The 72,089-nt window shown below is 42.8% G+C and overlaps 2 protein-coding genes, 1 long non-coding RNA gene and 1 pseudogene across 3 annotated transcripts; 2 read left to right on the top strand and 2 right to left on the bottom strand.

The window, feature by feature from the left end:
* Positions 1-33,273: 33,273 nt before the first annotated feature.
* On the top strand, positions 33,274-46,196 carry PROK2 (prokineticin 2). The gene is made up of 3 exons (XM_038410678.2): positions 33,274-33,403; positions 39,252-39,377; positions 44,624-46,196. The coding sequence occupies exons 1-3, from the start codon at positions 33,332-33,334 to the stop codon at positions 44,747-44,749; spliced, it is 324 nt and encodes a 107-aa protein (XP_038266606.1). The 5' UTR covers positions 33,274-33,331; the 3' UTR covers positions 44,750-46,196.
* A 1,476-nt stretch (positions 46,197-47,672) lies between these two features.
* Positions 47,673-47,852, bottom strand: LOC119859578 (annotated as a pseudogene).
* Positions 47,853-52,215: 4,363 nt separating this feature from the next.
* On the top strand, positions 52,216-58,169 carry LOC122460975. The gene is made up of 3 exons (XR_006282651.1): positions 52,216-52,310; positions 53,019-53,588; positions 58,054-58,169. It is a non-coding gene; the product is annotated as an uncharacterized LOC122460975 (long non-coding RNA).
* A 7,616-nt stretch (positions 58,170-65,785) lies between these two features.
* GPR27 (G protein-coupled receptor 27) lies at positions 65,786-68,106 on the bottom strand. Its single transcript, XM_038410509.2, has one exon. The coding sequence runs from the start codon at positions 67,779-67,781 to the stop codon at positions 66,642-66,644; it is 1,140 nt and encodes a 379-aa protein (XP_038266437.1). The 5' UTR covers positions 67,782-68,106; the 3' UTR covers positions 65,786-66,641.
* Positions 68,107-72,089: the final 3,983 nt, after the last annotated feature.

The raw sequence follows: 72,089 nt of genomic DNA, 5'->3' as shown, positions 1-72,089 counted from the left end.
GCATAGGTGGACTCCCAGGTGGCACAGAACCAGTGTAACCAGTTCTACATCACCTACTTCTCCTCTCTTCCAGGGTGCTGGGGATGAAAAAGGGGTGAAAGAAGCATGGGCTCCTGTGATCTGAGGCTGGTAGAATAGTCTCCAAAGCTGTTTTAATTTAGAGCAGCCTACAGATTGCTCTAAGATATGGAGGCTGAACCAGCCCTCATAGAATGATAGAATATCAGGGTTGGAAGGGACCTCAGGAGGTCATCTAGTCCAACCCCCTGCTCAAAGCAGGACCAATCCCCAACTCGGCTGGAGCCAGAATAAGGGGTGTGATCCATGGTGCCCGGGGCAGCTGTCACTGGAAATGTCAAGATCAAGGCAGGCTGCAAAAGGGAGAGCAGATACTCCCAAGACTGGTGGGTAACACTGAAGTTAAACCTCCCAACCAGTCACAAACTGTGCTTCTCATCCCCCACACTGGTTATCAAGAAGCAAAAAAAGAAATCACACAGCCCCCTTTATCGCATTCCAGTCTCTGGCTCCCAATCAGCACCTAGGTCTCGTACAGTGAGAAGTTATTTTAAACTCCGCTCACATATACCCTCAAAGGGTCAGCCATGTTACCAGGTCAGTACAGGTTTGGATCTTTCCCAAAAATACCATGCCAATCCTTTAGTATCTAAAACTAAAGGTTTATTATAAAGAAAAAAGAACAACAAGAGAGATGTTAAATGGTAAAACAGTCAGATACATACAAAGACTTCAAAGTCCATTTATCAGGTTCCTAGTAGTAGTGGTGAATTTGCTGGCTTGAAAGTCCCTCTGGAGCCCATCCATAGCTTGGGTGGGTCATTCAGGCCTTTGTTCAGAGCTTCAGTTTGTAGCAAAGTTCCTCCAGAGATAAGAAGCAGGATTGAAGACAAAATGGAGAAGATGCAGCTGCCTTTTATAGTCTCTTGCCATGTGGCCTGTGCTTCCTTTGTTTCAAACAAATAGCTGCTCAGCACATGGCTTGGAGGCCTTAGAGTTCTGTCCATAAACATGCCCCTGCGTGCCTTGCTGAGTCATAAGGTGTATCTGCCTTCTCTCAATGAGTCAATTGTATAGCTGATGGTCCTTAATGGGCCATCAAGCAGGTTAGGAAGAGCTGACACCCAAACAGTCTGGGGGTGACACCCAAAAGCACAGCACAAGTTTGAAATACAGACATACATATATATAACTCATAATACAAAGGTGATACAAACACATAAATGAGATTATCATATCTGGCAAGTTGTAATGTTTTTGCAGATACCTTACATGGCGCATCTGGCATAACTCATTACAATTTTACAATATTAATATTCAAAATATCCTCAAGTGTCCCCCCAGATTCCATACAGCATCACAAGGGGAATAGAAAGGTTCCAGCAGAGCATGCATGTATGGTGGGCCTGCACATTTGCATTAGATATTGCACATCCATATGCTTGAAAAAATTCTGCCCATGTTTTATGCAGCATCCAATCCAAAACCAAGCATTAATTTTACCGTAGCCCTCTCTTAAGCAACATTCCAAGAAAAAATAATTTTGGATCTCTGTATATCGTTACTGTGAGTTAAATAGCAGCAGCACTTTCACATACATTTCATGTGTCTTTTTACATTTTACTCAATTTGGTTAATTTTTATCTCTTTAATCATAAAATTGTAAAAACAAGTTGATATTGCCACTGGTAATTATGTAGCAAGCCACTGGGCAAGAAAGAGCACATTTAAGGTTGTGATATAAGCAAAGGATATTTTGGGGGTATTAATGACCTTGAGTATTGAAGCTGAGAGAGTGAAACACATTTATGGGGTTAATGCAGTTAAAATACAGAAGAGAAATAATAAATCAGCTGAATAGTTGTAAGGAAATTGAACATTGTGGAGAGAGATTAACAGAACTACAGGAATTGAGAGACTTAGGCCTGTTGCTAAGAATGGTAATGAGAATATAGAAAATGAATAGGTCTAAACTGCCCTTGAAATATCATAATTTATTTGAAAAGACATTTACCAGTTGTATGATTTTCTCTAATGTAATACATTTCCTTGCATCTTTGCTCATTCAAAGCATCTGAAGTATATCAGAAATGCACCCTGATTGAAGTTGAAAATAACATAATGTTTCAGGAGACCAAATCAAACAAATATTTTTAATCACTAATGCTTACAAAAATATGAAAGGCAGAGTAGTGGAATACAGGTTTGTTTGTTTTTTTCCTTCAAATAAATGAAGAAACTGAAATTTAGAAGGAGAAATATTGGTTGCACTACAATCAGAAACATCCCAATGGTATTCTATTGAATGTTAAAATGTCATGTATTATTAGGTTTATAATATTACTGCTACTTATTATTCTCTGAATAGCTACATATATTAAAGCATTTAATCATATATCTTACTATTTCTGCAACCATTGAATGCAATCCATGTTATCTGGGTAATTGATGAAAACAATTACAGGCAGCAGGGGAGCCAAAGAGAGAGAGTGATTTGGGGCCTGATCCGAAACTCACTGAAGTCAATGTGAAGCTCACCATACATTTCAGTGAGCTGTGGTGAAGGTTCTGGTCCTTCCACTATTATAACTAAGGCTACGTTTTAGTCATGGGTATTTTTAGTAAAAGTCATGGACAGGTCACGGGCAGTAAACAGAAATTCATGGCCCGTGACCTGTCCATGACTTCTACTATATACCCCTGAATAAATCTTGGGGGCAAGGGGATGACCTGGGAGGCGCCGTTGCTGCTCAGGCATAGAGGGGGGTGGTCTGGGGGCACTGCAGGTGTTGGGGGGGGTTGTTGGCAGGGCTGGCAGGCGCCCAACCTGGCTCCACGCCTCCCCGGAAGTGGCTACATCCCACTTGCTCAGATCCTAGGTGGAGGCATGGCAAGGCAGCTCTGCGCACTGATTCCGCCCAGAGCGCCAGCTCCGCAGCTCCCATTGGACAGGAACCACAGCCAATGGGAGCTGCAGGGGCAGTGCCTGCCAGCACAGGTAGCACGCAGAGCTTCCTGGCCACGTCTCTGCCTAGGAGCTGAGAGTGGAGGAATGTCATTACTTCCAGAGAGCCCCCCCCGAGGTAAGCACCACCCAGAGCCTGCCTCACCCTGTCCCGTGCCCCAACCCCAAGCCCTCTCCCGCACCCAAACTCTTGCTGCTGGTGTGGGGGGAGGGCCTGTGGGGGCCTGAGACCGTCTCAGCAGTGGCCAGTGCAACTGGCCCAGGGTTGCCTGAGCTGTTCAGGCAGCCCCCAGGCCAGGCACACCAGCCACTACAGAAGTCACAGAAAGTCACGGAATCCATGACCTCTGTGACAAACTCGCTGCCTTAATTATAACACCCTTTGGGCCATACCTGAAATATTTATTTGTGTCAGGGAGAGAGACAAAAGTGAAAACATCCTTTGAAAGTGGGTACATGTCTCCCCACTGTTGGGACGGTGCCAAATTATTATGATTTACTGTAACTGATATGAATGAATGTGATGAACATGAGTTTGTTATGGCTTGGTACGTCTGTATTTGCTAGACAATTTTGGGAGCGGGGTTTTTTAGCATTATACAGTTGGTATGGAAATTTACTGACAGTGATAGAGGCTTTATCTGTGTATGTATTTTAACGTAAAACTTTGATCATATTAGCCAGCGGCCAGCTCACCAAGTAAAAAAACCGCAGAAACACGCCATCAGTGAGCTTGGAACAGGCTGCCCCTGGTCAAAATGACCCTTTTGGATGACATCACACTAAGAGCTCAAGTGCATAATTGATAAGAGGGTAAACATCAACTGATCTTTGGGTTTGTCTCTCTTTGCAGTCCCCTTCTAAAATATTAATTTAAAAAACAAAGTAATGAAACGCCCACAGGGCATATTTCTGGTACATGTGATTCCTTTGAAAACAAAGGTTTAAATGCTAAGCAGAATTAGTTAATTAGTTAGTTCCCCAATTAACACCTGACCTTAAAGATGTCAGTGCTGCTGTAAGACAGAGGGTCTCAGCGTAGCCAAGACCCTGCTACGAGGGACTTTTGTAGCTCTTTTGAACCAGAGAGCCTCAGGGTAACCAAGACCCTGCTTCGGGGGACATTTGACAGACCAAGTACTTGAGGGGGGGGAAAAAAGAAGAAAAATCTCCATCTAGGACTTGTAGCTATACCTGCTTTGTTTGCCAATCAGGATACTGTGGACGGGCAACATAGTTACTGAGGGATTATGCTTGGGGAATTGAGGCTTATTAGGGAGATGTATTATATAACCTTTTACTGCTTGTGTGATTCTTTCTCAAATAAATTGCTGTGCATTGAGCAAATTGAATCCAAATTTTCACTGGTACTGGTAACAATCTGCCCAGCTGTGGGCCATTAAAAATCAGTTTCAGTAACCTGCAGCAGTCACCAGCAAAATATCAACATTCACCTACAATTACCCTCTGCCTCCAATAATACCGATCGTGGGATCTCCACTGCTGCAGTGTGGTAACTATTGGCACACTATTACTAATTATTTTTCACACTACTCACACTTTATATTAAAGTTTCCATATATAAAGAGTGAATAAATAAATTGTTATAAGCATGTTCCAGACATGAGTAGTTGTATGTTATGGATGACCATAAGTACATAAGTCAAAGGTGTTACAGCTCATTACAAAACAAGGTCACAAGTTGTTGGAGACTCAAATACTCAATTAAAAATTAAACATCTATCAATCATTAAGCCTTTAAAATTATTTATCAGTGGAACTTTAATATAAGTGTGACCAATTATTTATACTGCAGTAGTGCCATGTGGCCGCCTTGCGCCAGGCAATGTACATGAGCAAAGAAAAGAGTTCCTGCCCCAAAGAGCTTACTGGTTGCTTGTTTTATTCAATGGTAACTACTGTGCGTGTGTGTGTGTGTAAAGCACTGGTGTAATGTGTGTGAGGAAGCAGAGGGCATGTGGGAAGGGAAAGAAAGAAAGAGGAATATTCACCATAGTACAAAATGGGCCTTTATTTATCTTCTTTCCATTTCTTAAAGAATCAGTGCACAAAATTCAGGAAATAGAAAGTTATGGCTTCCCCCAATACCCATAACTCTGTCCCTTACACATATATAGTAAGGCATAAATTTCACTACATCTCCACTAAAGCATGCTACATATGTGCAAAGGGCTGAGTTATAGATCTTGTGAGAACCATCATTCTGAATGTCCTGACTTGTGAGTTTAAATTCTCAGGCCTAATGTACAAGGGTTTTTTGCACTGTGCAGCTATAAAATGTATTGGAGCTCCAGGTCTCCCATATGCTGGCACAGCAGTTTGGATTCTGCAGTTTAAATAGCCAAAGACTGTTTATGCTTCACATAAAGCTGATCACAGTTACTATTCTCAGCTTCCTAGATTTTTAAGGCCAGAAGGGACCATTAGATCATCTCATCTAATCTCCTATACAGGCCACTATACTGGTCTGTCTCGTTTATATCTGAAAAAGGTAGAACTAAGAACCCCGTTCTGTTAGCTGCTTACATGGTAACCATGAGCAAGCTTAAATAGACACCTATATATGTAAATGGTGTAGCTTAAGCACTAATCATGTATGGCAGATGTGCAGATTTGATAACGCAACCTCAGTTAGATACATACACGTCTGTGAAAATCCCAGGGCAGAATACAAGGTCTGATGGTGCACAGATCCACCACATTTACGTGCATTTCAATACATCTATCTCCAAAAGGGCAGAGTCGGGCTGTGTACCACCAGTACACTCAACCTTGCAAATCTCCTTTAGATCCCTGCTTTATTTTCTGAAAGTGAGGCTTTCAGGCACTTAGAAGGCATATACTAATGTTAGGGCTACACTAGAAAGGCTAGAGATGCGCAGCTGCAGCAGTGCAGCTGCATCGCTGTAGACACTTTCTAGGAGTGCTTCCGTCACCGCAATAAATCCACGTCTCTGAGAGGCAATAGCAGGAGAATTCTTCTGTTGACTCAGCAATGTCTACACTGGGGTTTAGGACAGCTTAACTATGTCTCTCAGGGGTGTAAGTTTTTCTCACCACTGAGAGACACAGCTGGGTCAACCTAATTTTCTAGCATAGACCAGCCTGAAAGATCATGGCAAGGAAGGGTTAATAGAGAACTTTGCATTTCAGTTGTACTTAGGGCTGGCGTACACCAGAAAGTTTGGTGGATCCAGCTACGTTGCTCAGGAGTGTGGAAAAATTCACATCCCCGGGAGACTGAGGCCTGGTCTAAACTGGGGGAGGGGGCAGGGAATTTATCTAAGTTATGCAACTTCAGCTAAGTGAGTAACGTAGCTGAAGTCGACGTACTTAAATCTACTTACCATGGTGTCTTCACTGCAGTAAGTCGACAGCTGATGCTCTCCTGTCAACTCCACCTGTGCCTCACTGTGGTGGAGTACCGGAGTCGACGGGAGATCGCTCGGCGGTCAATGTATTGTGTCTAGACTAGATGCGATATAGCGACACCCCCCGCCCCCCCGCTGGATTGATCGCTGCCTGTTGATCCAGCGGCTAATGTAGACAAGCCCTTAGCTAAGCCCTGTGTAGACTGTGCTAGGTTGACGGAAGAAATCTTCCATCAGCCTAGCTACTGGCTCTTGAAGAGGTGGATTAACTATAGCAATGGGAGAATCCTTTCCGTCTCTGTGGTATCTATACAGAAGTGCCTCAGCACTTCTGCTGTGCCGCTGTAGTATTTCTAGTGTAGACATACCCTCCCCCTCTATCAGAAGGGTCATGTAACGAAGAATCTTGCATAAGAAGTTCCTTGTAGAACTACCTCGTATCTCATTAAAGAGACTGGTTCTGCCATCCCATTCATTTACCTGGAAATTAACAGCATAGGGAAAACGTCATATAAAATAGTTACTGCCCCGGGTGTATCTGAAAAGAGCATTGCAAAACTGTCATGAAAAGTTACCAGTACAGGTACAAAATTCACTCTCCCACTTTGACGCCATTAAGAGTTGGATCAGGCCCTTTACCTTGAGAATAATCATGGGAATATACACACACACACACACACTATATATATATATATATATATATATATATGTGTGTGTATATGTGTGTGTATACACACACATATTATATTTGTGTGTGTATATAGTGTGTGTGTGTGTATACACACACATATACATATATACACACACACATATACACACATATATAATAGATATATACACACACATATATATATAATGTGTGATTATGTGTGTATATACACTCTATATATACATATACACACACATATATAATATATATAGTGTGTGTGTGTGTGTGTGTGTGTGTGTGTGTAAAATTATATATAATATATATAAAAAAGTAAAAAAAATATATATAATCTCATTCTCACCTGCCAAAAACTACTGCAATCTCTGGGTTAGAGAACACTGAAGGCTCTGACCAAATTCTAATCTGTGATGCATGTATATAATTCCTACCTCCCAGTATGTGTACATCTGAAGACAGACTCTGGCCCTAAATCTCTGTCATTTCATTTTGCTATTGTTCAGAATCTCAACAGAGCCACTCTCAAGGACAGCAGAATGAATTCTGCCCTCGTGTTAAGACCAGCAGAACCTCTGCATGGTCGCATTACAGGGCAGGATTTCGATCTGCGTACCTAGTAAAAATTCAGGCCGTGATTCTGCCACCCTTCTGCTGAGGGGCCATGCGTTCCTAAGGAACTCTTGTGTAAGTACAGGTTGTAAGATAGAGCCCGTTAGGATTAGCATCCTCCCCACCCCCACCCCCCGCACCCCGAGTTTGTGGTTTGAACAAATAAAGTTGCAGTAAAAATACAGAGCTCTCTTTAATAATGTTACGCTCCCATCTTGTAAAGACTAAGGCCCCTGACCCAGGACAGCACACATGCTTAAGTCCCACACTGGCTTCAATTTTCAAACGGCTTGCAAATTAGCAATGGTGTTGAACCCCACCCAGATGTTTCTGAAATGCACTGTGCCCTTTCGAGGTCTACATGCTGCACTTTGTAAGCAATAACGCTATGAATCAAGAAGTTCCAAATTACTGCTTTTGCAATGCTTAGCACAAATTTAAACATGCCAGTCAGGTGTCTCCATAGCTGTTGGAGATATGTAATGCTGACAGTCTTTGGTAATAAAATAATAATCACGGTGTGTATCTCTGATGGAAAGAGATTCACATCCTTTTGAGCCCCTAATTGTGTGCCACACTACATTAGAGACGAATAGTTCCATTGTCTCTGCCTTTCAGAGATACGAAATTCAAAGATGCCTGGAAATAAGCTGGTTTAATGAAGCAGCAAATTAGACCTTTCTATCTCTTTATTTAACATGTAGTCCCATGAATTTATCAGAGTTCATTACAAAGGTACAAATATCAAGAAACACTGCAAAATTCATTTGTGATTAGAGCTAATGATTTTGAAAATGGTTTTTCATATTTTTATAGATAATGGCCATTATTTATTATTAAATTTATGTCACTTTTAGACTAATTTCATTAGTGTAATTCTTCCTTATGGGTTGCTTTTATTATAAAGGGAAGAAGCATAAAAGCACTACGTGCTTCTTGCTAAATATAATGCCTTAGACTGTACTTTCAATAGCTTATTTGTATGACTACATGTCAGAAGAATGATTTTAAAATTTCCTTCCCAATCTATTCTTCCTATGATACTTGACACATCATAATTCTGAGTAAATGCACAGGTCTGATTTTTTTATTTTTTTTATTTTATTTTTTTTTGGTCATTTCCATTTTGTAACAGCAGTGATGCGCTCCAGGCTGTGGAATAATAAAACTAGAGGGACTCATGCTTGCTTCCAAGTCTACAAGTGGGACGCCATCCTGCTCCCATTGGAGTCACCTGGTGCAGGATTGGGCCTTTGAAGTGGAGCTCGTCACCACGGAATGGGAACGTTCCAGCACTACAACATACCAGCCCTGTGAAAGTTCCACAATTTCCCGACTCTACAGGAGCTGATGGGATGCTCTTCCCAACCCAGAGGGGCTCCCAAGGCACGTTAATGCAGCTTGAGATTATATTGATCTGTACTGCTTGCTCCAGTCATGTGGAAATAGCACTGTCCCCTTCTGGTGGGTTCTGTTTTCAGCTGCAGCAGGGGGAGCCCCTGAAAGTATGCCACCCGCAGGAGCCAGGCAACCCATAGATCCAAGAGAACTGCTGAGCAGAATGGAGAGGCCTCTGTGCAGACGCTCCTTGCCAACGGGGTGGAGCCCCTGGCTTCTTCTATAGGAGGCGAGGAGGTAAAGAAATAATTATTAGGACATCGCATGTGTGTCACAGGGTGGCTGGTCCCCTGTGCCAGAAGAGGTGTTCCCAGTTCTGCCAGTTAAGAGACCGAGCAGCATGTGGGGCTATAAAGACCAGGCTGTCAGTAAGGAAGTGGCAGAAGCAGGAGAGGGAGATGAACACTGAGTCCCCTGGGAGGGGAGGAAGTGGGAATCTGCTGAGGAAACAGGACCTCCAGGGAGAGAGCCTGGTAGACAGTGCTCAGCTAAAAGAGCAATGAAGCAAGAGGGTCTAAGAGAGAAAATCCCCTGGGAATTGTAGCGCAGGGTGGGCTGGTTTTGTGGTCCTTTTGCTGAGTTTGACAAATAAAACTGTCTGGAAAGAGACTTTAGGGGTGGCACTGGGTCCTTTGTGGGCTGGGGGAAAGTTGGCCCCCTACAGTGTGTTCCCCATACACATTCCCCCCCACCCCTTGCTGATGACTCCTGTGCAAGGGGAACGTGGCCCACAGTATTATAGTTTCAGGACATTGCTGCTACATAGTTGTTTGTCTCAGTGGAACCAGAGGGTGTAGCTGTCAATTACATTACAAGCTCTGGGATGTTGTTTGCTTTTCAGACACAGAGATTCAGGTTATTAAGATGAGAACAGTTGGTGATCATATGGATGAGGGATCTCTGGCAGCCAGAGCTGCAAATCTTGCTCGAGGATGGGAAATGTTAAAGTCAAAGGTCCTTGAGGATACTCTGCACTCAGAAAAGTTCATCCCCTTTCAGGATTGTGCTCTTTGTTCACTTCCCCTGTTTCCATGCCTCTCTTCATACCCTCCAAATTCTGTTCTGCAAACAGCTGCACTCTCCGTGTTCAAATCCCTCCTTTATCGACCTAGCGCTATCAGGCCCTGATCCCAAGTCTGTTGAAGTCGGCAGGAGTCTTTTCATTGACTTCAATGGGCTTTGGGGCAGGCCTATATAGCGTTGTTCATCTGTAGCTCTCAAGGCACTCTTCCACAAGGCCCGCAGGAAATGAGTTAATGATGGTTTCGTACTTAAACCCGCAAGATGTGCACCCGCCTAAGCTGAGTCACCTCATGGTGATAACCCCTAGTCCATTCTCACCCATCCCCTCCCTACCATTCATCACCCTCATTCATTGTGTCAGATCTAAAATCTAGGATTAGGTTGTGATCCCCGTACTCATCTTGGTTCCATCCCTTTGGTGAGATGGAGGTTTGGGTCTTCTAGTTTCTCCCTGTAAGGCAAGTTTTCCAGGACTTGTCATTCTTGGAGTTCTTTTCTGAACTCCTTTCCAGCTTTTCACAACCTTGTGTGGACACCAGGACTGGACACAGTATTTGAGCCATGGGCTTGCACCTGCTGAAAGCAGAAGTAATACCACAACCCTATTCCTACTCTCTATTTCTCTGTGTATAGAGCCAAGAATCATGGTGGCCTCTTATCATATCACCACACTGGCAGATAATGGCCAGTGGCTTATCTACAACTAAAGCTGACAGATACTATTGAAAATTTTTTTTTGTATTTGGCTATCTTAAAATGCACATTTGATTGTGCCCAACTTACCAAGTGATCCATATCACTCAATGTGACTGACCTGTTCTTACTATTTACCCTTCCATCCATTTTTGTTTCATCTACAAGCTTTACCAGCAATGATTTTCTATTTTCTTCTAGATTGTTGATCATGATATGTGATAGCGCTGAACTGAGAGCAGATCCCTGGGGGACCCCGCTAGAAACAGCACCATTCAGTGATGATTCCCCACTTACAGATACATGTTGAGATCTGTCAGATGCTTTTGAATACATTGACTATGGGTTTTTATATACAGGAGGGTATGTAACATGCAGAGGAGAGCAGGTTTTACGGGACCACTATGCCTCCTTCCCTCTCACCAGCAAGGATGGGCAGGTGGGGAGTATTTTGAAACAGGAAGGAAACATCAGAGTCAACTGCGCCTCCCCAGTGCCTCTCAGTTCTCTTCCTCGGAAAAATCACTGTCTTGCCCTCAGTTCAATTGCCAGTTCCCTGGGGCAGGTTTTGTGTCTTGTCCTAGGTTTAACGCAGCACCATGTACGCTCTTGTAAGTGGTTAATAATCAGAGATCCTAAAGGTGTCTGGTGTATTGTCAGCTTTCTAGTTCATTTACCCATGTAATATCCTTTCTCTTCTATCATCTTTCTTAAATATATAATAGTTAATGGGGCTTATTCTAGAATAACAATTACGGAATCACCGCTTCTCATTTCACCTTTCTTCTATTTCTCTTCAATGGGAGGAAAAATGGGCTAATGATTGAAGCATAGGACTGGGAGACTGAACACTGAGCTCAGTTTATTGCTAGCATGGCCAATGGCTTGATGCGGCACCTTGAACAAGTCTCTGATGGTCTGGCCCGTAAAGCTGTTGAAGTCCATAGGGAAACTCCCACTGACTTCACTGGGATTTGGATCAGGATTTTGACTTTTCTGTGTCTCAGTTGACCTAACTGCCACCTTTGTAAAGTGCTTTGGGATCTTCAAATGAAAGGTTCCTGCATGTCGTGCAGGGCCGCCCCCATTGCCACAGTGCCAGCTTGGTATACCCCATCACACAGTCATTGGGACTCTGGGTTACATCAAGAAATTGCAGTTAGGGGCCCTTGGCGGGGCCCAGTAAACACTCTGTCTATGCCTCCCGAACCTCCCGACTGGGACAGGCAATAGCAGTTGGGGGGCTCTGATCCTCTGGGTAGGTGAAGCCAACAATCCATCTGTAGCCCCTGGGCAGGGCAGAGCAAACAGTCAATCTATGGTTGTAGCCCTGCGTAGCCACACCTAGTGGCAAATGCAGGATGGAGGGTAGGGGAACCCAGGCCCACCCTACTCCATTGGGTTCTGACCTAGGGCCCTATGAAGCTGGGAAATTCCCAGGTAAAGGTTCAAGCATCTGTTTGTAATAGGTCACTTCCTACCGCAAGGCCCATCTCAGACATCTTCTCAGCTGGCAGCAGCTCAGCATCTAAGTCAGTCTCCGTGGTCGGCTGCAGTGTAAGAACATAAGAACCACCAGACTGGGTCAGACCAAAGATCCATCTAACCCAGGATCCCGTCTTCCGACAGTGGCCAATGCCAGGTGCCCCAGAGGGAATGAGCAGAACAGAAAATCACCAAGTGATCCATCCCCTGTCACCCATTCCCAGCTTCTGACAAACAGAGACTAAGGACACCATCCCTGCTCATCCTGGCTAATAGCCATTGATGGCTCTAATCTCCATGAATTTATCTAGTTCTTTTTTGAACCCTGTTATCATCTTGGCCTTCACAACATCCTCTGGCAAGGAGTTCCACAGGTTGACTGTGTTTTGTGTGAAAAAAATACTTCCTTTTGTTTGTTTTAAACCTGCTGCCTATTTCATTTGATGACCCCTAGTTCTTGTGTTATGAGAAGGAGTAAATAACAATTCCTTATGTAGTTTCTCCACACCCTCATCATTTTATAGACCTCAATCATATTCATATACTCCCTTAGTCACCTCTTTTCCAAACTGAAAAGTCCCAGTCTTATTAATCTCCCCTCATATGGAAGCCATTCTATACCCCTAATCACTTTTGTTGCCCTTTTCTGAACCTTTTCCAATTCCAATATGTCTCTTTTGAGATGGGGCAACCACATCTGCACGTAGTATTCAAGATGTGGGTGTACCATGGAGGCAATAAGATATTTTCAGTCTTATTATCTATCCCTTTCTTAAGGGTTCCCAACATTCTGTTCGCTTTTTTGATTGCTGCTGCACATTGAGTGGATGTTTTCAGAGAACTATCCACAATGACTCCAAGATCTCTTTCTTGAGTGGTAACAGCTAATGTAGACCCCATCATTTTAGATGTATATTTGGGATTATGTTCTACAGTGTGCATTACTGTGCATTTATCAACATTGAATTTCATCTGCCGATGAAGTGAGCTGTAGCTCACGAAAGCTTATGCTCTAATAAATTTGTTAGTCTCTAAGGTGCCACAAGTACTCCTTTTCTTTTTGCGAATACAGACTAACATGGCTGCTACTCTGAAACCTATCTGCCATTTTGTTGCCCAGTCACCCAGTTTTGAGAGATCCCTTTGTAGCTCTTCGCATTCTGCCTGGAACTTAACTATTGTGAGTAGTTTTGTATCATCCACAAATTTTGCCACTTAACTGTTCATAAGTGTTGTATCCTATTGTGGTTCTGTGGTTTGATTCTGAAGACCTGAGTGGTTATATCGACTAACTTTCTAGTTTGCACCAAATCATGGTCTAATACTGTTTTTGCCTTCTTATATCTATAGTATTAATTGCTATTGTTAAGGATATTTAATGAACTCTATAAAACTAATTTCAACTCTTGAGATCTTTTTTTTTTAGTGACACAATCGAAATTAAAACCTAAGAAAGGTGGTACAGATAATCAGTTAAGCGGTTGCTTAACTGAAGTTTGTTTTTATACCCATCTTTCTTACATATGCTTTATTCAAACACATCGAAGGTTTACTTTACACCGAAAGGATCTTTGTACTGAATATCTTTGCACCAGTCTGAGTTAACTAACAGAATAGGTTTAGCCTGAGATGATAGTAACATGCTGTTCTTCTTAGTTCCGGTCTCCTCATATGGATTTATCATCACCGACCTGGTAATGGAAAGGGAGTTCTTACTTCAGAATGATTGGTACCAATTTGTGATCTATAAAGAGCAAGACACACTATGTGTTTGAGTCTCCTGAAGTAAATTAAATTTGAAGTAAGGAGTGCGGCAAAAATGTGTTTTGCTAATAAACTGAGCAAACATGACAGGGAAGTCAGAGAGCAGCACATGTACTATAGGCATCTCCAATTTGCCATTTTCCCAATGATCTCTCTTCACCAGAGGCATTTTGAATATGAGCACAGTTTTTCCCTGTCTCTTGTAAGTATGCGATGACCAATTACAATATTTTATAGTTTTGCTACACTAAAAGTCTCATTATTTATGTAACATATAGTGACATATTTAATACATAGTTATGAACATGCATGTATTATGTAGCTATTTAAAAATCATGGCTAAAAATTAAGATTACAGTTAAAATATATTTGAACTGAAATTACTTTAATTTTGTTTTATACTGCATGGCAAAATGTTAAATCAAATATTTTAATAATATATATTACTGGTTTATATTTTCAGCACTTCTTTGTGATTCAAGCAAAAGTGTGACAATGAGGTTTTATCTAATGCATTTAATGTTCAAAGGATTTTAAAGCATGAACTAGTTAATGCTTGGAACATCCTCCGTAGACGGAGAGGCATTACCATCTCAGCTATGGATGGCAACCGTGTCGTCAAGGATTAATATTTGGCAGAAAGTGTAAAGTTGTACACGTTCTCCAGAACCCTCTGCAGCATTACATTGACTGATTCATTCAGACTCTCACACACAGGTACATGGGAACTAGTTGCAGGGACTTGGACCGAGAATATAGCCAGGCTAGATGACAGCAGCATCAGTGCTCTGTTTTCTTTATGGGTATGTCTACACTGCGGGTGAAGATGTGACTGTAGCATAGATGTGCCTACCCAGGTTAGTTTTCATCTAACTGGCATTGGTATCAATAGCAGTGCAGACATGGTGGCTTAGCAACAAGAGTACAAGCCCTCCAGAGGTTGCTAGCCCATGCTAGCACTGGTTGCTAGCCCATGTTTAAGCCCGTGCCACCACATCTAAATTACCCATGCTACTTAGATTAGAGTTAGCACAGGGACACCTTCCCCCTGCTACAATCTCTCCTTTGGTTTGCAATGTAGAAATACCCTAAAAGTGATTTCTTGCTGTTGGTTAAATTATCTTAAAACCCGTCATTGTCATCGCTGAAAATACCACAAGGACTGAGGCAGCGAGAACTTAGCGACTTACTCCCAGCCAAACACAGCCAGTCAGTATTAGAACTGAGATTTCCTGGCTTCAGGTTGCCGATGCAGCCCACTAGACTGCACCACCTCAAGTGAAACACAATGCATTACAGTTTAAGCATAATATCTGCTTTAAAAATGAATTTCAACTCTAACATGTGCGTTATCAAAGTTCATTAGTGTTACTTTAAGTTTTATTTCACAGTATCTGATGCCCGTTGGAAAGGAAAATTAAATCAAATTAATTATCATCAAATCTAGTTTGAATACTTTATTTTTTTCAATTTCCAGCCAGTCTGTTTGTGTGCACAAAACAGGTTAACTTTTGGGGCTGAAGTCAACCATCAGGCAAGAATTGAAGCTGGGAATAAGAACTTTTTCCTGTATCTATTACCAGTGTAGATCTGTAGGTGTAGCTGTGGATATTGGCAGTTGTAAAATGGGCTGTCGACAGAGCAATTGGATTTGCTGGTTATGACTCATGAAGATAAGAGGCAACAGTCACAGAGAATGCAATTTTGTTAACTTTCCCCAAATAATTATTAATAGAGCTGGTCAGGGATTTGTCCACAGAGCGGTTTTTCCATCAGAAAATGCTGATTCATCAAAACCAAATAATTTGGTGGGAAAAGGGTCAGTTTTGATTCAACTTTTATTGTGAAAGGGTCTCAGGTCCAGGATGAAATTTCTGGTGAAAACCAGAGAGAGAGTCCCACCCCAGAATAGCCTGATTAAGAGCAGGAATTTGAACCTGCGTCTCTCACATCCTGGGGCAGGTTTGGTATGTGTCTGTCTCTCTCTCAATTTTCATTGGATGGGAAAGCAGTTTCCCACCCCTCTCTAATTGCTATGACAGAGTTGGACCCAATCTACTCCAGTGCCTTAGGGCTACTTTAAGTTGCATCTGTTAGTTGCATTGAGTTTAAATAGCTGGTGCTGAAATTACTCTGGCCTGTAAAAAGGAACTAGGAGTTTGTTTGTTTTTTTTTAATGCTTTTATTCCACTGACAACCAAGTTTATGTGATATTTTGAATCCTTCCCTTTTATTGTTTTTCTGTTTAATGTTTGCCTTTTATTTGCAGCAAGGGCAGACTTAAGCTTGACTGTCAGAATAAAAGCTGTTTCTTTTTTTTTTTTACTGCTTCTCCACTGCAGTTCAGAACAGCTCCAGCCCAAGTTACGTTGACTTCAGGCACTTTGCATCACAGAATCCATTGCTTGAGCTGAAGCTACACGTATCACTCCAGACTGGAATCCATATGGGCAATCATTAAACATTTACTACCCATACTCAGTGGGGACCCCATCCTGAATGAAATCTTTCCTCAGACTCCTCTTCTGGCCTCTTCATACTGACCCATAATCAAAGAGCTAGCCAAAGGGACACCTGGGCAGCATACAGCACCAGAAGTTCAATTTCTCCTCTGCAATGCATACCACATGCATACCCCTGAATCTGTTCCTGGGCAATTATCCTAATTATATAGACAAGCCATTTATCAGAAAGTTGATTAAATGGATGTACTGTGCATCGTTAGCTATCAAAGGTAACAGTCACTTGACATTAAGCTGATGAAACACAAAGCCCCTTCTGATAAAAATGTTGTCTCAGGCAGATTGATGAAATGAGAAGAAACGGTGACATCTATGATTACTGAACTTGAAAAGGAGAAATATTTAGGCACTTGGATGCTGTGCTGATGGGCGCAGGGGGAACCAGAATAGAATAGATTTGAGTGAGGTACTGAAGGTTCTCAATGGTCTAGTGAAAATTGATCAACCCTTCTTGGTCACCACCAGGGAATTTAGGATAAAGTAAAGGAAATATTACTTCACCTTTAGCACATAGGCAATCTTCACTGCCACTGGAAGTTAGGTGCTATGGCTCAGTTTAGAACAGAGCTGGATAATGAACCATTAACAATATCTGCCTTTCTGTTTTTCTGGCCATCTACAGGTCTAGGTATTTATGTTCATCACTGTGCCTCCATGGGGTCTGCATAGTAAGACAAGACACATTAGTCTTCATACACAGATGATCTGTCGCAAGACTAAAGAAAGACTTTTCTCCTGATCTCTCTGCATAGCTTTCCATAGTTGTTTCTTATTATTATTTAGATTGCATTGGGCCCAGAATTTGCTAGGCACTTTTCAAACACAGAAGAATACACAGTCCCGGTCCCATTGAACATACAGTCCACATAAGCCACCTTCCTCTGAAGCATCAGGTATTGGCCACTACTGGAGGAAGGGTACTGGGCTGGATGGAGCAATGGTCTGAGGTGATATTACTATTATTTATTATTTGTATTTTGGTAGAACCTACAGGCCCCATGTGAGTGTGGGGCTCTGTTGTGCTAAACACTCTACAAAGATAGAATAGAAGATGGTCTCTGCCCCAAAGAGCTTGCAGTCTTAAAAGACAAGACAAATAAACACTATTAAGCATATCTTTCTTGTGACATTTTTAGCTTTCCACTAGATTCCACACTAATCAATAGTGCTGTAACTATTCTATGACCCTAGAGATGAGGAAGCCCATAAATACTTGACCTGTCTCCTAAATTTCACACACAGCTGTGGATTCTGCAGGTATCATACAGATTTGAAAAAGCCAGAGTTATCAGTGACGCTACATTTAGTAAAGCCTCTGACAGATTTCTCTGTGCTTCACTGAGCAATTGCTCCCAAATTGTTCATGGAGAGCCTCACTGAACGATGGTCATTTTGACATGATCATGAGCAAGCCCACCTGCAGTTTATGGACTGTGCAATTATGTCAGTTATCAAAGAGAGGGCTCCCCTTAGAGAATGGTACTGTACTCCAGAGAATACCTAAGGGATTGGTCTTAGGGAATTGTGCTTAACTGATTTCTCACTGTCTGATGCTGAAAGCTGCTGCCGTCATAGTGAAATGTATTGGTCATTGGGGAATTCTTAAATAAAATGTGCCATGATGTGAGATAATAAACAGGGAAAGAGAACCAACAGTCTGGGAAACAGCAACTATAGTTTTCTGTGAGCAGCAATCTGTTGTGACTCCGTATGGTACAAGAAGAAAGTTGTAAATCCAAGATGTTCCAAAGCCTTTTTGAAATCAACAGGAGTCTTTCCGTGAGCACCACTAGGCTTTGGATCAGGTTCCATTCAGAGACTATCTTAGGAGTTCATAAATCCTTATTTATTGCTGTAATTTAGGGCCAGATTTTCAAAAGAGCTCAGTGCATGGGGTGCACTTTGGATGCTGAGCACTTTGAAAAATCTGGCTCTTAGACTCTAATGCTGCAAAATCTTTCTCTGGCATGTAGCCGATCCATTCTGCAATGCACTTTATCTTAATGAGAAAAGGAGTACTTGTGGCACCTTAGAGACTAACAAATTTATTAGAGCATAAGCTTTCGTGAGCTACAGCTCACTTCATCGAATGCATCCGATGAAGTGAGCTGTAGCTCACGAAAGCTTATGCTCTAATAAATTTGTTAGTCTCTAAGGTGCCACAAGTACTCCTTTTCTTTTTGCGAATACAGACTAACACGGCTGCTACTCTGAAATTTATCTTAATGATGAGCTTACTGTGTGTGTGTGAAAACTGGTTTGGGCAAGCGTAGTTACTTGTCATGTTTCCAGCAGGCTTACTGTAGCATGAGGGTGACAATAGATTTCTTTGAGTACAAGCATATTGTCAAGGCAACGAGAAAATACATTAAGGTTTTATTCTGCCATTCACTCCAGCCTTGTTACCCTTGGGCAAAGGTTTGTATGTGAAATTGTGTTCCCAGGTAGCCAGGCTTCTATGGTAACAGGAGAAGTCAGCTTTATAGGAATGGTGCAGTATGAAATGTCACATTGCATGTTCTTGGTAGCGCTTTCAGGTTTTGGCAATAATCAGGAAAAGGGGAAAATGGATTGTACATCTGAACTATCTGTCTGTATCTGAGCACCTAAATGCTGAGGTCTCACATAGGTGGGGCAGGCCTGTGTGTATACAGCCAAGATGGTACTAGCAGAAGGCATTAAGTCAGTGCAGGGCAGAGGCAGGCACAATGCCTCTGGAGGACCTAGGGGAGAAGGATGAGAAAAGGCATTTACTGCAAAGAGGCATGGCTAGGTGGATAGAAGGCTTGACTTGTCTTTCCTGGGGCAACTGCATCAGAGAAGAATCCTTCTGTCCTTTCCCTTACTGACCTTGCAGGCACGCCAAGAAACAGACACTAGCTGTGAATTACCTTGTTTGTAATTTCCTTTGGTTCCAGTAGCACAAGCTCAAACCCCAGTCTCTTGATTGTAGTAGAATTCACCAGGAAACCCCCCTCTGCACTATTCAGTTTGAATCAATTAAAAACACCTCGTGTCCATCCATAAGTTTTTTAGAATGTATCTAATTGATTTCCATCTTATGTTCTGTTTGACTTCCCTTGCGGTTTTATCTTATGCCCCTTTAAAAGTGTAGCCTGTGCAGTATTAATGCTGAGGGGCATTCTTCATGCACCAAGTAGCACCGAGGGGCCAGAATCAAGAGGAATTCATGTGAGGAATTAAAGTGGTTTTTCGTGATAGAGCTGCTTCAGGGTGTGCCACCCACTCAGTGCTGACCTCCCAGGTGCTACGAGATGCATTGAAGAGGAGCCAGTGCCATGTTGTTAGCTTTCCACACTATTAACAGTTTTTCTTCACCACCATGAAACTTCCTCTGTCTGCCTCCTTATTCTGCCCTCCCTGCCTGAGACCCAAAATGCAGCCTCCAACAGCTATCTTGGTTGTGCAGAAGACTGACAGAGCCAGCAGCAGTGAACTTCTTTTTTTCCCCCCCTTTCATTTAGTCTTTCTGGTAAGAGAAGGAGAAACGTGTATTTGCTGTCCTGGAATTAAAATTTTATTTTAGATTTTAGGGTTGAATAACTAAGTGTAGTGGCTCATGAAATGCAGAGCAGCTGAAAGAGATGGCTGGAAAGTAGGGAAAAAATGAGAGAAGCAGGAGGACACAAAACTTGTTCTTCAAAATGTTTTCTCTTTACAAATGCTTCAGCGGGAGGCACTCTTTCCTCTTAGGCAGACTTGACTAACCCCGGTCCTGTAGCTTTGTTGCTGTGCTGCCAGAGGTTCCATCATTGAGAGGAGTGATGTGGTAGAACCTCAGAGTTACAAACACCTCGGGAAGGGAGATTGTTCATAACTCTGAACAAAACAGTATGGTTCTTTCAAAAGTTTACAACTGAACATTAACTAAATACAGCTTTAAAACTACTCTGCAGAAGAAAAATGCTGCTTTTAACCATCTGAATTTATATGAAACAAGCACAGAAACTGTTTCTTTACCTTCTCAAATCTTTTTTCTAAAATGTTCTCTTTATTTTTTTAGGAGTTTACATTTAACACAGTACTGTACTGTATTTGCTATTATTTTTGTCTCTGCTTTTGCCTGATTGCATACTTCTGGTTCCGACTGTGGAATGTGGTTGACAGGTCAGTTCATAACTCTGGTGTTCGTAACTCTGATGTTCTGTTGTAAAGCTGAGATACTGACCTTTTGTGGTCATTGAAGATCTCATAGCTCTTGTCCTAAGAGTAGGAGTATTAGCCTCAGGGTATCGACAAATTCCATGTTAGCTATTTATGTTCTGCATCCTTTATTTTAAAACCTCCACTTCAGTCTGAATTGAAAACAGTGTTTCACTTCCTGTCCTAAACTGTTGGGCAGTGTTATTGTGCGAAGTTAAATAGCTGTGACGTGTCACCCCAGAAGTGGGTGTATGTCAGTGGCAGTTAGTCATTCGTGTATCTGTGGCTTATGAAGGGCTTTGGGATTCTTTGAGACATAAGTCACTAGAGATATGTTACTATTTTTTACATCTATATTTAGGAGAAAATTAGGCAAAGTTTGCACATTGGAGATGGCTCTGACAAGGTGAAACGTTTTGCAGGTGTCCCCACAAGGCTTTTTTTGGGTGTGTGCTTTTGCTAATGTGCCGTTTCCTTGGAATTTTTCACCTTTCTGAACAGATCTTCATGTGTAAGTGAAAAAGGAACACAGTATTGCTCCCAGCCCCAGAGGCACCTCAACAAACTGGCATGCTAGCAATGGCAGTTACTGCTGCTCAGCCCAAGGGAGAAGAGAAGAGGCACAGAGTTCAGGGGAAAGAGGAGAAGGAGGAGAGAAAAGAAAGCGCAAGAAGAAAGTGGGGGAGAGAGAGAGAAAGCAGGCAGAGATACAAAGGGAAACAAGGCTGCAGATTCACGCTAAAGGCAAAGGGAGACCAGAAAAAGGCTCAGACCCTTCTGCTTATGCCTTCTCTGTGTTTCTATTTGGATACCCAACATTACAGAGCAGCAGTGCAGCATGGAAAGGGCTGTGCCAGGAACCAGTTTTGGCCAAGGAGCGGGGAATGGAAGATGCTGGAGTGTGTGCCAGGTCACAACGCCGCTGGCTCAAATTTGGCCTGGCCTCCCCCCTCATCACCATGACAGAGGGGTGGCCGGGCCAACCCTGAGTGGTGCTGCAACCCAGTGTGCCAAGTCGCAGCACTTGGAGGGGGGAGCCAGGCCCAGCCCCACAGAACAGAAGCCATTGCAGCAGGGGGAAGACTCGCTCTGCAACCCACCCCCCCAGGACCTCCCACACTCTAGGGAAAGAATCTGACCCTGCACCAGGGCCTCCAACCCCGGGACTGCACCCTATTGTACACTGCCCCATACACTTCCTGGGGGGGTGCAAAACTTGACTCATACCCCATGCCCCAGGGTCTCCCACACACACCTCAGAGGCAGGATTTGACACCTGAGGAGAAAGAGGTAACAGATAAAACAAAATAACAAGAAATCTCAGAAAAATAAAATGAAAAGTTATATATTAAAAAAAAAGAATTTTCTGGGGGCTTTAGGAATACCTAGCAAGAACAGGGATGTGATGTTTCCTCTATCTATGGCACTAGTGAGATCACTACTGGAACAATGCTCCAGTTTTGGTGTCTACATTTTAAAAAGTTAGTTAAAACATTGGTGAGGGTTCAGAGAAGAGCTGCAAGAATGATTGAGGTCTAGAAAAATATTCCTTACAATGAGAGACTAAAGGAGCTCGAATCTATTTTAATTGATCAAAGAGAAGGTTGAGTTGACTTGTTCTCCGCTTATAGTTACCTACACAAGATTTCTACTGCTAGAGAGCTCCTTGATCTAGCAGACAAAGGCATAGTAATATCCAGTAGTCACAAGTTGAAATCAGCAAAATCCAAACTGGAAATAAGAATTTTTAACAGTGAGGGTAACTAACAATTGGAATAGCTTACCATGGGAATTAGTAAATTCTTCTTTGCTCAGGAGTCTTTAAATCAAGATGGGATGTCTCTAAAAGATGTTCAAGCCCAAGATGTTGCGCTACATGCAGGATTTATTGGGTGAAATGTATGGCCTGTGTTATGTAGAAGGTCAGAGTAAACGATTCCAATGGGCCCTTGTCATCCTAAAATTGGTGAATCTTTGACTTTCTTATTTTGAGACATCCTTTATTTGGTGCCTAATGTCCTGTCCTATCCTCTCTGTCAAGTCAAAAGAGGACACACTTCATCACATATTCTAGTAATAATCAAGACATTGAATCATTTTGAATCGTAAATAGAATAGTACCTTACTAACAATCATTTCCCCGTATTTTTCATACAGTTGTGCCTTTTTTTTGTTTTTTTGCTGCATTGGTGGACACACTACCTACTTAGAGAAACAAGGTGGGTGAGGTAATATATTTTATTGGACCAGCTTCTGTTGGTGAGAGAGACAAGCTTTTGAGCTACACAAAACTCTTTGTCAGGTCATCTTCAGAAGAATAGTTCTTTGAAAGCTTGTCTCTCTCACCAACAGAAGTTGGTCCAATAGAAGATGTTACTGTGCCCACCTTGTCTCTAATATCCTGGGACCAAATCAGCTACAACAACACTGCATATGCTACCTGCTTGTCTGTTTAAAGTGTCACATCTGGACACCCATGCTTCTATGCAAACTGACTAGATAGATGCTTAGCTATTGGTTTTGCATACAAATTCAGTTTGCATGAGCAACTCAGAATGCAGTTAGAAGGAAGTTAGAGGTAAATGTGAGACATGCCCTTGGATCATATCAGCACCTCAAATGCTGTGTAACATTGCTACATGAACTTTAACTTTCTTGACAATATATGAATACACACAAACTAAAATTTATAGTAAACTAAAATAACATCATTGAGTGTTCCACCCTTGTTAAATTCTTTACAACTTAGCTCCCACCTTGCTTTATAGAAAATGAAGAGTGTCCTGTCATAAATAAATGTCCTTCCGTTCCAAGGACACAACTACATGAGGAATATCTAGAAATGATATTTAAAGCTTTCATACATTGTGAAGAAATTCCAAGGCTCTTTAGAAATGTTATACAATATTTTGTGTTACTTGTATGAGTCAAGGTTATGGGTCACATTTATGCGTGATCGCCTTCCAATTGCATTCATGATGGAATATGTTTGTTTGTTCCTATACTCTTGACAAGGCCTTGATAAAATGGAACACGCTAAGATCAGGATATACTGAAGTTAATCTTAATGGGAGAAAAAAGGCTGATTTTTATTCATTACCTGTTTCTAGATAATGAAAACATTGAATTGTTGAGAAGTTCAAGGTCATTTGTAAATGCAAAATAAAATAAACTACATAAGAAAACAGTCTTCCTACTAGTCCTAAAGTATGTCATTACATGTCATGAGCAAAGCCCTGAAGTTCTTACTTAGGACCTGACTACATGGGGGGCTATTCCAGATTAACTCAGTGTGTGGATACTCTTATTCTTTGAAAGTAGATTAAACTAATTTGGAATAAGGTACTCTTATTCTACTTTAAATTCACACCCTATTTTATCCTGGATTAATTTTCATATGTTGACAAGCCCTAGTAGAGTTCCTATTGAGACATATCATGGAGTCCTTACTCAGGTGAAAACTCCCTTTATAGTCAATAGAGGCGTATCAGAATATGGCTCTTTGGCTTCATTAAGGGCAGAAGGGGCTAAGCACCAGTCCGCCCATTGACTTTAGCTGGAGTTTTAATTGTGTAATGGCCAATACAGGGAATTGAACAGACAACCTATGGAGCTAGAAGCATGAATCTCTACAACTAAAGAGTCCGGCTCCATCTCAGAGCTGTAATAGACCCATGATCTCTATGGTTCAGGCACGGAGGGGGACACAACACACACAGGATTACATAAGCAATGAATGAAAATTTGAGTAAAGACTCCAGGATTTAGCTTAGTATGAATAGTTTGCTGGGCTTTGAATCATTGCCGAATTAAATAAATCCCATATTTCAGATAAATCAGTAGTCTGTCTTCAGAATTTGATAATCCAAGTGAATTGCATGGATAGAACCTTCCTCAAGACTAGACAATGATGAGGTGTGGCAAATGGTGACTGTGTTGAGGCACTTTGATCTATAATGCATGATTAGACATGAAGTCTTGTTAACCATTATATATACGAAAGGTGGGCTGAGAGAGGAACTACAATGATTTGTGTAGGAAGGTCCTAGGCAGAAGCTCTACAGTGAAGCAGAGTGGGAGTGGAAAATTAACGGTCTGAGATTAATACTGTCTAACAAAGTTCTTAGTTCACTGTCGGAAGAAAGTGACAGTCTCTTGGAATCTTTGTTATTATCATATGACAGATTCCATCCCTGGCTATGTGAGTGCAGCTCCCACTTAAACCTTTGTGTCACACATCTACAGGTAGAGTGTATCCGAGAGTGCTGATCGGTCTTTTATCTATAGCATTTAGCTTGTTGAGTATTGCCAAATCCAAGCAGACAAAAATTGAGTTTGCCCCCCTCCCCCAAATCATGCAACTGGATTTAAAATCTTGATATTTTTAAAGAAGTTTTTTCATTTTATTTGCCTTCTCGTGTTGAGCCTTTAGGGTTCCTGTTTTCAAGCTTTTCTCTACAACCATGAGGGCTAGAAACATTTTATAAGCATTATATATATTTACAGATAAACTGTCCTGAACAAATAAGATTCCAGTCTCTATTTTTTTAGTTTTACTTTCATCTTCAAAGTAAATGTATATCTGGGGCCCTATTGCCATAATACTGTCTCTCATCATGTTTCTGGCTACACTGGAAAAAACTAGAACTGAGAAGTCCGCAGGAAAGTCAACTTAATTTTGCAGATTCAAGAGGTCTGAATGAGTTTCTCAGCTTCTGAAGTCATAAATCAGCAAATCCATTTGACAATGTTCTAATTCCATTCCTATACATCCAAAGCACTTAAGCCATGTGGATTCTTCAATGGGATGTAAGAATATGCCTCAAGGTAAACCATATGCTTAAATCCTTTGCTGAATATAAGTGGTGGCTGAATCAAGGTCTGGAGGCTTAGCTACACCAAATATCTGAACTTTTTCACTCATCTTAGCATCAGAACTTAGTTTCTGCTGTTTTACAGCCTTTCTTCCAAATAACCATGAAAGGCCAACTTTACCGCGATTAATTAACACAACCTATACTCTCTACTGTAGAGTTTGTGGATGAAAAAAATGTTTTCCCAGGTTCTTTATAAATGTAGTAGGTTTCTCTGCTGGCTCCTGTCAAGCAAAGTCACAGGAATTCGCTATTTTTATCACCCTCAAAAGTTTCTCTGCTCTGGGGCTGGTTCAACATTTTCTGCTGAAACTTTTTTTAATGGAAAATTGGGTTTTCAACTACATTTTTCACAAGAAGTGCCTGCTTTTTGCAGGAAGTTTCAATATTTAATCAGAAAAAATTGAAATATTTTGTCCAAAAATATTTAAATTCAAAATGGTACCATGGTGCTTCATGGGTATTGTAGTTTGAATGCCTTATGCTCCCATTCTCCACCATATACTAAAGACCTCGGATTGGACTACATTTCCCATGATGCAATACTTGCTGCTGTCTTGGTGAGGGGAAAGGGTGCATCATAGGTGTTCCTGGCTGTGGTACCTAATGGATGATGTAGTCCAGTTAGAGCAGTGATACTCAGACTGCAGCTCACAAGCCACAAGTGACTCTTTAATGTGTCTCCTGCAGCTCTTTAGCACACAATGTTAAAACACTGATATAATTATTAACCAATCAGGATGCCTTTAATATGTTAATAACCAATGAAGTTATCAACTTGCACTAAGTTATTAACTTATTTGCTGTGAGAGCAACCCATATCTATCTATCTATATTAATTAAATATTTTCCATCATACTGAATGTGAATAGTACTATACTAAATGAAACAATGAATTCACGCTACTGTGGCTCTTTTGTGTAATGTTGATCGCTAATTTGGCTCCTGAACCATTCGGGTCTGGGTATCACTGAGTTAGAAGGTCCAGCCCAAAGAGCTCAATGGGAATATAAGACCTGACCTACAATTCCTGTGAGGCACCCTGCAGCCAGTTTGAAATTAAATATTTTGGTTTTCAGCCAAAATATTTAGATGAAATGTTACGTTTTTCCACAGAAAATGTCGACAAAAACAAACTATTTTTTCCTAAATTTTCACCAAAAAATCCCACCCCATTTTTCAACCAGCTCTACTGATTCGTCATACAGATGCAGAGAAAATGCAAGGCTCCAAAGTGCTGAAGAAAGAGGGCATAGGCTGTAGCAATACAGTATATCTCCACTGTTCTGCATTTCAAGGAATGTTCCACTAGGATGACTGTCTGCACCCCAAGTTGCCTAGGGTGAGTGTATCTTTGCCTCAGTGGGCCATCTCTGAGCTCCCTGGTTGGCAGCTGTTTCAGTTGCTAAGATCAGCTGACCATTTTTCTTTCAGGGGAAAAATGTCTTAAATGCAATGCTAGAGAAAGATACATAATATTCTAGTGTCTTTGTTCATAACCCTACACTAATCCCTATAAGCATCTGATTTACATGACTATTCTTCCTGTTGTCTAGAACCCACAGAATTTGGACTAAGCTTTGATGAATTCAGACCTTTGTTGTGTACTAAGAAAGATTAAACAAATAAGACACATTAGTTATTAACAGAGCTTTCAGGACAAAAAGTTAATGTTCGTGTCTTGTATTGTATTATATGCATTTACTTATTTCTTTAATGAGAAAATGGTCTTTTTAGATAAGATATATTCGTATTCTTATTCTTTAAAAATCTGTAAACTTTGTTGCACATTATCACTTGAATAGACCAAATAATTAGAGTGCCTACTCATAGGCAATTAGCTTTCAGTAAAAGTGAAGTTTATAGAGGAATTTTAAAAAAAGACTGTTACTAACTGCATGGAAAATCTAAAAATAAGGGTTTCACTTAGGTTTCTAAAAGCAATTGAGATCTCTTGGACAAACAATAACTTTATCACATTTTAAAAGTATTATTATTAATTTAGGATGGTATTATCAATTCTGGTATTAGAGTTTGTGTGATTAAAAAAGCTGCCGTTTAATGGATTGCGGAGGGTGATGTAAAATGCAAGCAGGGTTAAATAAAAAGATAAGTCATGACAGTATCATGGCCTTCTGGCTAGAATTTCAAAGGACTCTAAAGGCATTAGGAAGTTGGGAACCTTGAGGCCTCTTTGAAACTGCCAACTTGAATGTGTGTAGCATGTGTCTGCAAGTGGATCAAACTGTAGCATTATACTGTAGCATGTTAATCCCACTTCCTCAAGTGCTTGAAGTCAGCAGATTGAAAGCAACGGTCGTAAAAGTATCATTTTCATCTGAAGTGACTGGCTTTAAAAAAAAATCAGTCAGGATTCTAATCTGAGATACATACAGATATATAATCACAAACTTTTACTCTGAGGGGAGAGCGAACTGACCAGAAACAAGGCAAGGGTATAATTCTACAGGCACTTTATTTATTTGTATTACTGTAGCACTGAGAAGCTCTAATCATGGACCAGGACCCCACTGTGCTAGGTGTTGTACAAACCCAGAACAAAAAAAAATAAGGCTGTCCTTACCCCGCAAAGAGTTTACATTCTATAAGACAAAGAGACAACAAATGGAGACAGACAGGGAGTACAAGGAAACAATGAGACAATATTGATCAACATAATAGGCAGTAATCTCAGGACACCAGCAGCCTAACCACAGTCAAGTTTTTTGTAGGCCTCATGGCAAAGGAGAAAGTTGCATATTTTGAAGGAGAATAATGGGGTAGCTTTGTGGGGAGCACCTCCCAAGTGTGAGGGGCAGCATGGGGAAAAAGCATGAAGGTGTTTGTTTGAAAGTGTCATAAGTGGATGATGGCATTCTGGGCCTATCGGAGACAGGAGTCGATGGCTCAATAGTATTGTGTTTCCTGGTATAGAAGGAGTGGATGCAATAGGTTTTATCATCATGAAGGGTCTAGCAGAAGTTTGGAATGTTAATATTGAAGACACAATAGTGCTGAAGGGCTAGATTCTGATATCCTTTTACTCTGCAAATAGTCAATTGAAAAGTTCTCTGAGGAGGAATAAGAAATAAATCCATTTTGATCATAGTCCTGTTTGATTTGGGAAACACGGATATATTGCAAAGGCTGATGAATAAAGTACAGTTATTTTCTTCCTAGATCTCAGCACTGCCACTCAGGGCAGAAGGAAATAGCACAGAGAGATCCTTTGCTAAGGACACTACGGAGGTATTGTGTTATTCCTCAAGCTGAGAATCCATTTGCAACAGAGTGCAGGGTGGGAACAGATGAGCATGCACTTTGATCACTCAGATGTTAATTAGCTCCCTCTGAGAAAAATCAGGCTAGCTGGCTGGATGAGCTAAGGAGCCAATTACCTCATCAACCTAAAACTGATAGAAACAGGAAGGAAGCCCCAATGGTGGGGAAGAAAGAGAGAGGGTGGACAGACTGACCGACTGACTAACTAGTTGAACTCAGTAACATGGAGGCCTCAAGGGAGAGAGACCTCTGTTCTCCTCAGGGAGAGGGCCAAAAGTGTTGTCGGCACTGTAAAAAGACTGTTGCATGGGGATTGTTGTAGAAATAGTGGAGGGAACTTAAAATAAAAGAATATGGTGAAGGCACAACCACTGGAGTCCATCCAGTTTCTGCCAGAAGAAGGAGAGAAAGGAGCCGTGCCCCATGACACCACTACTGTAAGAAATACCACATGTTTCAGGGGTGCTGACTGAGGACCATCCTGAATGCTTAAAACAATAGGAACTAGTACAAGGCTATTCTTCAAGACTAATTTTAAGAAATAAAAGGACTTTGAAGTTCTGACATGCTTTGTGAGATGAGTGATGTGGAAACATATTCTTTTATTAACATTTTCTATAAATTTTACTTCATTTAAGGTTGATTGGTGCTGTAAAATGATACTGTTTTCAGATGTTAATAGTTAGAGGAAAATGCAAAGAAATTACAGGATAAGCAGATATTTGGTTTAAAAGAAAGAGAGGGGGGAGAGAGAGAGAGAGAAAGAAATAAGTATGCTGCAAGTACTCTTTTCTCTACTGTAAAACATCAGGACAATACTGACTGTGAGGTTAGACACGGACAAGGAAAGGAACTAGCAAATCTATTCAGAGGTTTGCAAAGATAAAATGCTAGCCACTATGGGCCTGATCCAAGGTCCATTGAAGTCAACAGGTGTCCAGGCACTCTTCCTTGCAAAGTTAACTAAATACTAGTAATAAAATGGTAAATCCTTTTACTTTGAAAGGCACTAAATTTTAATTTAATTTGATTAAAAATTATGGTTTTGTGATGAACTAAAACCCCATATAGTTTTGCACTGAGTTCATTTCTTCAGACAAAATGGTTCTTAATTTGCACTCTCAAGAAATTACTGGTGCAGGGAATTTGCAATGGTGTATATAAAACCTTTCACCTCTAGATCATCAATCCAGATCCAGCAAAAGTTAGTAGCAACCAAAAGTTGGTAACGTATCATAGCTGCTTAATGTCCTATCTGAAATGAGTAGCATGATTTCACTCCATTTCTCATTGGATATGTGTCCCCATCAAATGTGGCACTAATTAGCATTCTTGTCAGTAGTCTCAGCTAAAAGGCCAAGGAATGAATGGCCTTAAACTATCCTCTTACTCCTAGATGTGTTTCCAGAAGATCATAGTTGGAGGGACACTGTAGGGTAGTGTGGGATGGATGAGTACCTGTTCCATGGATATAATATCAACCTTTAGGGCTGGTAACTGGGAACCTTTCACAGAGCAATAAAATTGACACCAAATTGTAAATGAATATATTTTAAAAGAAATTACTGACTCCACATAAGACATGATAAAATTCTTCCCTTCTCCCCTCTTGAATTGATCTGGAGTTTGTTGGGTTTTGGAAGGCTCAACAGATTTGGTGTTCAAATTGCTAGTCTGACTCTCAAAATGCTGGACATCTGAACTACAAAAATAGTAATTCATTCATTAAATCAGGCAGTTTTAAGTTTCTAGGATACCAAAAATAATGGGCCAGAACTTCAGCTGGTGCAAATTGGCCCTAATTTCAGTGGAGCTATGCACATTTACATCAGCTGAAGAACTGGCCCAATGATTCGTAATGCTCTGTTGAAGTTCAAAAATGGCTGATCACAATTTGCTTTTAAATTGTTCTTGGAATAAGACTTTTACTGAGACCACATTTGTCCTCCATGCATTTTTATGACCAAGTTATAAACACCAAAAAGCCACCGAAGTTTGTAATGAAAACGCTGCCAGACTTACCCCCTTAGGGGACACAGTCCAACAAATTGATTAGACAGATCCTGACCAGAATTGGACTATACCAGATTGCATTGAAACAGTAAATTTTAGCCTAACTAAAAGAAGGTTGAGGGGAGATATGATTGCTCTCTATAAATATATTAGAGGGATAAATACAGGAGAGGGAGAGGAATTATTTAAGCTCAGCACCAATGTGGACACGAGCAAATGGGTATAAACTGGCCACCAGGAAGTTTAGACTTGAAATCAGACGAAGGTTTTTAACCATCAGAGGAGTGAAGTTTTGGAATAACCTTCCAAGGGAAGCAGTGGGGGCAAAAGATCTATCTGGTTTTAAGATTCTACTTGATAAGTTTATGGAGGAGATGGTATGATGGAATAATGGGATTTTGGTAAGTAATTGATCTTTAAATATTCAGGTAAATAGGCCAAATCCCCTGAGATGGGATATTAGATGGATGGGATCTGAGTTACCCAGGAAAGAATTTTCTGTAGTATCTGGCTGGTGAATCTTGCCCATATGCTCAGGGTTTAGCTGATTGCCATATTTGAGGTTGGGAAGGAATTTTCCTCCAGGGCAGATTGGAGAGGCCCTGGAGGTTTTTCGCCTTCCTCTGTAGCATGGGGCATGGTTGACTTGAGGGAGGCTTCTCTGCTCCTTGAAGTCTTTAAACCATGATTTGAGGACTTCAATAGCTCCAGACATAGGTGAGGTTTTTCGTAGGAGTGGGTGGGTGAGATTCTGTGGCCTGCGCTGTGCAGGAGGTCGGACTAGATGATCAGAATGGTCCCTTCTGACCTTAGTATCTATGAATCTATAAATGTCTTATATGTTCCACCTCAATGCATTTAAAATCACTGAGTCAAAGAAGGACTGCTTTAAGAATCATGCAAAAGTGGGTGTAGCCATGGATCAGCCTTCCTGTTTGCAAATGGAGAGTCTGAGAAATCTAAAAGAACAAAGCCCTATGTGCGAGAGGGAAACGGGAATACAAAGGGAGAAGGCAAGGGGTCAGAGGGAGGGAATGGGGAAAGAGAACAATAGAGACCATGAGGTAAGTGGGGACATAGAGGCAGAAAAGGTTTAGAGAAGAGAAGAGTGGGGTAGCGAGGGAGGAAGCAATGGGACAAAAGTGAGGAAAAGGGGCAGGGAAAGAGGGAAGGAAAATGGAGAGAGAGGAGAGAAAAAGGAGGACAGTGTGAGTGAGAAAGAGAGGGTACTTCCCTAAGGCTCCTGAGTTGCTATTGGAATAGTTAGCTGTGCCACTTTAAGCTCCCTAGTGTAGACACTCTAAGCGGATAGGAGAGAGCTCTCCAGTCAATTTAATTAATCTACCCTCAAGGAGTGGCGGCAGCTATGTCTGCGGGAGAAGCTCTCCCACCAACGTAGCACTGTCTATACCAACACTTAAGTCGGTGTAACTTATGTAGCACAGGGGGTGGCTTATTCGCACCCCTTCGCGACATAACTTATACTAGCATAAGTGGTAGTGTAGACATAGTGGAGATAAGATGAATGTGTTCAAGAAACAATCCCTAAATATTGTTGTATCAGAAAAACCCTTGAGTGAGAGGGAGGGTGTGTGAGAGTCCTCCCTGTAGCTGCGCTGACACTGGCAAAACTTGGACATACAAGTCAGCACTTGTGCAGCTCCAGTTACTACAAATGGCAAATCACAGATAGGCCCAAACTGGATGTGTATTGGCCAGGGCCGCCCTGAATCATTATCTTGTGTCTGGTGAGGCCCCCTCCCCCCCGCACACACATGCTACCAGCTCGGTAGAATACTGGACCCTCAGCTACAAAAAACAGGTCCCTACACGGCTACCAGGCTCTTTTTCTTCTATGTGGACTAGCCATTAGCCATCGCATTTAACACCTGTGCCTCTATGATAGTGTGTGTGTGTATATCTTGTACTCGTGTGTGTTCCTGTGTTTGCATCTGTCCCCTTATGGGTGCCTCTGGTCACTGTACATGGAGCACGGTGTGTTGGCCTTCATGCCTCTCTTTCTGTGCCAGGGCACTATGTGGGCGTTGCCCTGTGTCCCCCCACTACACCATTCTCTCATCAGCACCCCTGGGACTCTGCATCAACCTGTGTGTCGGTTTCATGTGTCCCCAAGCGTGTCACTGCGTGACCCACTCTGTACCAGTGCGCTGCTCCCCCTGCCCCCCGTGAGTGTGGGGGGGGTGTCGCTCCCCCTGCCCCCCGTGAGTGTGGGGGGGGTGTCGCTCCCCTGCCCCCCGTGAGTGGGGGGGGGGGTGAGTGGGTGGGAGTGCCCCCCCCGGCTCTCCCGGCGGCGCTGCCGGGGCGGGTGGGTGACTCACGCTGCCTTTGAATGGCAGCCCCGAGCTTTATAACGGCGGGAGCGGCCCGAGCTCCGGGCTCTGCTCCTCCAGCTGCTGCCGCTGCTGCCCTCGGGGCGGACCGGGCACCGGGCACCGGGCACCATGCGCTGCGCCCCGCTCCCCCTCCTGCTCCTGCTGCTGCTCTCCGCGGGGGACGCCGCGGTCATCACCGGGGTGAGAGCCGCGGGGAGTCGGGGGGACGCGGGAGCCCGCCTCCGCCGCCCCGCTCTCCCGGCTCGCAGCGGGGCAGGGCTCCGCCGGCTCCTGGGACGGGGGGCAAGGGGGTGAATGGTCCCAGTGCTGGGGGGGTCTCTGGGAGGGGTGAGTGGTCCCAGTGCTGGGGGTCTCTGGGGGGGTGCCAGTGGTCCCAGTGCTGGGGGTCTCTGGGGGGGTGCCAGTGGTCCCAGGTGCTGGGGGTCTCTGGGGGGGGTGAGTGGTCCTAGTGGGTTTGGGGGGGTGCCAGTGGTCCCAGGTGCTGGGGGGTCCCGGGGGTGGGTGAGTGAGTGATCCCAGTGCTGGGGGTCTCTGGGGGGATGAGTGGTCCTAGTGGGTTTGGGGAGGTGCCAGTGGTCCCAGGTGCTGGGGGTCTCTGGGGGGTGGAAGGTTCATGGTCCCAGGTGCTGGGGGTCTCTGGGGGGGGGTGAGTGGTCCTAGTGGGTTTTGGGGGGGGGTGCCCGTGGTCCCAGGTACTGGAGGTCTCTGCAGGGTGGTTTGAGGTTCCTATGGGATGAACGGTCCCACGTGCTGGGCGGGGTCTCTGTGGACATTAATGGTCCCAGGTACTGAGGATACTTGTTGGGATGGTTGGGGGTTTCTGGGGGGGGGGGGAAGGGGGATGGTCTGTGGTCCTGGGGGTCTCTGGGGATGTTTGGGGATCAGTGGTCCCTGGTGCTTGGGGGTTTCTATGGGGGTGAATGGTCCCATGTCCTGGGGAGCTGTGGAGGTAATGGGGTCTCTCCCATTACACCATATGGGTGCTGGGTGCCTAGCTTGCCCACACTGTGTTCTGCCAGCATCTGCTCCATCCAGTAGCTAGCTCAGCCCTTACTCTGTTCCCCCTCAAGTTCCTTTCTGCCCCTGTCTGGCCGGGTTTTATTGCACACTCTCTGGCCTTTCTCAGTGGAGAGGTGCCCACACCTGGTCTGCATCGGGCAGGGAGCAAAAATCCCTGCCCTTGGTTTGATCTTCACCCTCAAGCTATGTCCAGGCCCAGGGTCCCACCCTGTGGTCCTGCCTCACACAGATCTCCAACGGAAGCCTGCAGGATGGAGATAATAGTCTTAGCCCAGACAGATCGGTCTTGGGGGGACAGTTCACACTAGTTGCAACTGACATTTTATTTGTAACTGGTTAAAATGAAAAGCAGGGGCTGGAGCCCGATTTCCAGTAACAGCGAATGCCCCCATTTGATTCTGCTTTTCTTCTTCCGTAACTTACCACAAGGCTCCACTTTTCTCACAAGGAAATGCACCTCCTTTCAGCTCTTTAGCTCATTTCCAGCAGATGGATTGAAAGCTGTCAGTTTCCCCTTGAAGTTATAGCTGAGATTTGTAGACTGCCTGACCCTTGAAAGAATTAGCCACAGTACTTTCCAGTTTAAACTTTTATTATACAGTGAAACTTGATCATTTAACATCCTATTTTCCCTAAAAGATCTCTCAAACTTATCCTCAATCATAGTTAAGAGAATTAGCGTTAAAGACTATCTCTGTTAAGAAACCAATTTTTATTCATCCCTTGAGTGGTTATTTAAGAGCGGGTTTATTGTGTGTTAATGTATTTAGAGTTTTTTTAAAACTCTACTGTCTATTAATTTCCCCATATAACTAGTCTCATATTGCCCAATTTAGATATTGATGTTAAAAATGTCTAATGTTTGTACAGGCTTAATTTCCTTTAGTATTTTGAGTGGTCCTTTATTATTTCCGTTATTATTTACATTTTGAGATTATTCTATTGGTTTCACCCAAGGAAGTGCACCTGCTTTAAAAGGTTCAGAAAACAATGGTTTACTGTATCTCTTTCTCTCTCCTTTTTTTTCCCCCTTCCTTTCCTGAACTGGCCATGAGTTGATAGCGAATTGTTTGCTGCTATTTTTTATTAGAATACACTTTTGAGGGTGAAAAATACAATTTTTCTAATATGTTCATTGTTTAAATAAAAATTGTTAGATTATTTTAAAGTAAAAACTGTTCTTTTTCAAGATTTGCTTTAGATTAATAGTTAAGCATTTACATTCTTTGGACATCTTAAAGTGTATTTTCAGTACATAATGTAACCATTTAGAAATTGACAGGTTTCAGAGTAGCAGCCATGTTAGTCTGTATCCGCAAAAAGAAAAGGAGTACTTGTGGCACCTTAGAGACTAACAAATTTATTTGAGCATAAATGAGCTGTAGCTCACAAAAACTTATGCTCAAATAAATTTGTTAGTCTCTAAGGTGCCACAAGTACTCCTTTTCTTTTTTCATTTAGAAATTGTATTCATGGCAACAGATATTTCATTGTTCTCCAAGGTTCTGGTCTAATCAACGGGAAGACTGGTTCTGAACCAATTTACTTGCACATGAGAAAGTGTGAAGGAGTTTTGAAATATTTGAGAATTTGAAGATTTCTTTACATTAAGAATATTTCCAGATACACTGTAGGTCCAGTCTAAATATTTGCCAATAAAGTCTTAGCTACACCTTTAAAACTTTAAAAAACCCAGTAAAAAAGCTAATAGTATAATAGAATAGTAGACGGAGTAAATGGATTAAAACAGAAAAGTGTATTAGAATGATAAAATGCTATTTGCTTGAAACTGAAGTGTATTTTTACTAATCCCTTTACCATGTACTTTTGCTTATGTGGAATACTCATACATGGTGAGTGAATGGTGAATGGTTTGTTAGGGTGAATGGTTTGTTAGTTTTTCTTTTTAGCGTTCACTCAGCATGCATGACCACTGTGAATACTACTCCTTGTGCAGATTTAAGGCACAGTTGTCAACTTTCATGCACTAAGTAAGCAAGCCCCCCAACTTTCACAATAAAACAAAAATCAAAATAATCCCATTTCAAAACAAGCCAATCCCTAAGAACCCCTACACTCTATGACTAGATCCTCCCAGGGTGCACTCTGGGACTGTGGTGGACCCACTGTGTACCCCTGACTCTCTTCCCCCCTTGCCCTTTCTTGCTGGGAGCCAATCAAAAAAAAAAAAAGAAGCGACAAGCCAAAAAGGAACAAGCTAATTAAGCCAAAAACAAACCCCAATTTCTGTGATTTTTTTTCCCCGCAGGTTTGCCATATCTGATTTAAGGTCTTGATCCAAAACCTATTGAAGTCAAGGAGGGTCTTTCCATTAACCAAAATGGGCTTTGGATCAGACACTAAATTGCAAATAAAGCATACAGAAAGTTACCAGGGTTTTCCACAAGAATTTAGTTGAACATGGACTGAGGAGCAGCAATGTCAGTAACCACAGTGTTCTGCCCCAAATATGGGGAGTATTGGTATAAGTTAAAGGTTGGAGATAAGAGAAAGTGGGGAGCTAAAAAATAAATTGCAGGGCCATCCCTTTTTCTAGGATTTGGGACAATGTAATTTAATTCTTAGAGGGAAAACCTTTAAATGGGTTCCTGAATAAATAGCTGAAGACCAAGTTGAAAAGGAATATTGACTAGCACAATGTCTTAAATGTCATTATTATTTAGAATGTATTCAGGGTTAGGTTCATCCTTACTGACACTGAGTAGCACCTCACTCTGCCAGTAGTCCCACTGAAATGAATTGGACTCCTTGGGGAGTAAGGTACTACTCAGAGTGAGCATGGGTGCCAGAATAAGACCCATAAAGAGTAGCCTGATAGTAGGAACAAATTTTAGATCACCATAGCATGAGTTTCCCTACTTTCTGGGAAGGCACTGCAAGCTGTACAACATTCACAAGACCAGGGGAATGGACGCTGTAAACTTGCATGCGTTTGATTAATTCAAAATTCACCAGCACAAGATGGGTCTGATAAGCACCCAGAGATGCCGGGCTAATTAGACTTGATTCTGTGCAGTTGTAGTGTAAGCACCTTCCCTCCCCTGCCTCAAGTGACAGACTTGATAACCTAATTTTGTATACAAAAAACAAGGACCAAATTCCAGAGACAGGACAACAGAAGAACAAAGAGGAAGCCCCCCCCACACATACTTTTTTTTTAATTGTCTTGTTTATGTGCACTCAATGGGGTTGTAAACCCAATGCGTTCTCAGACTACTCTGTCCTCCTCAAACTTTTTGCATGTGGCTGCACCATTGCTAAACCCCATTGTAAAGCCAAAAGAACTTATTTTGAATCAGTGGTGTTACTGTACCTTTACCCCGGTGTCACTAGTGCAGAATTTGACCAGTAGATTTATTTTGTTGTTTATGAAAGGTTAGAAAAGAAACATTATCTACCTGAGAGGTTCTAACAGCAGTTTTAGAGTGAGATTACTCTTTTGGGTAAGTATGTATTTAGGCTTGTTTGTAATAGCTGTTGAATTTATTAAATATATATCTTACTGTGAGTGCTACACATTTTGGTTACATATGCTATTTCATTGCTTGTCCTTAGCCCCAAGAGCTTTTTCTAAGTTACTGTCTGTTCAGTAAATATATATTTTGATGTGAGTTCTACTGTTTGAAATGGCATAATATTTACCTGGGGGAGTACACAGAATGGCATTTATCATGTAAATCCCAGTATAAGATACTTAAGTGCTTTTTTCTAAAATGAGAGTTTGTTTCAATAGACGGTAATGTCTCCCTCAGATCAATTAAGATTCCTTATGCATCCTTTTTTCAATTTTCCTGTTGGAGACAATTGATCAGAACCCTTTTTTGCCTGCTGTCAGATACTGGGGGGGAGGGGGAGAGGAAAAAGGTCAGATTCAGCTTACCTTAGTTATGTGATGAGGCCCATTTTCTTCAGTGAGACTCTTCACTTGAGCAAGTAGAATGGGATTTGCCCCTATAATGATATAATTAAAATCCTTATAACCTTTTTGGGTTTTTTAAAAATGTATTTTAACAGGAATAAACACATGTAGTAATACACTTCTGACCCCAGTGTTTCACTTGCTCTTAAATTTTTGACAGGTTTCAGAGTAGCAGCCGTGTTAGTCTGTATTCGCAAAAAGAAAAGGAGCCACAAGTACTTCTTAAATTTTTGGTTTTCAAAATGCACAAAGCAATTCCTAGTTCATTTTATGTTTATACAAGTATGTCTTAAACCAATGGTTGAAATTTACAATGGACAGCACCTCTTTCTACATTTCACATCAGCATCTATCTGGGTGTGGACTGTTTATGCCAAGCCACTCTCTTAGATACTAAAAACCCCTTTTAATTTAGATGCAGAATATGATCTAGATAATAATCATAACATCCCTGATTAAGCTTTTATTTTACCTAGTTCCAAGAGGACTTTTGTGATAAAAGTATAATACGGTCTTACATTTGCAAAGGCACTCAACCATAAAATACTAGAATTAGAATCTAGAAGGAAAAGTGATTCAAAAATCTTTAAATTCATTTATGAATTTCTCAGCATTAGCTTCTCTTCAAGACAGGGCCACTTATCAGTTTGGCACACTTTACTCCTTTTACACTTAGTCGAATACCTCAGGCCATGAATTTGAAAGAACATCAGCATATACTTAAGTCCATCACTATTCAGGACAGCATTTTGGGAAGCTTTCTTGAATGAGGGCTGTAGACTAATTCCAGTTTTACCCCTCACATATACATGGGGGTAGCTGGTGGCAGAGTTGAAACTTTAGCCCTGATCCAGACCCCCGACATAGTCATGGCCTGTTTAAACATACAAGTCTAGATTCTGTTGTTATAAATGTTAAATGAGCCATCGTAGCTTGCAATCTTTTCAATGTATCGTAAAGTTCCCACATAAAAGTGTAGCTCAGACATTTGCAAAAAGCAGTGGACTGTGCTATTTTTGGAGTGCTTTTGTTTGCCTAATACTATTTATCTGTTTGTTAAACTTTCAGGCTTGCGACAGGGATCTACAGTGTGGGGGTGGCATGTGCTGTGCTGTTAGTCTCTGGATTCGCAGTCTCCGAATGTGCACGCCAATGGGCGACTTGGGAGAAGAATGTCATCCTTTGAGTAATAAAGTTAGTATGTACTAATGGCGGTTCTTATGATACTGAAACTGACAAGGCAGAAATAAATGTGAATATATTTTGTTGCAAGTCAAATTGCATAAAAAAATTATACGTGGTAAAAGTGTAGGGATCCATAGTGTCGGTTACAATACCCTGCAGTTTGCTTCTTTATGGAAACAACATTGAAGGAACATAAGTAAAGAAATATATTACTGTCAAAATTATTCTGAAGAAAACCAAAGGTCAAAAGTACTGTACGTTTTTCTTTTGCATTATTTGATAGAAACAATATTTTACAGTTCCAGGGCCCAACCCTTGATGCACTTCCTCATGCAAGTAGTCCTTGATAATACAAGTAAGTGCCAGTAACTTCAGTGAAACTACTCTAGTGAGTAAGAACTACAGTATTCACACAAATAATAACAACATCAGTAGGCACCTGGTATATCCATTGGAGCGCATTCCCTGATATTCCACATCAATGCCAGTTTTGCTCTTACTCTTAAAGATCCACTGAGGCCACAAAAAGCCATTTAAAAAGATATTGGTTTCCAAAAAAGTAAAAACTGCATTTGAGAACTCTCATTAAAGGCTACCTTTATTAAACTGATGCTCAAAAACATATGACTGAACATCTAGCTCTGACAGATTTTTTTTTTTTATACAAGCCACATTGGAATATCTTGTCACAATGGTTAACCTTACTTGCAAATCTAATAGCATGATCCACGTCTTTTTCCAAGCATAGTCAACAGCATCCATGTACCCCAAAATACTACTTTCAACTATATACATTGAGCTAAACTTTGTTAGGGTTTAGTCCTTTTATTGAAGTTGGTGGAAGAGAAATTGACATAGAATGGAATCAGAACCATATATTCATTTGAAAGTGGTTTTACCAACAGCTTTGAGACCATAATTTAAAATCTTGGTGATCTTGAAAATCATGCCAAAGAAAATATGTGACCTAACAGTAGCCATGTGTGGAAGATATTAATTTCAGATCTGTGAGTGCAGTACAAATTAGTTGTCTCTCTTACTAGCTGATTGTAGGCACAAAATCTCAACTTTGTGTCTGCAATTCATTTTCAGAAAAGAAATACAGGTCTCAGTCTAGCTAAACATATACCCTTAAATCTTCCAGTAAGATATTGGGAACCAGATTGCACTAAGTAATGTAACTTACTCCCACTTTAAGGTCCCTTTACATTAACAGAGGGATGTAAGGAAGCCTCACTGTAAATGAGAATCAGGACCTAGTTGTTCAATGAGTTTATTATTATTACAATAATTTATAATGTCCACTATATTCTTTAGCTGACTGTACGCAGTGGTACAGTTAATTAAGAGGAATATCCAGATCCAGTTTACAGTTAGTCACTGAAGTTTACAACTTTTACAAGGTCAATTTTAAACTCATGCTCTTGACCAGGCTACTGTACTTGACAGCTAGAAAGCAAAGTGGACTTACTGTACTCTGTGAAATTTAAATATTTTCAAAGATAAAGTGGGGGAGGTGTTTCTCAAGGTTTCTTTCCTCTCCTTCAAATATTTTGTGCATGATGATTGAGAGACAAGTAGTGTTGAATATTGAAACATTTCATTTGCCTGCAGGTCAGGTACAAACCACACACCTTCAATTTGTACTTTCCCACTCTGTTTTGCCATTGAATTTAAACACGCTCTGCAAAGACTAACCTACATTGCAAGGCAATTTAGTCTACATGAAAGATTAGCCTTGTGCCCACTTGGGCAGAAACTATCACCTGTTTTAAATAACGTGATGAGTTTGTGTCATGGACTCCTGACTGCTAGCAACTGTTCTGAGACCACTAAAAGTATTTCACTTACTGCAAAAAGCTGTTCCTTAGCCTATGTCCACGCTTCAGTGTAGACGCTCACTACAGCGACGGGAGGGGTTCTCCCATGACTGTAGTTAATCCACCTCCAAAGAGACAGTAACTTCACTGATGGAAGAATTCTTCTATTGTCCTAGTTCTGTCTACACAGGAGATTGTCGGTTTAACTACATCTCTCAGGGATGTGGATTTTTCACACCCCTGAGTGATGTAGCTGGGTTGATGTAACTTTTTAGTGCAGACCAGGCCTTAGTTTGTATCTAAAGTCCATCCCCCATTTGCTTAGTATCTGAGCACCTCACAATCTTTATCATATTTATCCTCACAATACCCCCGGGAGGTAGGGCAGTGCTGTTATCCCCATGTTACAGGTGGGGAACAGAGAGACTGATTTGCCCAAGATCACACAGGTAGTCTGTGGTAAAGCAGGAACTGGAACCCAAGTCTCCTAAATACTATGCTATTGATCTAATCACAGTCCTTCCTCCCAAATTAAGCACTAATCTCCCCACACACACCAACATACTTTTTCATGTATAAAATGAGTAAAATATTATTTCTATACATATTGTACAGCAAAAGGTTTAAACTGTTGTTTCACTAAAGATGCACCCAAATATGTACACCCTATATGAAGATGAATTTGTGTCCTGTCAGATCTCTCTCTCTCCCTCCCCCTTTGTAGTGCATCAATCATCATCTATCTAGGGCAATGCTGTGCAATCTGTGGCCCTTCCCACTAAATTGTGGCCCTTAAGGTCAATTGTGTTAGGTGGAAACTGTCGTGATTGTGGATGGAAAACATGCTCCCTGAGCTGCCCCTGGTAATTTTTTGGAAATTGAAGTGTTTGAATCAGCCCCATGGCTCAGAGGAGGCAGCAGTGGGCGCCGCCTTCCCAACTGCATCCCACTCCTCTTACAGCCGCTTTGGTGTGAGCCAGTTGTGCTCTGAGCAGCTGTCTTCCTTCCCGACAGCAGCTGGTAAGCAGTTCCCCTGCTACCTGCCTGCTCTGTTGAAGGGGGGTGGGAGGAGAGAGTAGCTGATCTATTGCCTGCTTCCTTACTGAGCTATGGGGAAAAGCTGGCTCTGCCTAGCTTAGGGAAGTGCCTAGCAAAGGGTGGCTCCCCGACACGAGGAAGCCTAATAAAGGTGGGGAAAGGGAAGCAGATGACAGCTACGGCTCCTTGATTCTCTGCCCCAGCTGGGGTTAGGACAGGGCCTGCTCTAACTTGTTCTGCCTGGCAAAAGCTCCCAAGGGACCATACGCCAACTGGGCATAGTCTGAGAGCACTGGACTCCAGCCACCCTCCCTCTTTCCTCAGTCAGCATCAGGGAGGCATGGGAGCCATCTATGCTGGCTCTTTGCCAGCTGGGGGTCTTCCCCACACTGGGGGTTCCTTGACAGACTTTGCTTGGTTAGGCCTTGAAATTATGAGGACCCCTCAGGACATTTAAATTGCTTGGGATTGAGTGTCAAACGGGGAGAGACCACTTCAGTTGAGGGTGAACATTGCCCTCCCCGCAGTCACTGACTGCTGCCAAGACAGGTGCCTTTAAGCTGCTTTGTATGTGTTTTTTAAACTTTTTAATATTTTTTTTTAGCTACTCGGCCACATTCCACTTGCCTCTGGCCTTATTGGCCAAGTGCAATGTGCAGTTTTAGTGACAAGCATGCAAGGATATAAGTGTTGGTTTCCTTGGGTTTGAATCTATCCTATGTGGAAATGAAATTCCCTTTGTCTTCACTGGAGATTGCATTTGTGGAATTGGGTCCATGGTTAGGTTCTGGATAGTATGACTGTGGTGAGAGTATCACATGATAAGTGCCTGTTTTGAGAGTTCCTCAGTTTTTAGACAGAGGAATATATTTGTATCGTGCTTTTGGGGAGTTTTCAGTAGCTCTAAATTTAAATTAAACCCATTCTTTTTTCACACACACCTCTAGGCCATAGCAGAGAACAATTCCAAGACAAGTTTTTTTCTGTAACACACAAGAGACACATCACAGGATTTCTTAGGCTGCAGGCTCTTTGGGACACAGGCCTGGGTCTGAATCTCCTTTCCCACTGATATAAATAAGTTAGGAGTTACACTAAGATAAAACTGGTGTAAGTAAGAGGAGAATCGTCCCCCAATCTCTTCATATGTATATGTACAGCCCTCTGAGCACTTCTATAATAGAAATATTAGATTGTAATTTATGCAATGGACATATTTGAGCTTTATGGCAGAAGAGTCAAATTATTTTCATTTAATTTTGTGAAATAATAGAACTGGAAGGAAAAGATGGTCCTATGTTCTAAATCTACAGATCTGTATTATAGACAAGGTTGGTAGCACTGCCTATGATTAACATTGCTTGACACTTCCTATTGTAAGACCCTGTTTTCAAGTGCTTGTAGCTTTGTCAAACTTTAACTATTTGAGCTAAAATTTCCCATGCCAGGTGTCTATCTCAAACTGAGTTTTTTGGAAGGTTTCAGCCAAAATGATTCAGCTGTTTCCAAGAATAAGTCTGGGGAAAAATGTGTTTTTTTAAAAAAAATATATATATTGATATAGTGATCTTTTATTGGAAAGCTCAGTGTCCCCAGGCTTATGAGCAGGGCCTTTGTCTCAGGGATGTGCCTTTTGCTGCCCCAAGAAAATATGCCCAAATTTGGCCAAATTGCAAGCCTTAGAAAAATCGTATTTCACACCTGCTCAGTAGATACTTGCTAGATCTGAATAAGGCAGGGACCCTGTTATCGTGTAACCAAAGACTGTATCATAATGCATATGCACAAGGGAACTGAGTTAAGTTGGTACAAGCAACATTCTTTTAATGCAGGGTTTTTGTCAATATGTAATATAGATATACATACCAAGAAAAGCACAGCACAACTTGATAAGGTGCACAAAGCTGGCTTTTAAGTTTCCATTGAACTCCTCCAATCCTGATCCAGCTGTTCTCTGGACGCAACTGAGAGCACTGTTAAGGCCTATTATGGAAGCCAGGAATTGTTGGGCACAGGGAACAGTGGGGGCAGGAGCAGGGCTGACACATAGAAGCCATTATGTGAGCTGTATGCCACCACGTAATTCTTCTCCAGTGAGGTGATCTTCTTGTGGCCAGTTATGATGCTTTGTAATGGCAATACAGAGCAAAAAGAGTCATGAAGGCAGGGGTCCATCTAGCTCACTGCATGCCGATACCAGTGTGAAGTACAAATGGAAAAACAGGGACCTGATGACTAAGATTAATGCATTTTTACAATAGGCATATTTATAAAATTGGAGGAAAAGATGACCTCATGTCACTGCCTCCATTTCAGCATACCAATGTGTACTATTGCTACCTACTACTGACACTGCTTCCTCTCATCACTTCTGACCTTTTCAATACTTGCTTCCAGGTCCCGTTTCTTGGGAGAAGAATGCATCACACCTGCCCATGTCTGCCTAACTTGGCCTGCCTACGGATATCTCCTAGCAGATTCAAATGTTCACCAGAGTTCAGAAACGAAGATGTCTTTTTTTAGCAGGAACAGTTCTTACCCATAAACAGCCACTTCATGTATTTACATTTTCCCTTGTTATTGTGATGAACAAGTTATTTGCCAGAGGAAATTCTTTAACATACTTTCTTGCCTCGTAAACATTAAAAACAAACATTGAGATACTGTGGTGTTATGGCCAAGATTTTCAAAAGGGTCTAATGATGTAGGATGCTTCCATTTTTGGATGCCCAAACTGAGATATCTTGAAGGGGAGTGATAGGCAATTTCATAGCACTTTCTGGAAATAATGCCCCTTTAAAAACATCCCAACTACAGGGACCAGAAATGGAAGCATCCAAAATCACAAGTCGTTTGGTAACTCTTGGCCAATATTTTTATACTTGAATAAGCTTGATTCAAAATGTGCTGTGTGTGGGGGGGGGGGGAGGATGTTGTACAGAAGTATAGAGCAAAGCATAATATGACTGCCAAAAGAAGTGCATATTTGGTACCTTTATTGTAATTATTATAGTATTTGTAGGTTAGGTGCATCACGACATTAACAGTTTAACCAATAGGTGTAGCTTTTAAACTGTCACATTAAACCAAAGCATCTAAGTGTAAAAAGTGTTCAGAGAATTCTGTATGTTGTTTCAGTGTTCAAAGAGAAGAAAGGCTTGTTACTTAATCTGCCATAAAACGTGCACCTCATCTGAAACAATGTATTAAAATGTAGTTTCTATTTAAAAAGAAACCCTAAAATCTATTCTAATGGGCCACCTGACTTCTTGTCATGTGCATGTATTAATATTGCTGTGTAAAAATTCTGTATCAGAATAATGGCACTATATCATTTGATTTAATATTATAGCATTATTTTTTTCACTTTGGTCTTCAATTTTTATTCCATGTAAACTGCTATTACATATACCAAAATTAGCAAAGTTCCCTAAAAGTAGAGCTTTTAAAAGAGTACACACTTTTATATATTTCTAAGGAAACTCCACAGATCATATGCTAAGAGCTCCCTAACACAAGTTTCCAGCAGATTCTTAACTGATGTGACTTGAATAATGGGGAATTTTCTTGGCACTAACATCAAGGCATTTGCTAGGCACGTGCCCCCAAGGGTCTTCTTAAGCTTGTCAGATGTATGAAACACCATGTAACTTTGTCAATGGCTATGGTAAAAATTCCTATAGTTTGGGTGAGTTTCTCACACTGGTCTATCACCAGTGGTGTATACAGACACAGAAGGAGAAAAAGGGAGCCGTTCATCTTCCAACCATCAGTTCCTTTTCTGCTGGTCCTCTGTTCCGAGACAAGTTTGTGGAGTTGTGTTCTGGTGTATTAAAGTTAGAGGAGATGGGAAATACCTTAGCCTCTTCAACAAATACCTTTCTATGCACTGTCATGGATCCCCAGGAGCGGTCTTGATGCTCCTCCATTTCTTCTGTGTGAAGCTTGGATGGAATGGAGAAGGGGGAGCCACTGAGAGCTGGTTGCATTTCCCTGATTCAAAGCTGCCTGACACCAGTACAAGTTAGTTTTCCTCCTTTGAAAGTTCCCAGTGGCAGGGCCAGCCCACAACATTTTGGCACCTGAGGTGGGGAGCTCAAAGGATGCCCCCATGCCGCCTTGCTTGGGTCAAAACTTTGAAACTCTGGGTCCTAGGGGCACCCCCCCGAGTCTGGCACCTGAGGCGGCCACCTTCGTTTGCCCCATGGTAAGGCCAGCCCTGCCCTGTGGAATACTGGGTGTAGCTGAGAGCTCTACTTTATACCACCCTCCTTTTCCCCTTACCGTGGGGTTGGGGCAGCTGATACAGGATTTCCACCCCTGCAAAACAGAATGCTCCACCTGCCTCATTTGCATAAAGTGGCCTTAGTGTTGGAGTAGATTATGGTGGTTTTGGTTGTGTGACCACCCCGCATCACTTCAGACCATCAAGATGTCTGCAATGTGTTAGTCGCCCCAGAAGTACAGCCGTCCTATTTGTTTCCAGATCAGTCTTGCAAGTCAAGACATGACTTCTGCCTTCAATTCAGTCCCACTGTAATGTGTATATTATTTAGCAAGGGCATGGGCTTGATGACCTGTACATTGAAAACACACCACTGTTTTGTTGCTCTTTGATAAATGACTTTGACTCAGCTTTCATGTTTTCATGTACAGTTGATGCATGATTTAATGTGATGCATCTAAGTGATGCTACGTTACAACTTCAGAGATGAGTGATTTTTCCAGATTTCAGGAGGTGATCCAGAAGCATCAGCCTACAATAAACATATGACAGGGGAAACAAATAATTGTTTTGGTAGCTCTGGAGCTAATCAAAGGACAGAATGTAGACATTGGCAGCATTTCACATAAACCATGAGTGTAAGAGATAAAACTACCTTTAAAAAGTAGTTAATAGTACTTAGTAAACCCTTCGCTGACTGGCAACCACCTTTTATTGACCCTGGTACAAAGGGTTAAGCAGACATTTATACCTTTTTTAAAAAAAGAGATTACAATTTTTTATTAAAGCTAATGTTAAAAAATTATATAATACATAGGTTGAGAAAAGAGTGTCTGAACATCTGAGTATAGTGCTTAGATTATCCACAAATACAAAGTTTGTTTTTAAAGTCATAAGATACATATAGTGCATAATCAGCAATAACCCAAATTTAGGTGAATGAATTTAAGAATATAGTTTAGATATTTAACATCCATGCATTCAGGTACATCACTCATGAAAAAAGTTATACAGAGAGTTGGTGGCAGAAAGCAAAATATATCAATGAGTGAAGATTGTCCCTCAGTAATTGAGAATTTAGAATAGGTTGTCCATTTAGAGAAAAAAACAGTCCATCAGGAAAGTATTTGAGTTATTTTTCCATTTTGAAGAAACCATACAAAACGAGCATCTTCACAGTGAAACTCTTTCTGCTTTTCTAACCAGATTATTCTCCCTAAAAGGAGATGCACTGTTCCCAGAGGCACTGCAATACCAGATCGATGCATGGTGTGGACAGAGCAAGCTCCTATTCCACCCCCAGTTTCAAAAATCAACTTAATATACAGTCCTCAAATAAAGGACGTATCAGCTATTAAACTAAGAACAAATATAAAAATATTAAGATAATGTTAAAATTATATAATACACAGGTTGAGAAATGAGTGTCTGTACATCTGGGTGTAGTGCTTAGATTATCCACAATACAAAGTTTGTTTTTAAAGTCATAAGATACATATGCATAATCAGCATATTCAACTCTATGTCAGTTGAGAGGAACTAGGTGTAGAGTCAGCAAAGCATGGAATGATGGTAACATTTGATACATCAGCAAGTGCTTACACTTCCTTTATCACAAAGCCAAGAAACAGATCTGTGAACTACTGGGTGCAGCCGGAAGGTGGAAGAGTCCCTTACCATTTTCCACCACAATAAAATCCCTGATTCATATTTCCAAGACATCAGCTACTCCCAGTTGTAAAGGGAGGATCCAAAAGCAAGGACTCTCCTAATTAAATAATTGCCATAGCTTGCTCATTCAGAAAACCAAAGCTCCACTCTAGGAAATGCAATGTCCAAGCGTAGCTCAAGTAAAAGTCTGTCTTCTTGCAGTTGTATCCCCCAAAAGCATGACAGTAGAAGGGAGAATTCAGCAGGGGCGCACTCATGGCCTTGGCTAAGGTTATCATTTGATGGTATCAACTATTATTCCCATATCACACCTCACTGGCATATCCCATATCACATCATTCTCCATTGGCTTGCATTTTGTATAACCTCCTTACACCTACTTTGCACTTGTTAAGATGCTACCCAATCAGAACAGGACTGTTCTAGAACCACTTTGCATCCATGTGGTGCAGGTGTAAATGACTATACACCACAGAGGAGAATCAACCCTGAAGTCTGTGAGGGTCTCAATTTGCTCTGCCTTTGTAGACGGGATCTTTGTAACAGACTCTGTTCAGGTTTGAATAATTTGGGGAGCTTCAGTCCAACAGCCCTAAGGGCACAACCACTCAAATCCAATAACCACATTAGTTTTTGTTTTTCTCTTCGTGGGCTTGATTCTGCCAGTGTAAAGGCTAACTCTAGGACAGTCAGAAACCAGGGGCCAAATCCTGATGATGTTAACGTAGCGTCACTGAACTCAGTAAAGCTCTTGGCAATACACACGCGGTCAAGGAACCGAGCCCAAGGCTACAGATGAGAGTAGGCTTCAGAAATCTGGGCCCTGAGTCTCCATTCCCTTATGCTAGTTTTACACATGTGTAACTCCATTGACTTCAATGGCATGCTGTCACCGCAGTGGAGTTACCCCTAGTTTACATTCATGAGAAGAGAATCAGGTCCATGGCACCCCAAAATATACAGTAGTCTATGCACATATTCAGGCAGTCTTGGGCTATTATTTCTTACTGATACTGTGTGCAGAGCTGTGAAAACATACAAGAGGACACAGGGCCTGCATCTCATCACACACACACACATAAATAAGAAGTAGCTCACCTGAAGCCAATACTCCCATTATGTATCAGTGTGAGTGAGTGGACAATTCCATGCAAAGACTACTAGAGATCTGCCCATCAGATAGCAATCCGAGTAGATTTTATCACACAGAAGAAGAACCACTTCTGTAGTTAACTCATGCCAATTAACTTGCAATGGGATTAGAGATTTATACAGGTAATGAGACCATCCATAATTATATTAGATAAGGCTGTAGCAATGTATAGGGGCTCTAAACTCTCATGTTTCAGAGCCAATCACTTACTAATTATGGGGGTGGGGGGGAAGGGGTTGGGAAGATGCATCTAATTCCATAATTATCCATAACAGAATTTCTTGCACCTTCCTGTGAAGCATCTTGTTCTGCTCATTGTCAGCAACAGGAAACTAGACTAAATGAATCACCAGTCTGGTATAGTAATGCCTATGTTCCCATGCCATGGAATATTCACTTTGTGTTAATATTACCATAACACTGATTTTAGCCACTTGAGCCTTGTTAATTCTCACATGTTAAATGAAGGTTGGTTTGGCGGGAATAATCATTTAGAATGACTGTTGTATATAAAGATATGGCTTATTCAACTTAAATTCTTTTCTAAACTCTGCCTTAGTCAACATCATTTACCTGTCCCCGTTAATATTTCATGCATAAACTACAGCTGAAAAGTTCCCTCAATTTCTCTCGGCAGTGGAACACCTCTCACCCCAAAACCATGACACACTTTAATTTTGCTTCATTTGACACCAGCAATAACTGGTGAGCCAGGTCCAAAAGAAGTATTTCAAAATGTTCATGGTTATGCATTCCCTCCCTGTTATTCTTTAGCTGTTTTTTTTACCCGAGGGCCATATCAAAATTTAATCAGCAGGGGAAATGGGATAGTGGGTAGCCAGCCCTGCCATTAGATGTTGCTTCAGACTTTTATGCTACACTATTTGCCTTCACATAACATTGGGTAAAAATTCTAGGCCAGGACTATCTGCTTCCCAGGCCTGTGTCTGGAAGAAAGGCCCCCGTCTTCCCCTGTGATAGATAATTAGTTCTTCTGACAACATGTCTTTGTGTGTTACTGTGCATTTGTTTATGATTTGGGTATGTTCATTAACAGGGGAAGGAGGAAAACCTCAAACATGCTTTGTCAATGGTAACTAGTCTTGACTTTTAGAAAAACACATGGTCTATTTATTTTGCACTCTAGTGTTTGGCTTCTGTAGCTTAACCGAAAGCTTGAAAATGGCCAGATCCTATTGTCTAATGGTTTGACTTTCATTGTAATATCAGTGATGAGCTTAGAAGGGCCTTCTTGGGCAAATTAAGAGGTGACTTCCAAGACAGTGGAATCATAGTGTATACAGGACCTGGATTTGATCACCTTTATCTAAGCAGGAGGGGATGGTCTGTGGTGGACAGCCCACTCAACTGGGCTTCTGGAGATCTGGGTTCTATTCCCAGTTCTGTCACTGACCTGTGAGGTGAGTATGTGCAAATCATTTAATCTGTGCCTCAGTTTACCCATCTGTAAAATGGGGGTGATGTTACTACCCTCCGTTGTAGCATTATGAGAACTGATGAAACATGCTCTATAAAGGCTAGGTAGGATTTGAAGGACTTCTGCTGAATTTACCCTTAGGAAAATGTACTTACTTTGTCAGGTTCCAGCTGTGAATAGTGTTCCCATTCTATGTCTCTCTCCGTGATAAAAAACAGTGGGGCTAGAATGTCAATTTCCCTCTCTTTGGTCAAAACCTACTGGCAAATCTATGGCATCTTGCACAGCTCCAGGAGTAAACCAGATCATGGCTTATAGGGTCACAGTCTGTTCCCTGCTTCCCCCACTTGCTTTGCTCCAGAAGGGATCAATGTGAGCCAGCCCCATGCTTTGTGCAGATTATTTCCCCTGCCACTGAGCTGGTACATCAGGGGAAGGGGAGTGGAATATGGAACCTCACTTCTCTTTCCTCATGTGCTATGATATAGCCCTTTTCAGGGAGTAGAATGTAAGAGGGCACCTTTCACTCCCTTACTTCCCTGACCAGGCACGTATAATGGGTCACAACCTGGCCCTCACTGCTTAACTTGCATATTGTTCTGAGCTTTACATATCTTGTTACTGACATCCCAGCTCTCTACAGCATCTATTTACATACATAACTTATAACTGCTGCAGTTATCCACTTCCCCTCTCAGTTGCCATTACATCTGCCATTATTCAAGCAACAACCTTCAACTTTTCCCACCTGTATTATCCTAGTACTGCCACATCCACCTCTCATCTCCTCAAATTCTGGCATGTGCTGCACACAGGGACTTGCCAACAAATCTGAGCCCAGCACAAGGAGAGCAAAAGGGAAGCTGTCTCACCCCTGTGCTGCCTTCCTCCGCCTCTATGTGTTCCAGGTCCTCAGCTGCATTGGTGCTGCACCTGGCCCAGCAGGGTAAAGGCTGGGATCTTCAAAGGGGCCTAAATGAGTTAGGTGCCCACTGAAAGTCAGGAGCAGTTGGGCACCTCTCTTTTGGTCCCTTTGAATGTCCCAGTCACATGCTATCTTGGTGTAACTGCCCTGATCCTGCACCCAGTGTGACCCCTGGAACAATTCAGAGCAACTTTGTGGCTTCTCTAAGTTGCACCCAGGTGCAATGTCCCCCGAGTCATTGTTGCACAAGCAGATCAACAGTCTATAGCAGCTCTGCAGCTATTCTCCCTTTCCATCAGTTATGCCCGTGATACATACATCCTATACTAACCACAAGGGAGATTAGCATATAGCTAGTGTAATTCCCCAGGCAGTGGGCTACTGGCACAGAGTAAAGGATCTTAAGGGGATAGGGAACAAGGATCTAGCCCAGTGAGTTTGCATCTCCACTGTCTTGCACCTGCTTTAGCCACCTACATCTGGGGAAAGTGGGTGTGAAACACTCCCACTGGGGTACATGAATAGAGAATTCTGATTGGGTAGAGTCTTACATCCACTTTGCACCCCTTCTGCACAGGTGTAAGACAGGGGAGCATTAGGATCATGAGAAACCCAGTCCACAGTTTTCAGCAACAGGAGTGCAGAGGGATTTTCCAGAGCAGAATCAGAAAGGTATGAGCCCATATTTATATAGTCCACCCTGTTTCTGCCATGGCTTCTGTTCACAAGCCCATGCATAGAATCTTCCTAGCTGCAGGAATTTGTTAGGATCATGATAGCTACGGAGCTAGGAATAATGTGTGTGTGTTTGTGTGTGAGCGAGGGTGGTAGTGGACTACACAGAGGGCTGTTGCCAGCTAGAATGCAGGTGCATTGTAGAGCTGCTTCTGCAGTGAATATGGGTACCTAGCCTGGGAGCCGCTGTGGGTATGCGGCAACAGAGCCAGGGACCATCCTGAGTTGTGGGCTGTGCACTGGCTAGCTCTGCATGAGGAGAGGCTGAGGGAACTGGGGTTGTTTAGTCTGCAGAAGAGAAGAATGAGGGGGGATTTGATAGCTGCTTTCAACTACCTGAAGGCATGGCTGGCAGCGTGATATTTTGCGTAATATCCAGACTTATATTGATCTGGTAACATAGACATTTTGTATAGTGCGCAGAGTTTCAAATAACTTCTCTACTGTACTGGACCTATGTGCTGATTGGGAGCCAGAGAACTAGCATGCAATAAAAGAAGGATGTGTGATTTTTTTAATTATTATCATTTAGTTTTCTTCTTGATAACCCGTGTGGGGGATCAGGAACATAATTTGTGACTAGCTGGGGAATTTAACTTCAGTGTTACTCCCAAGACTGGTGGGTATCTGCTCTCACTCTTGCAGCCTGCCCTGACCTTGGCATTTCTAGTGATAGCTGCCCTAGGCACCACTGGGTCAGACCTTGGCTGGGACTCAGAAGAGTGGGCAGCCTGGGTTCCCCCCACCAGCCACAGGGTAGTGGCCTAGCACTCAGAGAGGGGATTGAAAACCCCTGAAGAGAGTCATGGTACTGGACTTTATTGGGCTCTGGTACACCAAAAGGGGACTTGAACTTAACTCAGCTGGAAAGCTGGGGTCAGTGAAAGGCATAGAAAGGGTGAAAATATCAGCTTCAGAGAGGATGCCCTGGGGGCATGGCCTCATACCAGGGCTGGGATTGTGTAAAGACAGCGGGAGTAATAAAAGACTGAGTCCAGGGAAGGCTACAGTTAAAGTCCGTGTTGAGGACACCCAAAAAGCCCTGTTGGACTCATACCCCGGAAGGGGTCTGCTTGAGTTGTGTTTCACATACGGACTGTGTGTGATTCGGCCGGAGGGCTGAGTCACCAAAGCTGCCTGAGAAACCACCAACAGGGGTCGCTACAGACTGAGAGAGGTGCAGACACACACCTGGCCGGGAGGCGCTCGCATGAGGTGGGTGTGACCCCATTACAATATCCTATAAGAGGCTTTTTACTAATTTGCCTTGTCAACATAATGCGCCTTAATGATGTACAATACCAGCAAGTCTGACTTCAAACTAAAGGCCTTGTTTGCAGGCCCCCTTTAGCACCACATCTTCTTATTGCTGCCCAGATGGCTGTTCAAAAGAAACAGAAGGTGTTCAGAATCTCTTGATTTAAACAAGATGTCTCAGGAGTTTGATCTTGACAACGCATAATGTGTTTTCTAGCAGGCATTAGAAGAATCCCAAGGAGTGGCAGGACTTTTTAAGGACAGAAAAAGGTTTTTGTAATTAGTTACTGAACTCGGTGAGTAGCACTGTCATCATCATCAAGCAATAACATGGATCCAGGAATCTGGAAGATTTTAATGCATATCTAGCACAGGGTGACTCCTCTGTTCCTTCTCAATGGGAGTTGTGGGTGCTTGCACAATGCAGAATTAGGCCAATAATGTGCAAGCGCTCATATGTAATATATATATGCCCAATTCACTGGTATGCATCAACTGCTTTGCATCACCAGAATGGAGCCATAGCATCCTACAGAAACGGGCCCAAGGCTTGCATGTGGTTTGAATTGTAAAGTGCACAAATGTATCTATTAAATGCTGTGACTGAACAAGGTGCAGACATAGATATAGCCTTGTAAAAGGGATGCCGTTGGCTTACATAGCAACTCCTTTTTTTGTTCTGGGAGCATACAGCTCTAATGAGGTGGGAGGGCTGAGTCTGTTTTGGGTTGTTTTTTTTTCTGGAATCCAGACTCCACAATCAGAGATCTATCTGTGGATAAATTCTGACACAAGGTAATGAGAATAGACTGCAGTTCTTACAGTAGCAAGGAGGGAGCGGCAGGACTGTTGGGGAGTTGGCAGAAGAGGAGGATTTTTTTAAATGCAAGAAGAAGTGATTAAATCTCCCAAACACAGACACGAGTGATCTTTTCCTCAGAGAAAGGAATCCAAGATGGCAGCCTTGGTGGAGTAGGTCCTGCAAGATGCTGCACAGCTCTATTGTTTGTTCTTCAGTTTGCAATATTCAAGCTATGGTCCTCGTGGTAGAAAGGCAATGATGGGTTTTCTTGGAAGCTGCAGAATGAATACAGATAGGAAATGTTGTGTCTCGTGATCTTGATGCAACAAATATGAAGGAAATAGAGGGGCAGTGCTGGATCCAAATAACCACATCGACTGAAAATACACAATGTGCGAGGCCTAGCTACATATACACACTGCTGCTCTGGTTGGGATCTGGTGCTTCTAACACAAAGATTGTGGTGAGCACCATTAAAAGGCTCACAAATTAAAGGGGCATTATCTATTCCTATAATTACAGGGAAGAAAAGCCAGGCCTGTTCTAAGTCTTCTAAGTGCATCAAATAGCTGAAGGAGACTTGGGGTACGGGGAAAATTCCCTAAAAGGTATCCGGAAAACTTGGCAGCAGCTATGGAAAAGGGAGGCAAGATACCATCGACATGACAAAAACTAACATGCTTAGTGTAAGTCTTCTGCCCGTCAGAGTTGGCAGCAACAAGGGCTGGGTTCAGTATCTAGGGGTTCCATTCCAATAACACAATGCAAAACCAGCTGGAGCCCCCACCCAGTGACCTGGGACAAATATATACCACCCCTGCTGGGCACCTCCAAGAGGCAATACTTCCCCTCTCACAAGCACATAGTCTGAGTGTAGCAAAAGCGCCTTTTAATAACAGAGAGAAATAATGTGGCATTATGTTGGGGAAACACCACCAACAGGATTCATAACACAACCCATGAGCAAAAACCCCACCCCAAGCAAATTGGGCTGTGTCCTTTCCCTTTGGTTCTTGAGTCCAGCAACCCAAAATCACCCAAAGTCCAACAACCCAAAAGTCTCTGTCTCTGGTCAGGGCAGCCCCAGAGATTGAAAGTTTATCTGCAGAATTTTGCCTCCTAACCTGGGTGGAGATGGGGGGGGGGGTGGAGGTTAAGGGGCACCTTACATGGTCCAAAGCTGATTGCCCCACCTCTCCATGGGGGCTCCACTGTGCCAGCCACCCCCATGAGTTGCTCCAAGCATCCGACAAACTGCTCTGCTCGCCATCCCACAAACTGCAATGCTATGCTCTGCTCGCTGGCCCGCAAACTGCTCCGCCATATATCTTCAGGCTCCCCTACTACTTAACACAACACTTAATGATTCCAGCTCTTAGTAAGTTTAGTTCTTTTGTGATTTCAGCTTGTAGTAGGGGAGCCTCAGTGCTGGTGCACTATTAGCCCAAAGTCAATTCAGCTCAGCAGCCTGAAATTAGACTCCTAATAGAATCAAAATTAGCTCTGATATTCCACAGTGGAGAGAGGAAGAATTGCAATTAGCATGTAAGGCCCTCACCAGGGGATCCATACCACCAACCTATCCCCCAACCTCTCTCTCTTTACTGGGTTTTGGAACCCATGACCCTTGCCTAGCGAGTACTGCTTAGTTGATGGTGAGTCCCTCCATCATAACAAAAGGCCGAGTATAGTTCCACTGTCCTTGATTCACATAATAGGGATAATAACAGTTTATTCCTGCCCCAATAACAGAGAAACTGGGGCTCCTACAGCAGCCAAAGTGACCATCTAGGCAGGGTGGGTGTGCCTATGCAAATGAGATCAGCCCCGAAGTTCTTTTCCACTACCCACCATGACTCACCACCATATGTCAGGGTAGAGCTCATCCTGACTCTGCTTACATCAGGAATCCAATTATTACTATTTGTATTTCTGTAATGCCTCAAAAAGATTACAAAATTATTACAGTTTCACTGGACAAGACGAAGTGGGAAAAAGGCAGTCTTACTCTCATTTCACAGATGGGGAAGTGAGGCACAGAGACAACTTGCCCGGAGTCGTACAGGAAGTTTGCAAACAAAACTGCCATTGACTTTAATGGTCGTAGAATCAAACCCACATTCAATTTACTCCTGTGTTGAGGTATCTTAGAACAAAGGCATGAGAAAGAGCATCTGAGGTCTTTAGCACGGTCTACCAGGAAGGCAAACTCAGGGGTGGAACCTTTGGTGACTGCTTACATGCATTCTCTCTCTCTCTCTTATTTTTTCCTAGTGATTTCTCCACATCAGTAATTTTTTTTTCACTTCTTCTGTCCCATGAGTGAAGCTTTTAGGGTGAAATCCTGGGCTTATTAAAGTCAATGGCAAAACTTTCCTGGGCTTCAGTGGAGCCTGGATTTCACCCACAGAGCTTGAGCCAAAGCCCATTAAAGTCAATGACAAAACTGCCATAACTTCAGGGGGCTGTGGATCAAACTCATTTTTACATAGTGTGTATTACATTGGCACCTTGGGATTCCAGCCCAGACCAGGGCTCCTTTGTGTTATGTGCGCTACACACACATAGTAAAGAAACAGTCCTCGCCTTGAAGAGCTTACAGTCTGGCCAGAGGAAGCAGCCCAAGGGCAGGAGAGATTTTGATTCAACATGGGCCATAGAGATTGGAGAGGGAAACAACTTGTTAGATTATCCAGTCCCTCTCTTGGCCACAGTAGGACCATTTCCTTCAGAGTTATGTCCGTGCTGACTTTTAAACGTAACAAGTGATTGAGCATCCAGAACTTCCCTTGAGAAACAACTATTTTGCAGCCTAATAGATACTGCTGTCAGGAAGATTTTATTTTTTTTTCATGATATTCAGCCTACATTTTTTTTTCTTTCTTAATTTCATACCATTGCTCCTAGTTATAGCTCTTGACACTTACACCCACAGTCTCTCCCCTTAGTCATAGTTTAGCTCAGCTGTGCATATCAAACTCTCATCGATCAGTGTGTCCAGACCCTGATCCTTTTGACTACTCTTCTCTGAACTCATTCCGCTTGGGCTGTGTCTTTTTGATAATATGGTGCAAAGAACCGAACACCATACTCCAGAGGCTGTTTCACTAATGCTGGATAGAGAGAGATGGTTGTTACTTCTGTCCCTTCCAGTGTGACGTAATACACTGGAGGCGTACAGCAATATTGCTCAGCACTAGTATGTCAAGCCTTGCAGGGAGAGGGAAGCCCACTTGATCTACTTCACTCTATCAAACTGCTCAACAGCTTCCCTTCTACCCTCCTCCTCCTAGTGCGAGAGTGACAGATGGGAACAGATTGAATAGTCTGATGGAGTGAGGTAATACTCCACTAAATCATTCCACTTTCTCTCATTGTCAGAAAGCACTGTGCCTTCAATCCTCAAATCTTTGCCTTCATATTTTTCCCCTTTGGAATTCTTTTATGATTTTTTTTTGTTAAAATGACTAATAAGCAAGCAGTAATATTTATACTAGATGAGTAAGTGTTCTAAAAACTTAGCAAAAAGGAGAGGATGATTCGTTGCATAATCGGAGCTATCGGTGCCTTGAGAACTAATGTTTGTTGATGTCCCTCTTATTCTTTTTCTCATGGTTTCAGGCCAGGGAGCATGTCTCACTATTGACCTAACCAAAGACAATGGACCAGATCGTCAGTGACTTCAACCAATGTACACCAGCAGAGGATCAGTCCCTAGAGTGTTGTTTCCTAATTCTGAAAAATGGCAACAAAGTATAAACAAAAAAACAAGATTTATTTTTTCATGGTCTTTTGGTCTTACATGTTTGGGAATTTACTCTCTCTCCGTTGGGGTGAGAGATCAGAACACAAACACACTTCTTTTAAAGTAAGCCACTGTGCATTCTCTTCTTCTGTGTCTTTGAGTGGATGGCACTGACCACTGCAAGGGTGTTGGAACAATTTGTACAGTGGGGATGCTGAAAGTCATTTAATTTGTTTATGTTGGAAACCACTTCAAGCCATGGGGTGCAGCTGCACCCCTAGTTCCAGCACCTATGGACCACTGTAAAAAGACAGACAAAATGGGGACTGAGCAATTCCTGAAAGGCTTCAGGAAATAGTCAGATCACAACAGGAAATTACAAGGCCCCTGCTGGATTTCCATCTAAATCTCAATGGGCAGTTCTCGTGGGCCAGCAGCATCCAGCCTTGCCTTCTATGCCTGGTCTACTCTTTTAGGCCATGTAATATATATAGACGGGAATGTTTATAGGCCTCTGTCACCTGCGATAGGAGATCTGTTTGTGCTTTTGGAGAGAGAGGAGAGTTGTCTTTAATCTAAGTCTTGTGCATCCTTGGAAGCAGAATACCAAAATAGCAGGTGGTGGACCTAGCTAGGCTGAGCAGAGGCAATGCAGCAGAGCCTTGTTGATAACTTAGCTAGTCAGGGCAGATGACATTGTTAACCTTAAACAGGCTAATTACACTAACATAGTAAGAATCTGTTCCCTCTCCTCAGGTTGGTTGGCTTTAAAGAGATACCTGGAAGCCAGGACAGTGGGTTCAAGAGGAAAAAGGGGTTTTGCTCTCTTTTTGCCTATATTTATTGCTGTCGGAGAATTAGAAACTGGAACTTGTTTTAGGGGCAGACCAAGAAAATGCTCCACAGACACTCTCAAGACTAACCTACAGTTTTGCAGTGCTGATCTCAACACCTGGGAGCTTTGAGCCCCTGACAAGACCCGATGGCAGCAGCTCCATCACCTGAGACTGATGGACTTTGAGAGCTTGTAGATTGCCACAACCAAGGAGAGACGTGTAAGGCATAAAACTGGAAGCAGCTCACATTCATCTACAATTGTCTTCACCTCTGGCAATTGCAGACAGGGCTGCAGCTCCAAAATTGGTCTTTGGCCCCATCTCAGGACCCACAATAAGTGACCATAGCTCATCTGTCAAACTTGATAGGAGAGGCCATCATCATCGGTCTTTCCTCACTGTATAAGTATGGGAAATGAAAACTATGGGCCTGATCCTCAGCTGTGTCAAATCAGTGTAGCTCCAGTGACTATGCTGAGGATCTGGCCCTGTGACATTTTTTCATAGATTTTGATGCCAGAAGGGAACACTCAATCATCTGGTCTGACCTCCTGTCTAACTGAGCCCATATAACTGCATCAGGTTGCTCCTGTCCTGAGTCTAATAGGCTCTTAGGTAAACCCACGTGATCTTCCAGAGAGGCATCCAGTCTTGATATGAAAACGTCAAGAAATGGAGAATTCACCTCTTCCCTTGATAGCTTGTTCCAATGGTTAATCCTCACTTTTAACATATAACATATTTATTTTAATTACAAAACCAATAACACAAGCCAGAAGTTTCAGGAAAGGATTTTCTTTTATTCATCATTCCTAGTGAAAGTTTCTGGCTCTAGATTTCCACTTCCTTGTAGTGTACTATGCTGACTGCCTAAGATCAACTGGGACTTCATAACTTCCTCATATCCTTACAAGATGATTTTAAAAGTTTCCCACGCTAACTGCTGAGTGTTATCAACCTGGCCACAACACAGGTAAAAAGTGTGAACCAAAGGGAGCAGTGCTGGCTTCAAGAGCTCTCCAATAAAATTTCACAGTACAAATGTGCCTTACCCACAAAATCAAAAGAGCTACAAGTACTGAGGTCATTACATACAAATAGAGATGCAGAAAAATGCACATTAAAAACCGCTTAGCTTTACTTCCATAGTTAATTGTTGAAACCCTGCATAGTGACGGACTATTCACCCATAATAATAAGTAGTACTTGTCATCAGTAGCTGTTTTATACAAAGATGGGTAAAGATAATTACAGATAGGGAAACTGAGGCATGGGGTGGTTAATTGACTTGTACAAGGTCACATGATGTTCAGAGGCGCCTAGCACCCAGAAATCTGCTCAGACTCTTTGAAAATCAGACTTTTAGGGTCCAATTCTGCTTAGCTTGGACTGTTGTATGAGTAAGGATTACTGAATCACTCAATATATGAGGGATATGGAATTGGGCTCCAAGTCAGTGGCAATTCTAGGTGAGCAAAGACTACTGGAGCAGGTCTTTGGTGCTTTTGAAATTATTACCCAAGTCCCATTTTCAAAAGTAACTTGCGAACTTAGGTCACTTTTGAAAATGGGACTTAGGTACTTTTGAAAAGTTCAGCCCTTTAGTGTAATAGCAGTGAGAGAAGACTGGTTTGAGCAAGAGTGGGAGCCAGGAACTCCTGAGTTTTAAAACATGGTCTCAAACAATAATTCCCCCTATGGCTTTGAACAAAGCACTTCAAGACAGATATTTAAAATCATTCTCTAATTATGGATGCTCCAATTTTGACACCTTGGGCCTGATTTTTCTGAGGCTGACTTTAATTGGAGTCTTAGATGCTTATCTCTTTAAAAAAAAACATACAAAAAAAACCAGGCCCAAGTTGGGTCCTCAAAAATCTGAGAAAGTTAGCCTGAGGGACTTCATAAAAGAAATACACTGACACCAGTCTTCATGAAGAAAAATCTTTGTAAAGACACAAAAGTGCACTATGACATAATGAAACCAAGCTTTTGTGATCTGTGCTTTTGTGAACTTGCCTCACGTAGAGGCTGCTGTTTTCAAACTTAATTAGCTTGGTTGGCTGCATATCTAGTAATCTTTATTAAATGTACAGTAATCACCTTTATTAGGCAACCACCTGTCTTAAGAGACCACTCAAAATTACTTCCTCCCCCACTGAGTACAATTCTATTCCATCTTTATTAAGAGATCACTTTTGTTGAGCAACCAATTTTTGTCACACCTTTGAGTGGTGGCTAAGACAGGTTTCATTTTCCCTGGGCCTCAGTATATTCTTTGACATTCTGAACAGTGCCAGCATCACAGCTTTCTGGCTCAGATTATGCATCACAATAGTCTATTTTTGTGTATGGTTGCGCTGGGAAGATTAGAAATTAGAGCCCCAGTCACACTGATGATATATTTTATTTTGCAACAGAGCTGTCAACTTTAAATAAGGGTTTTTAAGGTGGGATTATACACCTCTTGTTACCATCTGAGCTGAAATCTAAACAAATACAGTATCCTGAGATATTTTAGATTTATGCTCTATAAGGCAAAAATATTCCTCTGTCAAAGCCGTGAGGCCACTTCTGTGGTCAGAAGCTCCAGTGGGAATTCTTGGTAAGCACTGGCTGTGGGTTGGGGCCCCAGTCATGGAAGGATTTTAAATGTAAGTACAGTGGGCTGGGTCCTGCGCTGCATGCATAGTGTTGGGGGGTGTGTGAGAGGGAAGAGTAGAGGCGTGGTGTGAAGCTCATCTTTGCACACCTGTGATCCTAGAGGAGTATGCTGGGCCAATCCTCCAGCATAAGTCTGAACAGCCTGTAGGTTCAACCCTTTGTCTCATGTAAACTGCACCGCATGCAGGCAAAGCCTGAGGAAAGCACTGACTCAGTCATAATTCCTGCCCTCTTGTTAGTTATTCCCTTTTTTCTGGGATGCAGCTTTTTCTCCCTTTGTGCCTGTCCAGCTCTGCTTGCTGGGAGTGGGGAAACAGAGACTTTGCTCCTCCTAGTCCCTGCCCTAAAGGGAGTGCTGATTGTATAGCCCCTGCTCTTTCTCCAGCTTTGCAAACCTGCAGCCTTTACGTGGCCACACAAGGCTGGGGGCCTCTCTTCCCCAGCATGACAGCTGGGGCAAAACTTTCCCCCCCCCTTTTTTACTAGAGAACATTTTCCTCTATGGTACAGCCATTTTCTGACAGCATCAGACCCTCAGCACAGTAATACTGCAGGCCTCTGAGGGCATGATCACACTTTGTCTTGCAGAGCTGAGATCCTTATACTCAGTATTGGTTTAGATTTCAGACCAATTATTTGCTTTCATGTGGAGGGTGAAATCCTGGCCCTCTTGAAGTCCTTGGCAAAACTTCTACTGACTTCATCAGAGAGGATGTCACCAGGAGTATCTGAAAAGAATGCATGAAATACTTCAAAGTTAGGGATTTATTGCCAATATAAACAAATATTTTCAGTGTAATGCAGGCACTAACTTTAATTAACCTGCCATAATGTATGCAAAATAAGGTATACTACAGTATATGAGCTTGGCTAGTAAGATGCTACCATGAGCTGATGCTGGTATTGTCTGTGACACTGAACAAGAATGTTCCCCGGAAAAGGAATGCTATTTTAATATACTGTATATATTAATCAAGTAAAGAATGCTAGATGCAAATCCTAAGTACATTAACTTTAAAAGCAACAGTATGTCAACGCAGCCCCATTGTCATTCACCAAATCCCTTAAATTACTTTGCAGGACCTTCTGAAATGTCTGTTGTGAATGTAGTACTAACGCCATGAAATTGAATACCTCTTGGTGGAAGAGACTAGGTAATACAAATAGCTAATTCTTATTTACTGCCTTTCACCCATAGACCTCAAAGAACCTTTAACGGGGTAAACATAATTATCCCCATTTTATAGATGGGGAAACTGAGGTACAGAGAGGTTTTTGTCCAAAGTCACCCAGCAGGCCAGTGACAGAATCAGAAATAAAACCCAGGGTTCTCAATTCCAGTCCAGTGTCATATCCACTAACCCATGCTGCCTTATGTATGTTTCTCTCATCTGGCTGTTCAGAGGGACGGTATCCTGTTGTTAGCCCGATTACCACTCTTGCATGCCATCTGAGATTGTTGTCCTTTTGCTGCCACTTACTCCTTTTGTGACCTTGGGCCAAGCAACTTAACCTCTCTCCCTCAGTTACCCCATATATAGGATGGGGATAATATTTCCTAGGAACGATGTGAAAACTAATTAGTTAACATTGTAAAGTGCTTTGAAGGTGTTCATTACAATTATTACTGAGTATGACGGTTTGTGCATTTGATTTTAGTAACTTTCTCAGCCTTATAACCATCTCTGGAAGAACAGTCTTCATCTTACTGTTTTTATATTTCTTTTGTTGTTCTGTTTCACTTCCTGATAAATTGCTTTGTGTATAATGAAGGCAGTGATTGATTCTGCCAATCATATATAACTTGTGAAGTGGGTTTGGCTGATATACATGTACTGTAAGCAATAAAGCTTTCTTCATCTGTGTCAGTCTTTGGTGCTTAATTTTGTATTTTCTGGACCTAAATTATATTCTGTTATGGAACACGATGTAAGTCCAAAATAGCTCCACTGAAGTCAGAGGAGTCACTCCGGTCTTACAGCCGTATGACTGAGATCCAGCTCAGTATTTTCTTTGTGTAGGTGGGTTAAGAATGAAATATATTAAGCATTTCCATACTCTGCCCTTGGTCCATGTCAGAATTTCCTTAGATAGCACTGGGAATTGCCTACAAGAATAAGGAGTACTAAACAGCCTTACGTATTTGTTGACATTTTTATTTTATCCAAGCCTTTTAGTATAGCAGAGCCAGATTGCGCTGTCATTGAAGTCAGCAGCAAAACCACCACCATCTTCAAAGGGTGCAGGATCAGATTCACTGTCCCCACATGGAATTTCATGTATTGAGGTAGAAACTTTTCTGGTTTTAGTGAGACTGTCATACAGCGACATTGTCCTTTACAGCAGAATGATCTGATGCTGCTGTCTGAATTCCTGAATATTAATAGAACCACCATTCTCCTAGAGGTGATTTTTCATTTCTACCAGTGTTGACTATAGATTTCTGTTCATGCCTCTAGTCTTATAAGAAGTGAAAACTGGCTCTTGCAGTAGCAAGAACACTTTTAAATAACTGCATCTTACCACTATATTTTTTTAAAAGCAGCGATCTTCCCCCTAAGAGTTTAGAAGCTATGTTTAGGGGTCTCTTCATCTTCTCCCCGCCGCTCCACACTAACCAGAAAAGCTTTTTAAATCAAGCTTAGAGGGGGGAAAAAAAAATACCGGGTTTCTTATTTCTGTTGGTATGGAAAGGGAAGAGAACTTGAATGTCCATTTTCAGACTGTTAATGTGTCCTTAAAGGGTATCCCCGGTTGTCACATTCTTGTATCTCTACAAGACATTTTTTAAAATTTTCAACGTCGGTGTTACTCTGTAAAACCTGAATACAACTGAAAAGAACGACAGTAAAACAAAACAAGATATACCCAAAAGGCAATTACCAATGATGTATGGATGTCTGTGAATAAGCCTTAACTAAGAATTGTAACATACAATTTTTATGTTCTCCCCTCCCCTACAAAACCCCAACATATTTCCACTTGCAATTCTGTGACTGTCAATTAAGTGACTGTCACTTTGTAGTTCAAAGCTTTGAACTATTTATGTCACTGTCAGGCTCCTTTTTCAAACTCTGGCAAAATCCAGCCACCGATTATTTAAATTCATGTTCCTGTTTTTGAACCTTTTCATTTGCTTTCTGTACATTACTACTGAAGTGAAAGCTCAAATCTCAAAGCCTGTACCACATACCTCAGGAAATCTTGTCTCAAGTTTTCTAGATTCAGAGTTACAGCAAAAATTTGGTTTCACCATTCATTATCCAAATCTGAGGCTATCTCCTCAGCCCTCCAATTTAACTGTCACACCTAACCCTAATGGAAGAGACTACAAGTTGTTGTTAAGATATAGCAAATACATCTATGCAGTAACTTTACACTCAGGACAGATCTCTCATCTAGTGGATGTATAATAATTTTGGACTAGTGTTTATGGAAATACTCTTGTAGCAGTCACTGAAGTTTCTTTGCAGAAATTAAGTCCCTTACTTCTATCATGTACGTGATTTGTTATAAAACAGTGAAAATATTACCGTTTGCTAAATTTTACATCAGAGAGAGCTTCCTTGCCAAACAAATGTTTTTATCTACATATCTCTGAAGAAGCTAACTCCTGGTATGGATAGGATAGGATAGGTTGGTTCATGATCCCACTCCCAGCAACTCAGTAAGTCTTTTACAGCAAAAGCACTATAATATAAAAATGCCTAGCCTATTAATAATTCAAAATAACCTTCCCGATAAGTGGAGCCTACAGATGAGCACAATGTTAAACCAAGCAACTGTGTTAAACTCCTTTGCCTACTAAAATTAGTGATACATAATTATCCAGAATTTTCCCATCATTAATAGAGCAAATTTTTACATGGTAATTAGTTTTAGAAGACAGAAAAAGAATTGTGCTATTTAAATCTGTCACCCATCATGAACTTAAAAATAAATACTTTAGTGACTTTTATTGGTATAAATACCTAAAGTGAGATTGAACAGCAAATGAGAACTCTGTACTTCTCCATCATATCCTAAATTGTGAATTATACTCGGACATGAGAGACAAGCAATTTTGTATGCACACAAATTATGTCAAAAAGCACTACTGCCATTCTAATTTCATAAAGTTTCAGTATTTTATTAAAGAAAACAGTCAAAATGTACAAGTATGTGACCCAGTTTTGTAGATAACTTCCTACAAAGTCAGTAAAATATGACTTCTATCTAGTTTAAAAATGCTGTAATTGATCATTTTTAAATGATATTCATTTTAAAATCACATTTCACAAAGAATTCTGAAATATTACCAAATGAGTAGTGCACCAAGAAAATTAAAATTAGTTCTACACTGTGTTTGCATTTCAGGCAAAAATTACATCACTACTTTCAATACTTAAAATCACTTGAGAATGTCAACCCAACAGCTCTCCATAGAAACTGAACACTGCTTCTGAACACATTAGGAACTTCCTCTTCTTGACTTCAAAACAAATAATAAAACCACACCCTTTGAGGTCATCAAAAATAATTTTAGTATAAAATTTTGTCTTGGCCTTTATCAAATCTTGAATAAAATTGTTAAGCCTTTATCAAAACAGACAGGAATAGAGGATAAAACTACCATGGCCTTTTATCCATATCAGGTGCAATCACACCTACAGAGGTTAGAAGCAAGACCAGAAACTCGGAGCCCTGTTTTGTTTTTTAAAAACTACACAAAGACAAATAAATAAAACTGCTTCTTACAGCCTAAGGTTTGGGGTATTTTGTTCATGTAAGTGGCCCACAGGCAGCAATCTCTTATGTTTTGAAGACAGCATATGCAGAGTATAGAAAAATAAACAAAATAGCTTCTTACAGCTGAAAGTTTGGGGGCAGGGTGTTGATTTGAATTTCCTCAGAACCAGAACTCTTGAGTGCATATGCAGAAATATGGAAAATGATTATTTTTTTCCATTAGAAGAAAAGCCACCCTAAATCCCAAAGCTCTTGAGATCACAAAGGATGGTGCCCTGGGTGCTCTGTATGCTTTGGCAGCAAGGGAAGTGGGCTCTGAAGCAGACCCTGAGCTCCTTGTTGAAGATGAAGCACAGGATGGGGTTGACTCCAGCCTGGGCAAATGTCATCCACACCGAAGCAGTCAGGTAGACCTGGGGGATGGTGCTGGCCTTGATGAAGACCCGCAGGTAGCAGGCCACAATGTAGGGGGACCAGAGCAGCAGGAAGAGCAGGGTGATCATGTAGAACATCTTGCAGAGCCTCTTCTCCCTCTTGAACTCCTCCAGCACCAGCAGCCTCTTGATCTGGCTATGGGTGGCCTGCCTGATGCCCACCAGCGTGGGCGGGGTGGGGCCCCTGCCAAAGCCAGCCGTCCAGTTGGCAGCAGCTTGGCCGGTGGCTCCCGGCCCGTGGAAGGTCCAGTTCTGGCTGATGGCCGGGACGAGCTGGGCCGGCTTCATCTTGCGGTGGCCGTGGATGAAGAAGAGGAGCTTGACGTAGACCAGGTGGGTGGCGGCGATGACGGCCGCCAGCATGAGCATGAAGCCCAGCGTGTCGTTGGCCTTGACGTAGCGGTGCTCGAAGATGCACTGCTCCTCCTCCCGGATGAACTTGTAGGTGCCCACGTCGAAGACGGGCGGGAAGGCCATGGCCAGGGCCAGGGTCCAGACCATGCACACCAGGGCCAGGCAGCTCCAGCCCGTCATGCGCTTGGCGTAGAAGCGGTGGTGGGCGACGGCCATGTAGCGGGTCACCCCCACGCAGAAGAGCAGGAAGGCGGCGTGGAAGCAGAAGAGGACGGCCAGGAAGGCCAGCACCTTGCAGCTGAGCGGCCCGTGGGGCCAGGCGCCCGCCCCGCTGCGCACCGACAGCATGACGAAGGGGAAGCAGGCCAGCGAGCGCAGCGCGTCGGCCAGGCACAGGTCCAGCAGCAGGTAGTAGGGGGCGCGGTGCAAGTGCCGGTCCTTGAGGATCAGCCAGGCGAAGAGCACGTTGCCGGCCAGGCTGAGGCACAGGATCAAGCCCAGCGTGGCCAGCTTGAGGCCGGAGGCGCTGAGCAGGCCGCCGGGGCTGGGCAGGTGCGGGCTGCTGCTGAGCTCGCTGGCGTTCGCCATGGGTCGGCTCCGGTGTGGGCGCCTCCCCTGCTCCTGGCTCCGGTCTCGGCGCTCACCTCCCGGCCGGGCTGCCCACGGCGCCCCCCAGGACCCAGGCGGCGGCGGCGGCGGCGGCCAGCCCCCGGCCCGCGCGGCGCTCCGGCCCCATCACCTCGCTCCGCGATCGGTCCCGGGGCTGGAGACGCGCCGCGGCTTCGCGCGCTGAGCGGGTGCGGAGCGCGGCTGCTGCGCCCCGCTGCCGGCCCGGGCCCGCCTCGCCGCCTCCGCCCGCCGGGGCCAGGCACGGGCGGGCCCCCGCCGCGGTGTCCCTGGGGCGGGATCCTCCTCGGGGGACCCCCAACTTCCACGGTCCCCCTAGCGCCGCCGGGGGCGGGCGGGGGACGCTGCTGCGGGCGGGGGCGCCGCGGCTCCCGCCTGGTGCAGCAGCATGGCCCCGCTGCCTGCCCCCCCCCCCCGGGGCTGTACCTGCCGCGCTGCCGCTGCGCGGGGGGGCCCCCGGCGCTGGGGCTGGAGCAGGACGAGAGCCGCCGCTACCTTTCGGGGGCTGGCTCGGGCTCAACTTCCGGCGAGCGGCTTCTCCGGAGCCAAGTTTAGGGGCCGGCTGAGCCTGCGCAGAGGAGCGGGAGGCACGAAAACGGGGGGCCGGATGGGGGGGCCCTGCCCGCCACAGCAGCCGGCGGAGCTGTCCGCTGCCTGGCGCTCTCCTTGAGCCGCCCCCCCCCCATCAGGACAGCGGGGTGGGAGGGGGGACCCCCCCCAAGGATTTAACGAGCGGCGGGGTGGGGGGGGTGAAATGGGGTCTCTTTAGTGGCGCTTATCCACTGGTGCAGCTGAGTGTGCGTGGGGAGTGAAGGGTTGGCGGGCTTCACCCTGCTGCTTGGATATTTCTGTGCCCCTCCCTGCCAGAGGATACATTTTGTGTGTGTGTGTGTGGGGGGGGGTTATCCCCCCCGGAGCTCCTTTGCCTTCAGCAGGGACCAGCTGTCATGTAAAATCTCTAGGGAGAAAAGGGGGGGGGAGATGTTTTCCCCCCTCTCCACTCACCCACCCACTCTTAAATTCAGAGGCTGTCCCCATCAGCGAGGATTTTCCCTCTCCTCCCAAGGGAGCGTGATCTTTATCGATTACTAACGAGCGCCTGCCTGCCATAATCCAAACGGGGGGACAGAAAGACCCAGAATGAGGGTTGGGAGACCAAGGGTGAAAAATCGGGACACTTTTTGGGGGGGCCGGGTAATAGTTGCTTATCTAAGACAAAGTCCCTAATATCAGGATGGGCCCGATAATATTGGGATGTCTGGTCACCCTAAATGAGGGACACTATGGAAAAGAATGGTTCCTGAAATGTAAAGTAGCATGGGGTACGTTTGTTTAATACGATAGCTAATACTTTCAGGAACTTTGATTTCATGGCTTCCTGACAGAAATCATTTGCAACATTAAAGAAAGTATACAAATACAATTAATAACCACAGGTCTGGATTCCACCGCCCTAGCACATGTTGATTAGTATCTGACTCCTCAGGTAGCCCCATTGATTTCTCTGGGGCCATGCAAAGAATATGGTACTATTCAATATGGGTAGGAATGTCAAAATCTGGCCCAAAATAAATAACGTTTGAAATGAAACATGGGTGTAGGGATGCTAATCCCACTGCCCTGGCCAAATTCCAACTGAGGCACTGCCTATCCCCATTCCCAGTAATACAATACTGAGTAGAAAATGCTTCCCCTCTTGGCCTAACAGCTGTGGGTTGTTAATAGCCTCCAGGTTCCACCCCAGACATAGCTGCATGTCAGAGAGGGGTGAAGTGATCCCTAATGTACATGTAGTTTATAAAGTGTCCATTTCAGATGAAAGCATATCCATGCAAAATATTCTTGAGTTAGCTTTTGCCAGCATTACACACACGGATTAGTACCTTACTCCATGAATAGCCCGTTGGCTTCAATGGAACCATTGACAGTAACTGCAGCTCTACCAGAGTAGGGCTGGCAGAATGGGGCCCATCATTATTTATTGGCTGGTAAAAAAACAGTGAGATTTACAGCAGGTTTGTGTGGCAAACAGGTAAATGGAGGTACAAAATAAAGGCTGTTCCCTAGTAATGGGAGTGAATTCAGAAATCTGGCTCAAATGCTCTTTGAAAGACTCGGGGCTAATGTTCTGTTCCTGCCCAGGAACTGAGGGACAGGAATGGTGAACAAAAGTGGCATTAATTAACACCTAGGTGCTTGCTGTTTTCATGTCTGGGGTCCTGCTCAGCTCCAGAGTTAAGTTACAGCAACCTTGGAGCCATCCACCAGCTCAGAATAGTCACAGAAATTTTTTTGTGACAAGGTGGTAAACACACCTTAGATCTGCGTACACTGGTAAAACCGAACTGTTGGTGACAATTGATATAAAATGTGTACTAGTTTGGCTAGTGTTGTCTTGGGGAGCCAGTGTAGTCTAGGGCAAGTTGCTGTGCATCTGTTTCCTCTTCCACCCTTTGTCTGTCTCGCCTATTTGGTGTAAGCTTCAGGACTCTCTCTCTCACTTTGTGTTCGTACAGCATCTATCACAGTGAAGCCCTGTTCTCGGTTGGGGCCTATAGGTACAACTTTAATATAAATAATTACAACATTATGTAGTTTTATTAATGGCCTCTTGTGAGGGCCTTTGCCAAAGACTTCCTGAAAAGTGTAAACAAATTATAGGAACCAGTTCAGTTTTATTCAGTATTATTTCTTTTTCAGGTTGTCAAAAACCATAGAAAATAGTTAGTCATTCATACCAGCCCAAGAAAATTAAAATATTAGGCTAGACAGAATCTATTTGAATAGAACTTTCTGCCTAAAATGTTACTGTTGGGTTTGGTGCCAGAGGATCAGATTCTGATCTCAGTTACATCACTTTACGTTTGGATTAACTCCATTGAAATCCCATGATTGGTGAAACTGGGATTAAGCTCACTCAAAGAAGTGGCCGGGACAATTTATGCTAATTCGTCACATAGATTTTGTTGACCCGTGGGTTTGTTCTGGTTTGTATTTATATATATTGCTATCATTAGGCAAGCAGAGAAACCCTCATAGCAAAATGCAGATAATTAAGTCTGCGTTTTGCTTACTACCGATACATCCAAGCTGTTTTCAGCTGTTAGGTTTCTCATTTGCACAGAAGTTTTACTGTGCCTCTGGGTCATTTAGTATTCTGCACAGGTTTCAAGGCATTTCTCATATTTGTACAGCAGGCAGTTTACTTGAGTATATGGTGTGCAGTCTCCCCTATAGAGCCTAAATGGTCCTGCATTCCTTTGCTCCAAAGTTAGCAGGAGCAGTGCCTTCCAGGAGGGAGCTAAGGCACTTGATATCCTAATATTCCAGAGTACAACAAAAAACTAAGCTATTGGATTCTGGCACAACAAAGTGTAGGCTGCCAGGAGATAAACAAAACATTTTCCCAAGTGCAACTACAGGGCTAGGCAGGGGAGTCAGAAGGAGTTAAAACCTCTGATGTCTGTGCAGGCTACTTGAATCTTGGGTTCAGGGTTAAAGAGTAAATGGATACCGCACACCTGCTAGCCTCTCTTCCCCAGAGCAAGGGGGAGGCAGGAAAGGAATTATGGTTCTCAGAGGAACAATTCCTTCCCTGTGCTGCTTCTGGGATGACACAGCTATGTGCTGCCCCTTACACAGGGTGAGATGTAAATTCTCAAGCCCAGATTCTTTACCGCACCTCCTGAAAGGCACTGCAGAGAAGGCTGAGCTCAGGGGAAGAGGAAACAAAGGTGGCTTTTAAGATATCTTAGCACTGCCTGGTGGCTGCAGGGGCTGAAATGGAGTTAGAGCAGCCCTGATGGCTGCTGTCATTTACACCAGCTTCCAAACAATGCCTATAGGTGGCACTGCAGTCCAGAATCCCCATAGTGCTCAGTGATCCTGTAATGAAGCAGGTGGTGGGTAGGGGAGGGACAGGGAAGGAATGGGTGGGACTTTCTCTTTGGGCAAAATGGAGGGGGAGATTCTGGCCCTCACTGCTACACCCCACTCCAGCGGTGTATAAGGGCTGCAAAGGGGCCACAGAGGGCAGGGGGAGAAATCTATGGTGTAAGAGTCCATACATTACCCTGGTGTTGGGGGTGGTTTGTGGGTTGGAGAGAACATGCCTGTAGCACAGAGCAGTATGGGGAGTCTGGGCTGGTATGAATTACAGCAGTCATCAGGGCTTAAAAAGCTACCTGTGTCTCCTCTTCTTCTGGATTTTGCTTTCTGTGCAAAAAGAAAAGGAGTACTTGTGGCACCTTAGAGACTAACAAATTTATT

The sequence above is a fragment of the Dermochelys coriacea genome, chromosome 7 (genome assembly GCF_009764565.3).
Source record: "Dermochelys coriacea isolate rDerCor1 chromosome 7, rDerCor1.pri.v4, whole genome shotgun sequence".
Taxonomy (NCBI): Eukaryota; Metazoa; Chordata; order Testudines; family Dermochelyidae; genus Dermochelys; species Dermochelys coriacea.
The sequence above is the reverse complement of the archived record's forward strand: the minus strand, read 5'-3'. Positions and strand labels throughout refer to the sequence as shown.

Bases quoted from the DNA above. Each gene is read 5' to 3' on its own strand.
- GPR27 (XM_038410509.2), bottom strand. From the start codon at position 67,781: ATGGCGAACGCCAGCGAGCTCAGCAGCAGCCCGCACCTGCCCAGCCCC.
- PROK2 (XM_038410678.2), top strand. From the start codon at position 33,332: ATGCGCTGCGCCCCGCTCCCCCTCCTGCTCCTGCTGCTGCTCTCCGCG. The intron at 33,404-39,251 runs GTGAGAGCCGCG...TTAAACTTTCAG, and splicing joins ACGCCGCGGTCATCACCGGG to GCTTGCGACAGGGATCTACA. The intron at 39,378-44,623 runs GTTAGTATGTAC...ACTTGCTTCCAG, and splicing joins GTCATCCTTTGAGTAATAAA to GTCCCGTTTCTTGGGAGAAG.